At 36.3% G+C, this 66,203-nt stretch overlaps 3 protein-coding genes across 12 annotated transcripts; 1 reads left to right on the top strand and 2 right to left on the bottom strand.

The window, feature by feature from the left end:
- Positions 1–2,985: 2,985 nt before the first annotated feature.
- desma (desmin a) lies at positions 2,986–11,200 on the bottom strand. Of its 3 annotated transcripts, none has more exons than XM_051905398.1 (10): positions 10,570–11,200; positions 7,954–8,014; positions 7,637–7,732; positions 6,429–6,590; positions 6,196–6,321; positions 5,390–5,610; positions 5,250–5,293; positions 4,004–4,104; positions 3,781–3,825; positions 2,986–3,385 (listed from the first exon to the last, which is right to left on the bottom strand). In XM_051905398.1, the coding sequence occupies exons 1-10, from the start codon at positions 11,121–11,123 to the stop codon at positions 3,344–3,346; spliced, it is 1,452 nt and encodes a 483-aa protein (XP_051761358.1). In that variant the 5' UTR covers positions 11,124–11,200; the 3' UTR covers positions 2,986–3,343. The 3 variants fall into 3 exon arrangements, with proteins under 3 accessions (XP_051761358.1, XP_051761360.1, XP_051761359.1); XM_051905400.1 differs by having other exon boundaries at positions 3,781–3,820; XM_051905399.1 differs by lacking the exon at positions 3,781–3,825.
- A 5,520-nt stretch (positions 11,201–16,720) lies between these two features.
- Positions 16,721–49,120, top strand: ptprna (protein tyrosine phosphatase receptor type Na). The gene is made up of 23 exons (XM_051905397.1): positions 16,721–17,053; positions 20,640–20,690; positions 26,693–26,803; positions 28,396–28,489; positions 29,431–29,584; positions 29,684–29,993; positions 30,623–30,748; positions 30,915–30,946; positions 31,243–31,511; positions 32,450–32,536; positions 32,651–32,730; positions 32,876–32,940; positions 40,550–40,759; positions 42,591–42,803; positions 43,209–43,356; positions 43,838–43,911; positions 44,496–44,573; positions 44,797–44,916; positions 45,007–45,173; positions 46,608–46,661; positions 46,768–46,832; positions 46,919–46,992; positions 48,319–49,120. The coding sequence occupies exons 1-23, from the start codon at positions 16,978–16,980 to the stop codon at positions 48,388–48,390; spliced, it is 2,730 nt and encodes a 909-aa protein (XP_051761357.1). The 5' UTR covers positions 16,721–16,977; the 3' UTR covers positions 48,391–49,120.
- A 361-nt stretch (positions 49,121–49,481) lies between these two features.
- dnajb2 (DnaJ heat shock protein family (Hsp40) member B2) lies at positions 49,482–59,035 on the bottom strand. Of its 8 annotated transcripts, none has more exons than XR_007931593.1 (12): positions 58,734–59,031; positions 58,040–58,126; positions 57,856–57,943; positions 56,909–57,018; positions 56,759–56,812; positions 56,568–56,684; positions 55,725–55,817; positions 55,126–55,243; positions 54,788–54,858; positions 53,771–54,031; positions 50,213–50,305; positions 49,482–49,939 (listed from the first exon to the last, which is right to left on the bottom strand). XR_007931593.1 is itself a non-coding variant. In XM_051905406.1 (12 exons), exons 2-11 carry the CDS (start codon positions 58,089–58,091, stop codon positions 50,277–50,279), a joined length of 993 nt encoding a protein of 330 aa, XP_051761366.1. In that variant the 5' UTR covers positions 58,092–58,126; positions 58,734–59,031; the 3' UTR covers positions 49,482–49,989; positions 50,245–50,276. The 8 variants fall into 8 exon arrangements, 7 of the variants coding, with proteins under 7 accessions (XP_051761366.1, XP_051761365.1, XP_051761364.1 ...); XM_051905406.1 differs by having other exon boundaries at positions 49,482–49,989; positions 50,245–50,305; XM_051905405.1 differs by having other exon boundaries at positions 50,245–50,305; positions 58,734–59,030.
- Positions 59,036–66,203: the final 7,168 nt, after the last annotated feature.

Raw genomic sequence — 66,203 nt, 5'->3', positions numbered from 1 at the left:
TGTAACTATTTTAGTTACTTTATTAAAGTAACTGATTACATTTGATTACTTTTTGATTTCTTTTCTAAATTTCTAATGAATGTTTTCAACTGTTAATCATTTTCAAACATTTAAACCAGGAAGGGTTAACCTTACAGTAGTCATACCTAAAAACTAGTGGCTTTTCGGCGAAATTCGCTGTTTTGAATAAAAATGTCATTTATGTGAATCGTGTAGATCCGAAGAGTTTTTTTGTTCGGGGGTGGGGGGTGTCGGGTTGAGTTTGCAGGCACAATAAATCGAAAATGGGCTACTTTCACATAGACTGGAGTGAGACCATAAACGTCTCTCGAGCTGTCGTGATCTTTTTTGGCGCTCTGTGGTCTAACTGACACATCGCTGTAGGTTCAAACAGAGGCCGTGCGCACGTGAACCGATCATCTCTTCCGCTTTACAACACGAAATAAACATGAACGGATGTAGGATGAGTGAATAAAGAAGGTATGTTGCAAGATCCAGTACAACTTACTGAAATCCGTATCATGTCATATGTAACGTTAATCGATCGATCATTGTTTCAACCTCGGAAAAGCGCCAATAAAATAGCTTGTAAAAATGTCACATTTAGCCTACCTTAACATTTACCTCAGAAAAGCCGTTCAATGTCAAAAAACTTGGTAGTCAGCTACAAAAATGAACTTAGAGAGGAGCATTTTGATATATATCCACTGTGACTATAGGCCATTGCATATTCATGTACTTAACATGTACTTCAATACTAAATGTATATAACCGTTTTATGGCGGCCATCATTTAAATGTTTAGGCTGATATTAAAAACGAGTAGAAACAGTATTAAAAACGAATAGAATATTATAATGATGTACCAGCTGTGGTTCCCTGTTTACAGCATTAGTTGAGAGATATTTTTTCTTTGAGGAAATTTGCCATGTACTGTACCTGATAGGCCCCAAATTAATCAGTACTGAATTGAAGGTAATCAAATCGAAATCAAATCGGGTCTGATGCCCCCAGTTACATCCAGTTATATCCAGACGCCCTCTCAGTTAAATTTATTTTGTAATTAAAATTACGTAATTAATAAATTATGTAATTATAACTACTGTAGTTGCTCCCCAACACTGGTAATGCATTACAAGTAACACAAGTTACGTAATCAGATTTCTTTTTCCAAGTCACTAGTAATGCATTACTTTTAAATTTACAACAAAATAGCTAAGTTACTTTTTCAAAATATATTTTCATCAATAAAAGTCATCAATACTGACAGCTCTCCTGTCCTCATGTTGAGGGAATCGTGAGTAGGTGCAGAGGCGTTGTGTGCGCTGAGTAAACATGATGAGTATTGCAGTTCTAGACTAAATGTGAGCTTTTACTCATCTCTTTTGCACAGTATTCCTCAAAATGAATAAAAACTGTGAAATGCAAACTCAGAATACTACACAAACCTGCAATAATTAAATATCTTAAATAACACAAATATACTTTATGTATTTAATCTCACTTTATTAACCAGTGTCTTTACTGCTGACCTTTGATGATCCAATTCAACCATACTAATAAGCAAAAATGACTTTAGATAGACATCATTTTCGCATTTCATTTTTTGTTTTTATTGTTGAAGAGTGTTGAACTTTCTTGTTTGAGCTGCGCCCTCTACTTTACAGGTGTGAATTTGCATTTCCTTCAGCCTGAGGCTTATTCATTTCACTTTTGGTGTGAAAGGGCCTGTACAGTTGCCAAAAATAGAACCAATTTTTTGTTATTAAAAAACCAACAAGCAAGCCCAGCCCAGATGAGAAAAAGTAGTGCAAAAGTAACATAACGGATTACTTTCCATAAAAAGTATCTAAGTAAAGCAATTAGTTACTTTTTTTAGGGAGTAACTCAATATTGTAATGCATTACTTTTAAAGGGTTAGTTCACCCAAAAATGAAAATTCTGTCATTTATTACTTACCCTCATGCCGTTCCACACCCGTAAGACCTTTGTTAATCTTCGGAACACAAATTAAGATATTTTAGTTGAAATCCGATGGCTCCGTGAGGCCTTCATAGGGAGCAATGACATTTCAAGATCTATTAATGTACGGCCGATTTCAAAACACTGATTCAGGAAGCATCGGAGCACAATGAATCAGTGTATCGAATCATGATTCAGATCACATGTCAAACTGCCAACGGCTGAAATCACGTGACTTTGGCGCTCTGAACAGCAGATTCGATACACTGATTCATTGTGCTCCGATGCTTCCTGAAGCAGTGTTTTGAAATCGGCCATCACTAAATAAGTCGTTATTTTGTTTTTTTTGGCACACCAAAAATATTCTCGTCGCTTTATAATATTAATATTGAACCACTGTACTCACATGAACTGATTTAAATATGTTTTTAGTATCTTTATGGATCTTGAGAGAGGAAATGTCATTGCTCCCTATGAAGGCCTCACGGAGCCAATGGATTTCAACTAAAATATCTTAATTTGTGTTCCGAAGATTAACGAAGGTCTTCCGGGTGTGGAACGGCATGAGGGTAAGTAATAAATGACAGAATTTTCATTTTTGGGTGAACTAACCCTTTAAAAGTAACTTTCCCCAACACTTGTGAGTTTGAATATCATTTTGGTTGACCATTATATGAAAGTGACGATGATAGGGCTAATTCACCTCAGATCTTAGATCATAATTTGTAATTTTATGTATTTTATTAATTACAATTTTGGCTGGTTTTATATTTTACATTTATATTTTTGTTCAAAAATGTGTTTTGCAGAAAAGGTTATTTAATATTTCTGGATTGACAAAAGGTCAGTGTGTGTTAACCTTTTTGCATGCGCAATAATAGTGGAAATGTTCAATACCTTTTTTTTTTGTAACCAGGCCATACTACTGAGTGTTGTTGTCTGCACACAAACTGGCATAAGTCACTTCATACTATGTGTTGTACTTCATACTATGTGATTAATACAAAAGCACAGAAGCCTTCAATTTTATAGGAGGGAAATACTGTTTATTGTTTTTGTAGAGGTGGAACAGTGTCTCAGATTTTCCCATTAATGACCCAACCACACATGCACGCATACATTCATATAAACAGAAACTCTGAGATCAACTGGCCACTTTCAGACTCCACTTACACTCCAGACAGTATGTGTATCGCGCCATTTCGCTCGTTCTCCCTCTCGTTCTTCAGCTCACTTTCCTTTTGTCTTTGTGCGTCATCCACACATGCAGTAATGGGTCATGATAATACTGGGCGTGCGCATAAAAAGCCTGAGGCCATCGGTGAAAATGTAGCTAAGTTAGGGAAAGGGATTCTAATGAAATTTGATCTGTTTCATTGGCTTTACATGATGTCCTGCTGGTGCTGTGTGGACTCACTGACGACCTGAAGGGAGTGAAAAAAAATGGAATGATTAGAGAGAGGGCGTCTGGATAGGATACAGATGATTCACATGCTGCACATGAATGCTGGGAAAACACAAAGGTGCTTAAAAAAAGTGATACTCCATAATAAGAAACAGAGGCTTTTCTTTAAGTTAAAATAGCCCTTTTCCTGCTGCAAATCAATACTGGGCTTTCATAAATGAAGTTCTCCATATGTGCTGTGCAGAAACACTCTGTGATATTCAGCAGAGCAGAAAACAGATATTAACAGTGATTCACATGAGAATTTGGGGATTTTGCAGTGCAACCCAGTGCTGGTTAATAGGGAACAGCATTTTCTTGGGAAAGTGTTTGGGAAACGGACTATAGAAACAAATGAGCCATGGCTGAACTTACACACTGAGCACTGAGGGCGCTCATGCCCTCACTAGCCGTCCTACTCTAGAGTAAAATAGAAAATTATTTGGATGATAACGATTATATGTACGCTTATATTCAGTATATATGTGCGTGTTTATGTATATAACACATGTTTTTGAGATTGGACAGTCTTTAAATTCAATTAATGACATAATAAGTCTAGCCTTTTAGCAAATGTTTGTTTGTGTATGTATGTTACCTCGCCATCCCGGGTCTCAATGGTCTTGATCAGAACTGTTTTCTTAGAGTGGACTTCAGATGCTCTCTGTTGTTGCTGGTGGTGCTGCTCGGGGCTGGTCTCTATGGCAACACAATTCATAATCTCGGCATCATTAAACTCAGCCTCACATAGTAAATACATAAATACTGAATTATTGATTTCATCTTCAGTTGATGTACTCAAAACACAACAAAGCACAATGAGACTTGGGTGTTAAAATGAAAAAATACAATGGCTTTGCCCCCCCTTGTGGATGAAAAAGACAGTTTTGCTCAACAAGCTTTATTATTAAAGGGATAGCTCATCCAAAAATTTAAATTCTGTCATCATTTACTTACCCTCATGTTCCTTTAAACCTGTATGACTATCTTTATACTGTGGAACACTAAAGATTAAAAAAATTAAGTCACTCCAACTACCAGAGTTGGCCCTGGAACCAATTAATCTTATCAATTTCAGTTCAAATCAACAGCTATCATAACACATGCTAACATAACTTATTTAACATGTATATTTAATGAACAAATAAGATCTTACTTGTCACTGGCATTAGCATAGTTATTGCTTATAGAGTCAATGTAGTGTTTACCTTCATGTATTTACTCTTTAGCACAATGGTAACCACAAAAACTTCAACATTACATTAACTCTTTTAAAAGTTAAAAATAACAGCATTAAACACTAACAGGTCTTTTCCCCTCACTAAAAATAAATAAATTAGCACTTAATTTCAACATTTATTCTCCTTATCCAGTCCTATGCAAAGCATGCTGGGAACTAGAAATCCACTGCCTAATTTTCAAAGTTATCAATACAATTTCTTGTTACTACAACCTAATTAAAAAAAAAAAAAAAATTGAGTTTAAATTACAAACGATATTAAGTTGATGTAATGATTAACATTATTAGGTCAACAGAACTCTACAAAATAATGTTTGCAACTTAAACCTTTTAAGTTTTATGACATTGACATGTAACATGTCAACTAACTCTCATTAATTTGCAACTACATGCCAACTAACTCTCATTAGAGTATTAGCAGATTGTTAGGTTAGGGTTAGGTAAGTTGAAATGAAAAAAGTTCTTTAAAACTTCGCTAAAGAAATGGTCATGTATGTTTTGAATGACATGATGGCAAGTAAATGATTACAGAATTGTCAATTTTGGGTGAACTATCCCTTTAAGGAGTGTGAAAGTAGGCTAGTTTCTCTTGTAACAAACTCACCTCTGAAATTCAAGGAAGAAAAGGACTGCACAGGGAGAGAGATTCTGAAAACAAGGTAAATAATAATAATATGAAATAATGTTTTTTTATATCAGTTAAAACAATAAGCAAAACCTGTCCAAATACCTTCTATCTCTTACCTGCTCTCCTCTCCTTCCAGAAGCTTCCTGTAGGTGGCGATCTCCACATCAAGTGCCATCTTAACATTCAGCAGATCCTGGTACTCACGGAGGTGGCGAGCCATCTCATCCTTCATTTTTGTGATCTCACTCTCAAGACGAGCAATGGTGTCCTGATAACCTCCGGCCTCACGACCCAACCGTTCCTCCATCTCCCTCATTTGCCTCATCAGAGACTCATTCTACAGACAGAATGACAAGAAGATGAGAGAAAGAAAGGACAACAAGTAGGTATGAGTGAAACTGGTGTACAGAAGGAAAAGAAAAACCGGAGTTGAGATGAACTGAGTGGAGTAATAATAAAAACTGAGGATGAATTCAGTAGATTTCTAGCGATACAGTGGGCCATTACTGTTGGCTCTTTACTGAATTAAATTTACTTATGGAGCACCTGGGGAAACATATTATAGCCTTCATAATTAGTAAGTTCAGTGTGCAGAGGCTGAGCTAATATTTATTTTGGCTGGAAAATGACAATTTGGCTTAGAGCCCATCTAAAGTTGGCATGAAACAGAAGTTGTCTTTTCTTCACTATTGTGACGTATATCCAAGTGAAATGGCTTCCTGCACAAGAAAAAATGTAGGGCGGAACTTGATTTTGTCTATTGGGAATTGATTGGATCATTGTGGTTTACTATTGGTTGATCTCATTTGAGTGACAGGTACAAATGTACAGTGTATGGATAAATCATTTATAATAAATACCACAATATTTCATAACAAAAAGTATGGTCAGTTTTGTTTTCATGGTGATTTTAAGGACTTACGGTGCCCTTGAGAGAGTCAATCTCACAAGTGTAGGACTGGATCTGGTGACGGAACTCCATGGTCTCCAGCTTGGCTTGTCTGAGAGCGTCATTATTCTTGTTTACTGCCTGGTTCAGATCTGACACCTGTGGTTGGAACAAAATAGTTTAGCTCAAACTCCTGGCTACTTTCAGGCTAGATACATAGCCTTTGAATTGTATGTCTGCATATTTCTAAAATCTCTGATACAGACCTTAGACTTATACCATTCCTCAGCCTCTGAGATATTCTTGGCAGCAATACCCTCGTACTGCAGGCGGATGTCCCTCAGGGCGGCGGTCAGGTCAGGCTTGGACATGTCCATTTGGATCTGCACCTGACTCTCCTGCATCTGGTTTTGCAGCTCGCGGATCTCCTAAAGGAAAAGGTAAACACAGAGACATGGCTTCAGAATGCACTTTTTTATATTGTTTTTTTACTTTAAAAGTTGAGGCTTGGTTGGAGTATAAAGAAAGTTAATGTCATTCTGAGAGTGAAGCAGCAATCCAACCATAATGTAAACTGTTTATTTGCATTGGAGGAATGATTAAAAAAGTGACTTTATTCTATGGAACCCATTAATGAATGAGACTATAAAACATACACTCTTACAAATAAAGGTTCTTTATTGGCATTGAACCTTTAATATCCATGAAACCTTTCCACAGCACAAAAAGTTCTTTATACACTCTTCAAAATAAAGGTTACGAAATGAGGTTTTCACAGCGATGCCATAGAAGAACAATATTTGGTTCCCCAATGAACCTTCAGTTTTTTTAAAGTGTAAAGAACCTTTTTCCACTATAAAGAAGTGATTGTGCAATGGAAAGGATCCATGAATGTCAAAAGTTCTTCATAGATGCCAAATAAGAATCTTCTGAGATCTTTCAGATGATTAAAATCTTCTTCACACTAAGAAAATGGTTCTTTTAAGAAGTGTTCACTGAAAGGTTCTTTGGGGAACCCAAAAAGGTTCTTCTATGGCATTGCTGTGAAACCCCCCTTTTGGAACCTTTATTTTGAAGAGTGTAGCTGTAATTATTTTTTATCTCTGTTGTAATTGTAGGACTGTGAGGCCTTGTAAGGCCTTTTTCTTTTTCCACCACCCTACTCACAGCTGTGTCTCAGAGAATCTGTCTCTGTTTAATTATAGGGATGCATCTGTTGCACAGCTTTACACTGCCCCCTCACTGTCAGTGTGCAGCTGACACACACACAGACCCACATGTGACCATTTTATCCGTACATGTCAAATAAAAAGCAGAGAGTGCATTTAAAGAACTTGACTTCAGAGCCTCGTGAGTAAAAGGTCAGTGGACGTGTTGGTATGAGAGCGAGGGAGGTCGCAGAGAGAGAGATGAACAGTTAGTCACGTACAGTCGTGGAAAATGTTGAGGAATGTAACTTTAGATGTATACAAACCTCCTCATGGACTTTCTTGAGGAATGCAATCTCTTCATGAAGGCCCTCGATACGTCTTTCCAGGTCCAGCCTGGACAGAGTGGCAGCATCTACATCCTACAGAGAGCACAACAATTGTGGAATAATTCAGTCATTGTCATTCATCAAATTGAATTGCTTTGTATTTATATGTGTATGTCTTTCATGTTAAACCCACATGTTAAACAATGCAAAAGAGGCTTAAATTCTGGTGTTTCAAATCACACTCTATGTGTCACTAAAGGTAACATTCTCATACAAAATTTTACTATAAACTAAAGATGATTTAAAGAACATACAGCTCTAAAAGCAGAGAGGTTGTTCTCAGCTTCTTCTTTCTGGTGGATCTCCTCTTGAAGTCTGTGGAAGACAAATATGAAGTAATATATGAAGTAAATATGACTTAACAAAACATATTTAGTGCTCTAACTAGCCTGTTAAGTCTTTAAAGTTTAATTAAGATGATTTTTAATGACGTATATTGTAATTTGCTATTCAGGAATTCCTACATGGCCAGAAATAGAGCTTGTATAATGGCCAAGGTGTCCTTCATGCCCTCTCAGTCTTTGAGGTATGCTGAGAGCGGCTTGTGAAGTTGTTATCCCTTCATGCACAGAGATCAAGACGGAACATTATATTCTCACATACTGCTTGGAGTTACACGTAGCTCAGGTTGAATGTAAATGTCCCTGACATTCGTTTGAAAGAGGTATGTTGTTAATGTGGCACATATCCTGTTTCATGAATGTAATTGTTGGCAGCCACTTGGCATCTGAGAGATAAAAGGAGTTGAGCCGTAAATCATACCATGCCAAAGTTGAAGGCTCTATGGGCACTAGAAAGTAATGGGGAGCTTCAATACCCATAATGTTTTAGTTGTTTTTTTCATATATATAGCTGGATAGCCAGCTGTAGCTGCAAATCATATAATGAGTTCTATATAATCTCTATGGGTCAGCACACCATCAGGTTCACTTTAAACAATATCTGTGCATAGGAATTGCTGTTGGTAGGCTTTAAACAGTTATCATTAGTGCTGATAACATGGTGTGGTTTCTGTGGGGCCCTTGAATGCAATGCGCTCAGACAGACCGAAACACACTATGAGCAAGATAAGGGTTATTTTTAGGGATGTGCATTCTCTGCAGTGCTGGGGGGTGTATTGAAGAGGCTAATAATAGCAGTCTAATCTGAGCAATCTGTAATAGGACCCTGGGTGCTTTTGCAAATAGAAATAACACTTATACTCTTTCCAACATCATACACTTACATGAGTTACACTGGTGGTTGCTACTTGGGGTTACCATATACCTCGACATAAGTTTGTTGTCTTTAATGTCTGAGGAGGTCCTGACCCCTGTCTTTCCTGTGTCATCTCTGTGTTTCATGTCTACTGCTTGTGTTTTAGAAATCTGGCCATGATGGCATAAAACCAAGGGTATTTTAAAGCATTTCTTTCAAAATTCATGCTCATTATGTTGTTTTAGAATGTTTTGGGGAGAATTTTAGTAGTTAGAAATTGTAAGTAGATGTATCATAAATGTCCTTTCCCAAATTCACAACTCAATGACATGCATGAGTTACGAGCACTGTTATGACTTCCAGTTTTACACTGTGTGGCTTCTTCCAGGCCCCACATATTATATAATAAATGTCACTATGCCTCCATAAAGTGTGGAATTATGTACTCTGAGGGAAATAAACCAAATCACTTCGACACAACACTAGTACTGTAAGAGATACACTTTTACTTTACATATTTCTATTTACTGTCTGGATATCCTACAATATATCCTGTGCAACTTACAAAAAGTTCTAAGAATGTTTTGGTAACATTCTCATTAAGTTATGAAAACATTATTTCTGAATGTTCTCTTAACGTTCAAAATGTTTTTTTCTTGGTTATGCGAACGTTAAATTATGTTCTATTAATGTTACTGGAAGAATGTTTGTTCATTACTTTCAGAGAACCTGCCAGAACGTTACCCACAGTTCTCTGTTAGCCTGGCAATACCTCAAACTTCAAGAAAGATGAACATAAAGCTGTCAATCTAGACTTTGTATTTAAATAGACAAATGATTAAGAGTCTATGTTTGGATCATAATTACAGTGATTATTATGTTTCTAACATGTTATATGTTTGGCAACAGTTCTTCTAACCCTAATTGATGGAGTGTGTAGCTTTTCATTTCTTAAAGAAACGTACTATAGGAAGACACATCATGGCCATATTCCAGGATGACAATGTCAAGATTCATCAGGCTCAAATTGTGAAAGAATGGTCTTTTTAGGATGTGCTGGAGTAGACTTTACAGAGTGCTTGACTCTTGCATTGTCAATACAAGATCTTGACCAAAATGTATTATTTCCATCAAAAGGTGCATCAATTTTTGGTCAAGATCTTGTATTGACAGTGCAAGAGTCAAGCACTCTGTAAAGTCTACTCCAGCACATCCCAAAAACTTTCAATGAATTTAAGGTCTGGATCTAAGGTGCCAATTCATGTGTGTAAATAGTTCTTCATGCTCTCTGAACCATTCTTTCACAATTTTAACCCTGCAGCTGGTGAATCTTGACATTGTCATCCTGGAATATGGCCAAGATTTGTCTTCCTACATGGTTGTTTAAGAAATAAAAGAAGCTACACACTCCATCAGTTAGGGTTAAGAGAACTGTTGCCAAACAAATAACATGCTAGAAACTTAATAATCACTGTATTAATAATCCAATTATAGGCTCTTATGCATTTGCCTATTTAAATCCAAACAGTGACTTTTTTTTTTTTTTGTCCGGGCAGTGTACATTTAGTAAAATAATTTTTCAAATTTAAATTCAGAGTAAACAATCTGATTGAATCGAAACTTTTACAAAAAGCAAAAGATGCATAGTCCTAAATATTTCTTGAAGCTCTCACCTCTGTTTTAGTTTCTGTAGGTCATCGGCCAGGTTGTCTCTCTCTATCTCAACACGAGACCTCTGATTGGTCAGTGCGTCCACCTGTCTGCGTAGTTCTCTCATCTCCTCTTCATACATCTCTGCGATACGCGTGGGCTCGCGGCCCCGCATACGCTCAATCTCCACCGTCAACGCTTGGTTCTGCTGCTCCAGGAAGCGCACCTTCTCGATGTAGCTGGCAAAACGGTCATTGAGATGTTGCAGCTCTGCCTTCTCATTAGTGCGTGTATTGAGGAAGTCCTGGTTCATGGCGTCGGCCAGATTGAAGTCCAGCTTCTCGCCAAGACCGGCATAGGAACGGACCATTGAGCCACCACCCAAGGAAGAGCTGGATACGCGGTGGCTGGAATAAATGGGAGAAGCGGAGCTCTTGCTCACCTCATAAACTCTGGAAGACATACGAGAGGACCCAGCAGAACCACGGCCAGCGAAAATGGAGGAGCTCAGACCAGAGCCGAAGGTACGGCGGTAGGAGGAAGCCGTCTCGGCAGAAGTTGAATATGTTTTGCTCATGACTGGGCCTCTAAGGTTTGTACGGTGTGCAAATGCTGGGTCGCTTAGGGCTGTGTGGTAGAATGAGGGTCAAGCGGCAAAGCTGGGTTATATATAGTGTACCACCCCATTTGCCCCCACCCACATTTTTCTGTCACTGTTATCACCCCACACATTGGCCCCACTTGTGTCTCTCTTTTCTAAACCTTGCTTCCTCAGCTGTCATGAGGTCTGGTTTCCAGCAGCTGGGTGAAGCAAATGGATGGGGCATGAGGTGGCACAGGTCACGCCATGTAGAATGTGCTGTAAACCCGAATAAGTTTGTGTATCAGTTGCCTCAAAATTTTTAAGTTAAGAAATTCAAAGTTTAAATAAGCAGAACTGGCAGATTTTTATTTCGTACTCATACATTTTAATTGTTTTTAACTTAAAATGTTTGAGTACACTCATGCATTTAACTTAAAAATATCATGTAACCTCATTGTGAACGTTTTTATTGGTGTAAAACTAGCTAGCTATATAACAAGCTAATTCAGAAATGCTAACTTGCTAACATGTTAACAGTAGCATGTTATAGCACTTGCTGAACGAGTGAAGCAATATAAAGTATTTAACATACTTGCTTTCAAACCAAGCCACATGCACCACTTGTCCCACCAACATTAACAGAAACTCTTCTAAATTACCCTAACAAAACATTAATCACTACTAAATCTCCCAATTAACATTAATCTTGCACAAAAAACAAAAACAAAAAAACATTATATATACACTTAATTTTAGCATTTACTCTCCCTTTCAAGTGCCATGGGCAAAGCATGCTGGGAAATAGAAATCCCAGCCCGGTTTCAGTTAAAATTAAGTTTGTCTGAATTAAAAGAAATAAGTTAATAAAACTCAAAACAATAAAACAGTTCAGTTTACTTAAATTATATCAGTTCTGTGAACTTGAAAGAAAAAGATAATGCTAAAAGTTAATTTGACTGAAGTAATTTGTTTAATTTAAGTTTGTCCTACTCAAACCAATTCATTATTTTGAGTGTTAGGGTTTACAGTTATTCTGCTTTCCAGGAAAAGCTCTTGTACCACAGTAATACTGCACTGGTAATTCTATGAGTTTTTGTGCTTATTTAAAATGTTCAGTATGAAAGGTTCGCCATTTAAATTCGGATGTATTTATGATTTATGATAATTTATGAAGGTCATTTTCTTTTCAACATTAATTCCAATCTTTAGTTTTCACCTTTGCAAAAATAAGAGGATACTCCCCTTTTTAGCCACTGTCTTCTATTCGAAATATTATTTTAATCTGAAATTAGATTTAATCATGACATATTGTCTTCAAAGTAATGATAGAGGCCCTATCTGCAGCAAACAAAAATATGTTCTAAGAATGTTTTCCTAAAGTTCCCATTAAGTTATGAAAATGTTTTATACTTTATATATTTTTAAAAGTTAATATGATCATGTTAAAATATGATTCCCAACCACCCAAAAATGAAAATTCTGTCAGTATTTACTCACCTTCATGCATTCCAGACTTCTTCTGTGGAACAGAAAAGAAGATTTTTTTTTTTTTTTTTTTTAAATGTCCCTGTGCTTTTTGTCCATACAATGAAAGATAATGGTGCCCAGTGTTATTCAGTTTCAAATGGACTCTTCAAATACAGGTTGGGGTCGAAATGATAAAAGAATTTCCCCATTTAGTTTTTGCTTTATTAAACAGAAATTACAACCTAATCATGATTAATCTTGTGACATTTTGAGTTCAAGCAAGAAAATAAAATAATGAGTTTTATAAATCTGTGTTGGTGACCATCCTGAAATATGTGCTACTTTCTTTTAATAGCATTAATGATAATGCTAAATGATGCCCAGATTAATATGAGTTTAATTAGAAAACGTGCGTATGTGAAATGTGTTTCATCTCATAATTTTGCCTTTAAATGCCTTCAGCTTTATAAAAAATTATGCCATCATGCGAGGAGGGCTTCATATTTTAGACATATCACATCATCCTTTCAATGATGAAATGTTCTTAATTTGTTTTTCTTCTGTCATAAACTCTTACACTGCACCTGGGAAATCAAAGTAATAAAACTGTGTCATCAAATACATGTGATACCACATAAGATCTCTGTTACTGCAACCCCCATAGTTCTTCCTGTTCCCCAGGCTAACCATAGTGACTGAGAAGTTGCGATGTTACTCCACAGCTGCTGCTGTCATGGCTATTAATAGACTTCCAGTCTGTGCCCCGTCACCAGGCTACTTTCATAAGGGCCTCCAGGAAAAAGTGTGGACTTGATGGGGCAGAGACTCAACAATCCCAAAACACTTTAATAAGTATAGTTTATACAGAATACAAATGTGTAAATATTAATGCTAATATGAGTTCAGTCTTTTATATATTTTATATCTGTGAATGCATCTGTGATTGGAATGTATGTGATCGGTGTCCCTGTGGACAAAAAGTTCATCAAGAAACTTAAACATTGCATTTTATAACATACTAATATACCCTCACAATAATGTTATATTCAGTTTTGTTATTATATAATCTATATATCTGACTGTGGTGTGATTTACAGTGTTGACATTTAAATGTAAGCATTTTGAAGATTTGTTGTAAATCAGGAACAGCACTGTATAGTTAACCTGTTATGTTCAATTCATGCTTTCCTATTGTGTCACATGGTCAGTAGTGTAAATTAGCAGCAGACGGGAAATTATTTCTAAATTTAAGGATATAAATTTAGGATATAGAATTTTTTGTTCTGTCTGTTTCTTCTATGAAAGCCTTGAGGATTCTCATCACTTCACAAGTTTAAGTGAAGTTCCCCAGCTAGCAGGGAGCGTTCTCAGAATTTTGGCTAACATTCTGGCAAGTTATGAACAAACATTCTTCCAGTAACATTAATAGAACATTCGTTATCTGGTCTGCAATGTTCTCAAAACATCAGGACAAAAATGTTATTTATACATTGTTCATGGAATGAAATATCAGTCTTCAGCTTTCTTTATGCTGATTGTGATAATTAAATGTATAATAAAAACTATTCCTATCAGATATAGGAGAAACCAAGTAATCAGAGCCAGTCTATGAAACAATACTTTTTAGAACTATTCTACTGGAGCGATGGCAATGGCATACAAATTCGTATTTGTATAGAACTTATTTAATGAGCAATATTCTTTCCAGGTGAGTGTGTGATGGTAATTTAATGGTAATTGAATTTCTTCATAAGAAGAATGAAAATGATTTTTTAAAGTAGTCGTTCATCCAGACGTGTGTGTGTGTGTGTGTGTGATAAAGCACTGCTGGCCTCCGAATCCAGGGATTGTGGGTTTGAGTCCCACAATCCCTGGAAACTGTGTGTTCTATTCTACGTGCTGGTGTCCCTTATGGAGAATTAATGGTGAGTCCTACCAAAAAAAAAAAAAAAAAAACCCTAATGATAAAACACTGCAACCAAAGCCAGTGATTGTGGGTCTCATCTGAGTAAAAATTGAGCGCTTTTAGTTCCTAAAACATTGTTTTCAGAAAATATTATCTATGAAAAGAATCAATACTAAATGCCTAAATGCTAAATGCAGATTGGGCACTCTTGTACTTCATTACTGAAGTCCACCACAAACCACTTCTACAGAAATATCTCCTGTTCCCACACACAAGTTTCTTTGAAGACTTTTTAATCTTGTTTATTGTTTGTGTATCTGTGAAGTGTATTTTTGACGGAAAGCGTAGTCATACAAAGACTATTTTCTGATCAAAAACAGCAACATTATCATTTAAAATCAAGCTCAACAGATCTAAATCTAAAACTAACCTGACCAAAGTGTTTAGATGTTCCCACAATGATTCATCATGAATCTTATGATGTAATTTATTTTCAGCACATCATGAGAGTACTAGGCTCAGAAAATTACAGACGAATTCATCGGACAAAAATGTGTCAGGTGGGAAGATTACTCATTATATCTATAGAAAATACTTAATTTGCTGTGCTTCATTGTCTACTAAATAACTTAATTTCCAATGTTAAATATATTTACTTGAACTGATTCTGCATCAGTATGGCCGGTACAGATGGCTTGCCAACATGGGAAGTTGGTAGTGTGATGGCGCCGGGGGAATGTGGTGTCTAAATGCCAGGACATGTGAAACCACGCATGGGAAGGGGTTATGGGGAGTGGTGGGAGTTGTCCAGTAGTTCGACTTTCAAAAAGACCCTTCGGCTGCTCTAGCAACCAACCAAACAGACATACACAGATTCCAACAAGGTGAAATGCCATGTAAAAAGGGGGTAAAGGCCGACATGACAAGGGATATTTTGACGCAGTTTGAAAAATATGCAAGGGTCCCTTTATAAAACATACATTACATTTCATTAGACCTTCACATTTACAATCAGAACAAAACCAAAAAAAATCAAGAGAACGTTTGTTCAAAATATTTTGGACAGTTTGTAAAAATACTTTTTTTTTTCAATTTTGTTGTGGAACTAAATATTTTGTAATGCAGAAAACATATTGTGCATCATATGGTCATTATTTTAAACGTATTAGCAATTTTTATGTGAAAAGCAATACTCATAAAATATAATACTGTACCTTATAGGGTGCATGAGAATAATACTGCACTGACGATGTCTGGACAGTGGGTGGCACCCCAGCTCAGCTTAATCAGCTGCACATCCTCCTAAAAAATGACGTGTTTTGTTGTTACTGTCTCAATTGGTTGTAGATCATGGTGACGTATAAATGACGATGTCTGAGTATGACATTGGTTTTCTTTGTGATAGATTCCTGCAACAATATTGAAAGACTCTTTGTGTTCAGCCAGCTTTCTTCCATTTATAGTTTTCATTTGTTTCTTTTTAATTATCTCTTGTTAGCATCATTTCCCCATAGAAAATGTATGATACTTAACCATTTATCTTTGTCTTTTATTTGTATTCATCCTCTTCGTGTGTACATGATTATCCTTATTTCTTCTTCTGGTTATCTGACTCTACATACGAATGTTTTGTTGAAGCTTCTTGTTCTCCTGAAGGTGTTTCATCTGTTTCTTGATTAAAAAACAACAACCCAATGCCACACACGGGGGAACATACAGTAAATACTGATTTGTCATTTGTTTGTCAGTTGTCAAACATTTTTGTCAGTCTGATACAAAGCAACTCAGCCTACTTGCACTATTACTGCACAAAACTATTGCGATTTGAGACCGATAAACGTTTCATGTAAAATGACTGACAATAATAGTAAACATGTTTCTGTGTGGTTCCAAACAGGCTAAAGGTATGAATAACAATAGCATTTGTCATGGATTTGCCTTTAAGGATGAATTCGTTTGATATCCATTCTTTTTTTTTCTTTTCTTCAGTGATATGTGATGTCATTTTCTTTTTCGCCTCAGTTTCCTCATGGGAGGAGGAAAACTAGGCTATAACCAACAGAAGGATTCCATTATCTGCAGTCGCCGAAAATATTGATAATGCTAAAAAACAGACAGCCACACATCCTGCCCGCTCTTCCTTTCCCTCCTTCCTTTTGCATACACAAGACTCTCCACAAATCTCCTGGTCTCCCTATGACGTAATTGCGGGTCCCCTCCACATCGGTGAAGAAAGATCGTGATTCCCGCTCCAGATCCGCACCAGAAATTCTGTACATTCGTTACTGCCCCTGTATGTTTGTTACTGCCAAAAACGAAAGACTACAGTTAATTTGTCTTACCTGACGCGTCCATCACTTGTGCTACAAGCGTTTAGCACACGCCTGCGGCACCGACAGACAAGATGTGGATTTAAATTCTTGACAGAGGGCGATAAAACAACGCGTGCTGACTTCAATCCCGTGGATAGTTAATATGATGCATCCACGAGTATGGAGAGCCCTGTTTTTGATGTCCGTATTCTGCCAGCTTGGAATGGCAGGCAAATACGGTAGGTAGGCTATTAATGTCGGCAGAAGAGAAAGTCTTCGAGAAATATCACGAAAAGAATTGTGCATAGACATTGTGCATTGGTGTGTTTTTTAAGGCCTATTGCGATGTGGCCACATTTACCTACTTATATAGTACAGCAAAAGTCCACTCGTGGGCAGTTTAGTGTGTTATGTGGGATCACGTTTAAGATTATTAGCCTAATGACATTTGAGAATATTTGCATTTTGTGTTTGGTCGTGATTGCCAAGACATTGTGAGCACTTCTCCCACTAAACATGCATCAGAAGTGTTATAGGCTGAACCGTTTTCAGCTTCATCACGCAACTGGTGGGAATGGACAGTATGGAGACAAGGATTGAAGAGCAGCATTTCAGCACCATGGAGAGGGTCAATGTTGTTTATTTTGAAAGCATTTATCTACTTTATGTTTCTTCATAGGTTATGTAGGCTAAACATAATCCAATATATATTATCCCCCTCTATCCAAGCATTATTTGGTTAACAAAAATACTTTTTACTCTCCATCCCTGCTCTGACCAATAGAAATGACTCTTCTCTGTATCCTTGGCGACACGTCGACGACATTGGACGAGTGACCCATTTGCAAATATTTCTGTATCTCGTAGTTTGCTTAATAGGCGATGTTTTTCTTAAGGTTGTTGGTATTTAATTTATCTGTGCCTTACTGTTGTTTGCACTATTGACATTTATGAATGGTAGAGCTCTCACTGTAGCTTCCCTTTGCACAATCTGGTTAAGGCTTAGTACTGTGTGAATGAAATGCAGCATCATGAATCATTTTGTATATTTTATTTTCCTTTAATCTCCTTTTTCTATGTTCATATTTTACATTTGAATATAGGAATTTCATTATAAGATGCTACTATTTCTGCAGTCTTTGCTAGCATTAGTTTTGTCTCTCTCGTTCACCCTAACATTTCCTCTCATTTTCTGAGGGCTGGTGTTGATGTTGAAACATTCATTCTTGCACAGGTGCCAACACTTTGTTTCTTGAGTCTCTGATATTTGTTGTTGTCAAGTCCAGTCATTATATTATTGAGTTTTGTTTAAGACTTGAAAGAGGTTTATTATAAACCAGGGGGATATAGAAAAATGGCAAGTGTTGCCTTTGTAAAGATTAGGAAAAACCTTTTAGGTTTTATACTTAAACTTGCTTCTTAAGCCTGATACTAATATACAGACAACTGATTGGAGTATTTTGTGCAAATATATTGCTTATCATCTGAACACAATTAATAATGATTGTTCCAGTTTGAGTATAGATTTGCACAGTGTCTGAGACTAAACTGTGTCAGTGGTTGGTGTTGATTATGTTTTATACAGGAATTCGGTGCTCTTTTTAATCATTAATCCAGTGAGTAAAACACTGCCATGGTGATTTTCACTGATGTGATAAGTAATCATTGGAAAATGGAAATGAGAGGTTGACATCACGTTTTTTTCTAATAGGTTTAACATCTTTCTGAGTCCATTTGCTCTACTGGAAAATAGCCTTAAATAATAAGCAAACTTTACACAATTTACACAATCTAATTTTCATTGACGTAAACTGGAGTGTGTTGTTTCAAAAATAGCTCTTTGATGGAATTGTGTGTTAAGTAACCTTCACTCTTCATAGAGCTCATCAGTTTAATGATAGTATGTTTTTGGTATATATTTCCATTTAGAATGATTTTTAAAAAGCCCCATGCTTTTTAAATCGTCTACATTTGTTTTTAGGCCACTTTACTTTATTCTCCCAGAGCTTTATCAGTCTGACTCTTTATCTTTGTTTGTCCTGCTTGGTTCCCCTGACAGCAGTGCTGTTGGCCAGCCTGGCGATTCCCACACACACATTCAGGCACACAAATACACACACAAACACACACACACACACACACACACACACACACACACACACACGCACACACACGCTTAAGCATAGTCAGGTCATGCTCACTGGCAGTTATGTTGCCTTTTTATTTGATCAGCTGTGTTCGGCACATGCCCAGAGCTTCCCTCCTCATTCTATCTACCCATCTTAGGGGAAACAAGCTACTGCAATCATAGGCCATCATGGATGAATGATTCTTGTCATTGATTCATCTTGATTCAATATTGTTTATATGCTTTCGGACTGTGTTTTTAAGCTCCAACTCTTGTAACAGAGTCAGAAAAAGTAGGAGAGACAGATTTGACAGGGTTGTTTATAGTCCCATGCTGAGATGAATGTGTTGGTTCAGGAAAGGTAACTTGAATACAGTCTTTTCTATATCGCTACTGACTACTGACAAAGATGTGTTGAGGTTTTCGAGATGTCAAATTTAGGGCCTGGTTTACTAAGGAAAATTAGCGTGAAACCGTAATACCATAAAAGCACTGATGGGAGTGGAAATTTCTGTGGAACATACTGACAATACGCTAATTAATATAAGTTTGCAAAGAAGCAGAGCCGATGAAAATCAGGTGCAGATAATCTACTAACAACACAGGCGCAGCAAATTAAAAATATTGTGGCTTGGAAAACCATATGTCTGGCATCCAAATAAATGAACACGAACTCCTCCTTCTAGCAGTAACTATCGCAGCCGTTTCAAGCGTAAAATAGGTTAAGACATTATTTGGGAGGTTAATGGCGCAGTAAATAAGCAAACCTCAGTAAAACCTCACAGAATGCGTTTTTACTGTTAAAAACATGAGATGCAGCTCAGTGGAACTAAAAAAGCGCAATGTTTCGAGATGCGTTTTTTAAAAGTTGAACTTTTTTAAACTTGAGCGCCGCGTTTTTAGAATGACGAAATGTTGTTTTACGTGAAAATCTGCGTGTATTTGAACTGCCTGGCTTTCCGTACTGCAAAAGACACGTACGCATCGGTTAAATATGTCCGTCTAGCACGTGTTTAGGTTGAAAAACAATGAAAAAGTAGCACAGTGGAATGAAGAAACGTGTTCTGTGTGACTAAGGGTACGTTTACACGACAACGATGTGGTTAAAACGGAGAAGTTTTTCCTTTGAGTTTTCCGCGTACAGACAAAACCATTGTTAAAACGTTCCCCATTCATTCGAATCAGTGAAATCGACTAAAAACGCTGTATTCGGCTGGCAGGCCATTCGATGGCGATGAAACACTATAGACTGAACATGTAATGCGCATGTGCATGACGTCATCGTTTTCGCAGATTAGCGTTTTTGTTGTTTACACGGAGACCGTTTTCAAAAGTTTGCGTTTTCAGGTCACCAAAACGCCACTGTCGTGTAAATGAACGGCCAAAACGCATAACAATTTGAAATTGAAAATGGTGTCATGTAAACGGGCCCTTAATCACATTTTATTATTTATTCAAATACTTCCATAAATTTTGCTTCTGAAAGGGAAACTCTTAAATGCATGCAATAAGGTAAGCCGCAAAAATAACTCTCCACACCTTTTCATCGCTCATTTTTCACTGCTTGTCTTAGGTAAATAAGTAGTTTGCGCTGGCGCGAGCTGTTAGTAAATCTGGCCCCAAATGTTTTATTCTATTTTCATTTGCTTTCATGTTTCTTATCCTTCCATCTGTCTTTTTGTCTCTCTTGCATACAGGCTGTTTGTTTGAGAAGAGGCTGTGCTCTAGGGAGCAGTTCTGCTCTGATGGTGAGTATTACTAGAGGGACAATATTTTATGTCGTTCATAGATACAGTAATTCTCTGAAGTTCAGAAACAAGGACGCAGTGCTATCCTCTGTGTCCTGTCTCTTTATTTCTTGCTCTTGATGATCTAATCGCGAGTTCCGGATCATCGCTTGACACCACAGCTCTGCTACATCCTGCTAGTGCTACGACGCAACAAGAGACGCATACACACAGCTAAATAATTTACACTGCAGGAAATTTCACTCGTTTTATATTAGTCAACAGCAACGAAGAAGATTGTGTTGGTGTGTGTTGGAAGCGGATGTTATGGGCCTATAGATGGCCACATGGAGATACAGTAGGATCCAAACGTCTGAAACCGCTATAGAAAACCTTGTATTTGGCATTATTTCCTGATTTTATATATAAAAAAAATCATTACAAATGACATTATTACTATAACAATTTGAATGAAAAGTTTAATTAATGAATTGAATGAATTTCAGAAGTAGGCTACACTCCCATATAAAAAGGTATAAAAGCTGTCACAGGCCGTACCCTTTCAAAAGGTACACATTTGTACCTTATTTACCTCTAAATGGTGCATATTAGTACCCTAAATGTACATATTAGTACCGAAAGTGTACATATGAGTAATTTAATAGTACATATTAGTACCTTTTGAAAGGTGTCTTTCTTTTGCATTAATGACAGCCGCACTTGAGCTGCACAAACTCCACAAGTTAAACTTGTAAACAAGCGTAAAACTTAATGTTCTTCAGCATGATTTGGGAATGATCCAGAGCATCTTGTGCTTCATGGAAACAAGAACATCTGACCATGTGTACAAAGGAGTTCATAAATTGTCGGAAGTGTGCGTATTTGATTAGTGACCTGGAAATAGTGAGGAATCATAAATATATTTCTTCATCATTTTACATTTATTAGTTTAAGATTTAGCAAAATCCTAAACGTTTCTGCAGGATTAAATATTAAAATAAATCATGTGGTCTCAAACTTTTGAATCCCACTGTATGTAACATTTAGATGACATTAGATGAAGTTATCAGTGCTGTTTATTGTATGTATTTTTTCCTCACTCTTAAAAATAAAGCGTTGTTATTGTCATTGGTGGTTCCATGAAGAACCTTTAAAATCCATGGAAGCTTTTTATTGCACAAAAGGTCTTTACAATGGAAAAAAAAAAAACTTCTTTAGATTATTAAAAGCTTCTTCACACTAAGAAAAGAATAATTATTTTAAAAACTATTCACTGAGGTTTGTTGGGGAACCCAGAATGTTTTTTTTATTGCATCACTGCAAAAATCTCCTTATGGAAGCTTTATTTTTAAGAGTGTATATCGGTATACCCATATCGCTTTTTGTGTTTTAATGCAATTACTTGAAAATTCCAACTGGTATTATTCACATATCCCATCTGTTATTTTGTACTCCTCTCAGGGGTTTACCTGTGTCTGTATTACCACATCCATAAACCACTAGTATTCTGTCACCTGCTCTTCTCTCTCTCCGTCAAGTCCCTCCCACCCCTGCTCCATGTCCCCTTGGTAACGGTGACATCATCAAGCCCATGGAAGCTGGGTGTACGCCCCCACAATCACTGATGACTCACTACCCGGTGCTTACGCACACAATCACGTCTCATACGCACATATATACCCACACGGATACCTGCCAATTCAAAAGAGGTTGCACAAATACAAGGAGCTCTTTGAAACTCGTTTCAAAGACTTGTGTTCGCAATGGCAGTTATCTGGGTCTTGGATAGCTGTACACGGTCAAAGCTTCCGTGTTCCCAATCTTATAAAATGATGGAACAGAGATGGATAAACAATCTGTCTGTTTGAGCTGCTTGCTCTTTTTCTCTGGCACCTTCAAACATTGACAGTGCTGGGTAGATTACTTACAAACTATAGTCAGTTACTGATTCCAAATTAATTGTAAAAATTGTAGTTAGTAATGTAATCTAGATTACTCATTTCAGGTAATATAATCTGACTACTTTTTTGATTACTTTTAGATTACTTTTGACTCATTTATCACATTGATTTGAATAGGATGGTCTTGTATTAATATAAAAATACAAAGAGAAAGAAAATATATTCCATTCTTTGTTAAAAGCATGAAGTGCATTAAATATTACATTATATTTCTGGGAACTGATGGAACTGCAGGGGTTCATGAGTTTTATCAAAAGCTGTTAAGTAATTAAATCATAAAAAAAAGAATTTTAAAATAAATAAAATATATATATTTTTAAAAAATTGTTTATCTGCATGTCATGTGACCATTAACTGACATCAGAGAACCATGAACTTTATTTTATTATTATTTATTATTGACTTTTTTTTATTTATTTTTTATTATTATTTGACTTAACCTAACTTATCAACTTAAAATCTTGGGGTTTACTTCAAACAAATATATTATGGCAAAAAGGTTCAGCTGACAAAAAAGTATGGGAATCCCTGCATTGCATGTAAATATGAAATTATGTGTTTTTTTCTTTTCTTTTTTTTTACATTTTAATGTGTTTGAAAGACAAACGCCTTCCAAAAACAGTAATACGTGCTTAAATGACTCACTGAGTGATAATTCAAATAATAATTAATGTGTTCATCAGGAGTTGATTAGATATGCAATTTTGAGAAAACACTTCTTAAAATTGAAATGATTTCTGTAAATCCAGTGATCAAATGCTGTGAGTGTCTGTTTTCCGTGACTGTTCTGTGTGTGCAAACCTGAATGACCTTTGAACATATTTAAGCAGTATGTAATCAATAAAGTAACTGTAGTCTGATTACAAGTATTTTAAAATGTAATTACAAGAAGTACTTATTTTTTGTAATCTGATTATGCAATCCAGATTATCTGTAATCAGTTTCTACCCAGCTCTGCATATTGAAAGGCAGGTGTTCATATTACACTGAATATGTACATAGACATAATAATGAAAGAGAGAACAAAAGAGGGTAGCACTCTATTTTACAGTCCTATTTCGCATGAACATACTATGTACTTATTGAAGTAATGAGACTAACTGGGTTAGGTACTAACCCTGAACCTACCCCTAAACCTTAACTTAACCTATGTAGTTACCTTACACTACTCAGTTGTGGGTAAATACACTGTAAGTACATTGAAAGTGCACGTAATGTAAAATAAAGTGTAAACCAAAAGAGTTATTCACCTTTTATATGAGACACTCTGGATCTTAGGTGTCTTTAACTACTATGTACGACCTCACTCGCACAAATTCATATGATTTGTCTAAACCCCAGTAACGGGTAGGTTTAGGGGCGGGGTTAAGGGTAGGTCATTCGTACGAAATTCATAAGAATTTGGCAACTCGTAAAATATGTACGATTTAGCAAAAAAATTGCATGAATTCGAATACGAATTCATACGAATTAGCCACCTCGTAAAATATGTACGAATTGCTGTGAGATCGAGTTGGTTTTTACACATATTAAAAAAATACCCACATGTAATTAATTCTGTATTTACATCTATAATTACCCATCTTTTACATACCACCAAAACTGTCTTTAAATACCCGTATCCCACCTCAATACACTTTTTTTTTTGCAAATACATAGTTTTAAAGACACCTAATATAAAGTGGGACCAACACTTTTTACTCTTAAATTTCTGTGGCAAAATATGTTTAAACATTATAGACCTCAGGTATACATTTGCAAAATAATGATAATAAACAAATATTCCAAAAACCCTCACTTCATCCCTTATTCTGTCATTTTTACCATAGGCATTTTGTCAAAAATAGATTCTAACAAAATTCTGTTTTTTATGGATGTAAAATAAAAATAATTAGATTTTTTTCAATAAGGTCCCATTAGTTAATGCATTAACCAACATTAACTAACAATGAGCAATACATTTGCTACAGTATTTAGGAATCTTTGTTAAAGGGTTAGTTCACCCAAAAATGAAAATAATGTCATTACTCACCCTCATGTCGTTCCACACCTGTAAGACCTTCATTTATCTTCTGAACACAAATTAAGATATTTTTGATGAAATCCGATGGCTTAGTGAGGCCTGCATTGCCAGCAATAACACTCCCTTTTTCAATGCCCAGAAAGCTACTAAAAACATTTAAAACAGTTCATGTGACTACAGTGGTTCAACCTTAATATTATAAAGTGACGAGAATACTTTTTGCGCACCAAAAATAACAAAATAACGACTTTATTCCACAATATCTAGTGAAGGATGATTTAAAAACACTGCTTCATGAAGCTTCGAAGCTTTAAAGGGTTAGTTCACCCAAAAATGAAAATAATCTTCGGAACACAAATTAAGATATTTTTGTTTAAATCCGATGGCTCAGTGAGGCCTACATAGGGAGCAATGACATTTCCTCTCTCAAGATCCATTAATGTACTAAAAACATATTTAAATCAGTTCATGTGAGTTCAGTGGTTCAATATTAATATTATAAAGCGACGAGAATATTTTTGGTGCTCCAAAAAAAACAATATAACGACTTATTTAGTGATGACCGATTTCAAAACACTGCGTCAGGAAGCTTCGGAGCGTATGAATCAGCGTATCGAATCATGATTCGGATCGCGTGTCAAACCGCCAAACTGCTGAAATCACGTGACTTTGGTGCTCTGAACCGCTGATTCACTATGCTCCGAAGCTTCCTGGAGCAGTGTTTTGAAATCGGCCATCACTATATAAGTCGTTATTTTGCGCACCAAAAATATTCTCGTTGCTTTATAATATTAATATTGAACCACTGTACTCACATGAACTGATTTAAATATGTTTTTAGTACATTAATGGATCTTGAGAGAGGAAATGTCATTGCTGGCTATGGAGGCCTCACTGAGCCATCGGATTTCAACAAAAATACCTTAATTTGTGTTCCGAAGATGAACAAAGGTCTTAAGGGTGTGGAACGGCATGGGGGTGAGTAATAAATGACATTATTTTCATTTTTGGGTGAACTAACCCTTTAAGAATCTTTTGTTTCGATTCAGTGGTTCGGAGCGCGTAACAAACTGCCAAAGTCACGTGAACTATTGAAGTTTCAAAACACTTATTTTACTGAAATCATGTGATTTTGGCACTCTGAACCACTGATTCGTGTTAAAAAAAATACAACTGTTCACTGTTAGTTCGTGTTAGTTCAGATCCATGAAATACTGAAACAACTTTTGATTTTAATAACGCATTAGTAAATGTTGAAATTAACAATAACTAAAATTTATTTAGAAGTGTTTTTCATTGTAAGTTTATGTTAACTGATGTAGTTAACTAATTATAAACCTATTGTAAAGTGTTTTCCAATAATTTTGTGTTGTGTACCACATGTCTTTCTTTTACATCATTTCTTGTGACATCATTTCTCCTGGGTCACTTCTGTTGCGATGTAATAATGTACTGTGTATTTCCATGCCCCAGGGCAACTGATCTATCGCCCCCATAGTGCTCTCACATCTCCGTCTGTGCTAGAAATAGCTATGAGTCATGTTCATGGACAGACCTGCTCAGAGATATAGAAAATGGCCGGGTTCATGTTTAGAGCTCATCTGCGTTAAGGGATCAAGGTCTTTTTTTAAACCACACAACTGGAGGTTTAGTCAGGGATGAGTCAGTGGGGAATGTGTGGGATGTGAGTGTATGAGAGTGTGTGTGGAGTGGGTTGAATATGTTATGGGTGTTTGTTAGTCAAGAAACTGGCTCATTTTTCACTTATGGGTTATTTTGTCTGCGACATTTTAATGTGCCTCTTAGTCACACTGTATTTTTTGTTTGAGTGTTTAAGATGACGTTTCATATTTTTAATGTTTTGATCTTGTTTATACTAACATTAGTAACTTTTTAACCTAATTTAGTTGAGAAGGCTCTATTGTGTTTGCATAATTTGATCAGAATATTATGGAAATATTATTTTAAAATAAATTTATTTTCCAGATTTTCTCTTCAGCGTTCTAAATCTGAATAATTTGTTTTTGTTTGTATTACAGACAAGCTCTTTGGACAGTGTCGAAGCTCCAGACATGACCAGGTTCAGTACCAGGTCTCTGTTCCTGTTCTTCAGAGACTACAGGAAGTGCTCAAAGAGTTGATGATTCAGGGTAAGTACACACACTCACATTTTGTCTTCACAACGTAGGGTTTACCAGGACCACACACACACACACACATACTTGCATATGTGGTTTACGGGGACTCTCCATAGACGTAATGGTTTTTATACTGTACAAACTGTATATTCTATCCTTTTACACTAACCTTAACCCTAAACCTACACATCACAAAAAAACCTTTGGTATTTTCAAAAATGAAAACTTTTGAATTTCAAAAAAATAAATAGGATAAAATAAAATATTGTAATACTCATGTCATTATACACATTTGTGTCCTCATAAACCATATATACAAAACACACACACACTGGTTTCCATGTTTTATGGGGACTTCCCATAGACATAATGTTTTTTAAACTGTACAAACTGTATATTCTATTCCCTTATACTAACCCTACCCCTAAACGTTCTGTATTTTTACATTTTCAAAAAACCTTTGATTTATAAGCTTTTTTCCTCATGGGGACCAACAATTTGCAGTGGTAATTCTATTATTTTTGTGCTTTTTATTTATTTATTCATTTATTTTTGAAAATACAAATAATTCAAATATTATTACAAATCACTTTTATTTTATTATGAATAGCAATAGTTCTGGATGTTATGAAATTCTAGATATTAGTGAATCAGATGAGCACTCAAAATACCCAGTGTTTTCCTGGAGCTCTACTGCAAAGCATGAATGACATTTAAGGGCTTTTCACACTTGAAATAGTTAACCCTGGGTCATTCTAAACCCCATGTAAACAGAATCCTGGGTTATCTTGCTTCACGTTTCACACTGCTCATAATTTACCCGTGGTTAACAATTAATCCTGGGTATTCATAAGCTGATGTTTCACATTGTACATTCCTAAACCCTGGGTTAATGTTCTTATTTGCATATTTGCGGTGTCAGTGTCATTGGTTGGATAAATACAGCACGTGACCTGTTTACATAACTCTAGCATTGCGCATCTTGCCGAATGTTCTATTGAGTTTATACTGAATGGACATTTCGTAAAATTTCGTATTCGTCTATTTATTAATTCATTAAAATTGAACAATTTAAAACGCTAGATAGAAATAAAGGAACATTTATTTATATCCAAAAATGTTATTATGAAAAATCTTTTCAACATTTTATCTGAGATATCAGGATACAGAGTTTTGTTTTTTGTTTTGGTAATGACAACACTTCCGACATTTTAAATATTTAACACTTCATTGATTTTCTGAATCCTTATATTACCAGTTTAAGAATAGACTGACTGTCATCTGCTTCCATATCTAATGGAGTGTGTTATGCGCTGTGTAAGGTGTATCAAAAGTAATAATTTAGTATAATATCAAAGGAAATTATAAAGAAATGGATTTTCCATTAGACTAAATGAAAACAAATAAACCATTTCTGACAGGATTGAGTATCTGAGGATTCAGACTTGTTTTCAAGAAAAAGTACACTCGCTCCTGTAATAAAGACACTGGCAAGGCATGTACTATATTTTAAGTACTACTGTACAGTACATGTAAAGTACTGTTTCACATGTACATGCTTACAGTGTTTGTGCTGATGTGTGTTTTTGTGTGCGTGTGAACAGGATTCTCCTGGCAGGATGAAATCACTCAGCGCATCATTGCTAAGGAGCTGAGCCGTATTCCTCACGCACGCACCCAAAAGATCCAGAATGCACAGTGAGTACCAGATAAAATACAGCTTTTAGTTTAAATGAATAGTATCATTTACTCACCATCATGTCGTTTCAAACCTGTATGACATTTCTACAGTGCAACATTTCATCTCTTCTGTGTAATTACAGTTGCAAAATCCCCATAAAAGTATCATGAAAGTGCACTGTATTCTAAGTTTTTAAATCCAAATCATAGCGTTGTGAATTTTGGATTGTTATTCACTTCCCTCCAGTGAGCTGGTAGAGGATCATTGAGTCAAGCTGAACTTGAGGACCAGATCAGTGTGATTCTTATTAATTTTTCAGACCGTGTTTTAAGTCAATCAATTCATGTGAATGATTTGATTCAACAGAATATTTTATTCATGTACCCCTGCTTCCCTCATGAATGATCAAAGTAGTGTTACATGGTCAAGAGTTTCTTTTTAAAGATTTATGTCTTGACGTTTTTGCCTTTATTGAATAGGAGGCACTTGACAGGAAGCAAAGTGGGAGAGAGTCAGGAAGAAACTCAAACTAAAGGCCTTTGGCTCCAACATATCAAAATTTTCAATGAATATGTTGTTACTGAAATATTGTTGTGTTTCTCATAAAAAGCTATTGTATAGCTTCAGAAGACTTCCTACTATTCTGCACAGACGTGTATGGTCTACTTACGTAAAAGATCCTTAATACTTTTATGGTGCTTTTGCTTCCTTTTTGATGCTTGAAAGGTCCAATTTATTGTGATTGTATAAAAAAACATTCTTCAAAATCTCTCCTTTTGTTACACAGAAGAAAGAAAGTCATACAGCATGAGGATGAGAAAGCAATTTTTTATTTTTCAACTATTCCTTTGAGTGTGTGTTATTGCTCCTGGAAAACTTGATTTCAGAGGTCTCGTCAGACCTCAGATGTTTGATCTCTTGTATTATTAGATTTAATGTAATTGACTGAATTTTTCAGGCCGCCACAGCCTGCAGCTAAGAAGGTCTATTCCAGCTCCAATTCTGAACCTGGTCCAGCTCAGAGCTACATGGATTACATGGTCTTAGACCCCCACCAGTCCTCCTCGCTCCGGATGCAAGCCCTACCAATGGACCCATACTCATACCTACAAGTAAAACTGGCATAGAAAGTAGCATAGAAAACCAAACAGATTTATTATGAGAAAAAGATGTTATCTTTTTAGACTCATTTTCTCATTGTTCTTTAACAGGAGGACATGACCCATTCACTCCATCCTCACAGCAGCATGGGATACCAGCGACCCCCCTCTCGAACTGGATCCCAGCAAAAAGACAGAGACCGTCAGCTCCTGGAAGATGCGGTTTCTCTCTACCTCTCCTCCGCACAACCCTCTTTCCGCCACAGGGGGGCAGCAGCCCTCCCTGCTGCTCCATACTATGAGGATCTAGATTTCCCTTTGGAATATGGAGAGGACTACACCCTACAGGAACAGCCCAGCTCAACCCAGCGCACCAACAAGAAACTCCCTCAGGACTACAGTTCTCTTGCTGGAGTTGATGGTGAGTACCTTTTTTGGGATGCTTCATAAGAATAGATGTTGTCATAGTAATCATTTCACTAATAAAATCTGCATGTGGCCTTTTTGCTTTAGTTTTGAATTTGGAATATATTCATATTATGTAGCTGTTTATTGTATCTTGCATAAATACGTGTATTTTGAACTTGTTTGCTCTCAGATTTCCTTTCCTAAGTTCAACAATACAAATATGTTTTTGCGAAACTCAAGGCTAGGATTCCTGTACCTAAAATAGAAGAGCTTGGTGATAGCATAACACCAAGGTCATGGTTTAAATCCCAGGAAATCCATAAACTAGTAAAATATTACTTTGAATCCATTGCAAATTGCTTCAGAGAAAAAAAAAAAAAGTGTAAATGTAGCATTTTATTCAATTTAAATATGCATTGTTTCAGTTGTTAGTGAAGATGCATGTTAACATTGCATTATAAATGCATACACTACTATTGCACTTCTGTAATTTTCGTAATACTTTATGTCGTATTCCTTATATTTTGATGTTAGTGGTTGCTGAGAGGGATTGCAGAGTTAGTATTTAATTTTATGGTGCAACAAAACATTACCTTTATATATAACAATAACATCTTGATTCTTGAACTTTGTGTGTTACAGATGATAAACTGGCGCAGTTGGCAAGTCTTTTAAAGGGTTTTGGGGTGGACCCACGAGACCTAAGCCCTCAGCAGATAAAAAGACTTACTCTAGTGTTACAGCTGCTACAAAACATGGAGAACACAGGTATAAAGTGGCATCACAACACATATGCATTATCAAACTGCTTGAATCTTATAGGAAGAAGTCACTGCACCTGGTCTTATTGTAGTTTTTATTTTAATATCATTTAGATTATTTAGGGCACAAAAGCACTGTGTGATGTTTTTTTTCTTATCTTTCTGTTCCTCAGATCAATCCCCAGGCACGGTCACGGTAAAAGAGGTAGGCGCATCTAATTATTCATCTAAACGCTAAAAGAAGCTATTAACACTTTCACCTGGACTTGTTTTGAAACATTGCTTTTAACGCACAGTTGAATGAGTCATCTAATTATTTAAATAACACTGCCACTTATCATAAAGCTTGAAAAAGTAATAAAAGGGAGTAATTAATTAGCTGTACATTGCATTTTCAGGTTTAAAAAATCTCTGCAGGATTTTTTGTAGTATGTTGACTTTTCTTTTCTTTTTTTTTCTTTTTTTTTTTTTACACATAACGGTTTCTGTTTTCCTCCACAGACAATTGTAGAAGGCAGTGATAAAGTGACACAAAAAGGAGCCAAAGCCCCCTCACCTGTTTCAGCTCTGCCCTCCATCCCACCATACCAGCGGACCCCTTCTCAGCCCCCATCCACGCCAGCCCCTGCCACTGTGCCTAAGGAAGACAGTGTTGGGCCCACCCTGTCAGCAAAAGACCTGGATTTAAAAGAGAAAACTGCCAACATCCTGAAAACTGCTAAGGATGGGACAAACAGAGAGGAATATGGCTACATCGTCACTAATCAGAGGTAGGAGTTACAGTCAAGCTCCTAAAACTTTTTATGGTTTTAATTCTGTACCATTCATTCACCTGAAATTTACTGTGGTGGAGTTATAGAAATCCACCCTGATCATTTTTAGACATAATAATCCAATGAAAGTGAAGTATCTTCCACCTCTAAGTTTTAAGAAAAACACTATTTTCATAGTATTAGACAGGACAAACATTGCAGTTATTTTTTTGTCTTGGTGTACAGTAGAAAATACTCCTTATTAACTATTGGACTGTTTTTGTTTCCTGCTTCAAAAGTAATGAATGTCATGAATCAGAATGATGAGCTTTTAAATAGCACAGTATTCTCATGATTATTGAAAACATTAAATTATTATTATTTTTTTAAAATTGTTATTAAGAAGGCATGAAAATTTCTGTAGTCAATATACAGTTTTTTTTTTCTAAAATATTTCTATTTAATATCATTAATATTATAATATTATTTTTTACTTAATAAATATTAATATTTAATCAGGAAATTTCTCTTTGTGGGCAATTCTCTATAAAACTTTTTATATTATTTATTAAACCATTTATTATTTTATTTAAAATAATTTATGTAATTATGACTGGAAAAGCCATGAGCAGTTTTTATAGAAATCTATGACAAGATATGTTTTTTTTATTCTATGAAAAATATATTTAATGTGACTACATCAAATCTACATAACAATTTAATTTTTATATTAGAAATAGAAATAGTTGCTCGAAATTATTATACTCCTTTTCATATTCCTTATTTTTATCAGTTATCAGTTTTTCCTCTTTCAGAGTCTAGTGTGTGTCTGGTGATTTTCTGATGTATTTCTGTTAATATGGCTGAATGTCCCTTGGAATGTATTTAATTAATTTGCCTATTTGAATGCTCATAATAAAACAAATGTATTATGCCTTCCTGTGTTTTCCCTCCAGTCATTTAAGTCTGTATGATGGGGTGAAACTCTTAGAGACCCTGGCAGAGAGAATCCATCTCTCCACGAGCAGTTTCATCAACATCAGGTAAAGTGTGTGTGTGTGTGTGTGTGTTTGCATTGCTGGTTGGAGAGACTAATAGTTTGGTGAATAAAGGGTGAGAATAAAAGCAAACATTTGGCCGTTTGTTAATGTGTGCAGCGTGGTGGGTTCTGCCCTGACGTTCAGGATCAGACAGAACTCTCTGAATCTCAGCGCAGAGGATGTGGCCAATAAAGCTGGTGAGTGACAAGCTTTCTCGCTTGGACCGTTAAATTTACATCCAGCTGGCTGGGGAAAGGGACAGAGAGAATTTGATGAAAGGGGAAAAGAATGAGCAGGCACTTATTGATTAATTCACAAACATGTTTTGTCTTTATATTGCAGTAGCTGAGAAGAAGTTCCTCGAGGGCGAGACCGGTTTGAAAATCATCCAGACTGGAGTGGGAGAGGTAAGAATGTCCTCCAACCACAAACCGCAAAAATTCACTGTGATCAGCCGATCTATAGATTAGTGATTATGGGAACTGGTTGGTATAATGAGGCACTCTCTCTTGTCAGTCAGCAACAGAATTGGCCACACAGGTCATTATTCTCTACATAACCGCCCTCATCAAGCAAACAGGCAAAACATTCTCATTGAAATTCATAGATTCTACAGTTTTGTCCATCTATTATGTACAGATCACGTACCGATTCTCATGAATCACTTTGGCGGTTAATACTGAACCGAACAAGGAGGGCATTTGAAATGAAATGTTTTTTGAAATCGTCACCGTTCATCTCGAACTGTCCCCACTGTACCGTTCCCCCGTCTCAAATCCTCCTGCGTTTTTTTTCCCCGCTGTGCCTCATTTCTCTCCCTCACTCATTCTTTCTCTTCTTGTCCCATGCCATTCTCCCCTCTGCCATTCTCTTTTTTGTTACCTCTGCCTTTGACCCCTCCCCATCCCTTTCTCCCTCGCTCCCCCACTTTCTTGGGTGGCTTTTGTGCTCGGTGCATATTGAGGCGTTCTGCTCTCCCTCGCTCGCTCCCCTTTCACTTTGTACAGCTGTTGCAGGCCCTTGAATGCAGAATAATGTCTTTTGTTGCATCCGGCTGCTCATATTTTTAATTATTCTTTCTTGTTCTATTGTGGGCTGTGACACTTTCTTTGCTCTGAAGTGCACGGTGTATGAGTGTGTGTGTGTGTGTGTGTGTGTGTGTGTGTGTGTGTGTGTGTGTATGAGTGTGTGTGTGTGCACTCTCTGTCCTTTATCTTTTAATTTTCTCTCTCTCTGCCTCAGTAATGAGACCTGCTTGCACCTGACTGTTTTTTGTCCGCCTTTTATGGGGATACATGCTTTTCTGCTTAGGCTGTTTTGTCTCTCTGTGCTTCTTTCTTTCTCTGTGAGTCTCTTTCTTCACTTCTCTTCTCTTCTTTAATGAATTAAAGTTTTTGCATCCCACGGTGACATACATAGCAATGCCCAAATTTTGGCACTCCCACTGAGATTGCCTTGAAATCTTATTAATGACAAATTTTACCCTGTACCCTAGAGCATTTACATTTATTGAACATCACATCCTGAAAATCCTTTTTAGCTTAAAATGACTAAAATATCCAAATTAAAACATATGTATTAGTCCACTCTTAGATGAAATATATATATATATATATATAACCTTAGTTCTGTCAGGTGCTTCATAATAGAACCTTTCAGTGGTTCCACCATTTTATGGATTTAGTTTCAATTTATTAACTTATTTAATTTATTTAACTTTAATTTATTAACTTAAATAAATTGTATGAATTAAGCAGATCATAAACATACTTTATCACTAGAAAAAAAATAAAATAACCTGTTAAAGATGAAAGTATTATACAGTCATTTTAGACATTTCTCCTTATATAACCTTTTTTGGCATGAGTCAAGAACTCTAGGGTTCTATATAGAACCCCATTGAAATTTTTTCGAATCAAAACACTTATGATTCTATAAATCATTGGCAGGGTACATGACCCATATTGTCCCCAGCTAATTCCAGATGTGAAGGCTCAGTGTTTGTGTCCTTGCCAAGCCATATTACTTACAAACCCCTTTTTGGGCCCATGGCACTTTCCTTACACCCCATTCGTTGTACCCCCTCCTGCTCCTGTTGCTTTCGGCCCATTTTTTTTCTCCTCCTCTCTCTCTCTCTCTCTCTCTCTCATGGACGACCTATCCAGGGCATCAGTACCTCCCCCACCCCACCATTTCACCATCAGCAACATGTGGAGCTGTCGCTACGGCAACGACGTTTGATGTGACAAGTGGCGGCATTGGTTGAATGGGGCTGAGAGGCAGCGAGGCCTTCATATGAGTCGGACACAGCTCTCGGGGAGGCACATTCTCTCTTTCCCCTCCCTTTTCTTGTCCTTCCCATTTATTTTCACTCATTTACCTTTTCGCTCCGGCACTACACGTATGCCACTCTTTCCCTCCGTTTTGGTTTCAAACACCGGCTACTTTGAAGCGCTTGCTTGATGCTTTGCTTAAGTTGTTGGACCGGGGATGCGTGGACTTTGAGTAGGCTTGAAAATGTGAGATTAAAGACGGCCCTGCTCGTGATGATGTGGCGCGTGTGATGTAGAGGTATACGGTCTGAGCGTCCGGACAGCACACGAGATGTGTGCGGGTGAGTTCTGTTTCATACCCGATCTACTGATGCTGTTGGCCTTTATGTAGTTTGTAAATGCTGAGATTAATTATATATGCTGATGTTTATCTGATGGTTGTTTTTGACACTGATATATTCTCCTTATGAATAATGTAAAAAAAATATGCATATATAGATAGACATAGGCTACTTACCACTTTATTAGTCGATCAAGGTACTGATGCCATTAATTGTGCGCTCTGGTTTATCATATTTAATTTAGTCAACATTTGTAAAAAAAAAAAAAAAACACTTTTTCAGAATTTTTTTTTCTCTTTCCCACATGTGGAAGTTGTTTAAAGAAAGGTAGAAATTTCACATTGCATTAAATTTACTTAACTAGTTTTTAAAAATGATCACAGTTCAAAAAATATTGTTGAACTTATCATTTTTCTCTTTTGCACACCCATACACACCTTGAATTATAATATCAGTTACAAACTGTGACACAGTTGTGAATAATCCTGTATTTTAAGTGGAAGTCAGTGTTTTGAACAATATATTTTATAGGCTTTATGAGTTCTAGAAATGTGTGTAAAACAAATGTACATGACCACACAAACTTTAACTTTCACTCATACAGTTACTAAACAGCACCAGACTAAACTTGTAAAAAGATATTTAAATATTTTTTTTGTCACTCTCCCTCCAGTTTTACAGGGGTCAAAATAAATTGATTATTTTCAATTGAATTGTATACATAAGTATATATTAGTGCTGTCAAACCGATTAATCGTGATTAATCGCATCTAACATAAAAGTTTGTAAATATATAATATGTATGTACACACACACACACACACACACACACACACGTATATATGTATATAAACTTTTGTTAGATGCGATTAATCGCAATTAATCGCTTTTGACAGCACTACTATATATACACTTTTTTTATATATTTATGCAAAAACTTGCCTCTATATCATATCATATATCTTACCATAATAACAGAACCCAAAATTACCTTTACATGTCTCTTTTACTGTTAGGTAATATTTAAAAAATTATGTTAAGATTTCAGATCACTAAAAATTAAAACTGAAATAACAATTAACCACATGCGTTTGGTTTCAGTTCACATCTTCAGTATTAAGCAGAGTGGATTACACACGCATGTGTGTGTTTCTGGTGTGTGCGCATCTGGAAGTGTGTGTGAAGATATATGTGTGTTCGATGGAACATTTTTGTTAAACCCTGTTTTTAAGAATTTCTTGAATAGTGATGTCAGGTGGACTGGTTGCTGTGGTAACAGGGCAGAGCAGGCTGGATGAGTGAGATGATGTAATCCGTTTGTAGTCATTGCAGGTGCACCTAAGTTCATACTATTTCTCATGGTTTCATGTACTAATTGTAAAAGGGTATTATTGTAAGGTCGTAAAATAAGTTTTAGCGCATAAAATGTTTTTTATTGCGTATTGCTAAGACGACCCACTCAGCGACTGGAATTAACTGAACCTTTTTTCATGTTAAGTTGAAATAAATTTCATTGCTTACCCTTCATTGCTTGCTCATCAGATAAGCAAACCCCCCCCCCGAAATCTAAACTTTTTTTTTCATTATTTTCTAGTTTCGATCTAGATTATATGGTTATGTTACACTCTGTGCTATTACAAATATTGCTTATAAAAAATGTTCATTGAAAGATGCAAGGGATAGAAAAATCATTCATTATAAACAACTCTCTGAAGGCTTTTTTTTTATAGAGAAAACTTAATGAAAACTGCACACCTTCTGCTGTGCAATATAAAGGCAGAGAGACGACGGCTGTGATGAGAATTCTGACGAGTCATAGTCTGAACGCTTCTATCAGATAACAGAGTCCCGCTGAATTGTGAAATCAATTGACAGCGAGTGAATGGAGCAGAAGATACATAATGGGACAGACAGACTGATGAAATCTTAGATCACCGAGAGTCTCTGAGATGGTCGGCGCTTCATTTCACATTCGGACATCTCGGCCGTGCCCGAATTGCCTATTGTGATTCAGAGCGCGAAGCTTTTGGTGATCTTTGCCCCTGAGATCTTCCAAAACAAACAAGCACACACACACCACACGCATGTGTGTTTGTGTGTGTGTGTATATCTTCTTTTTCTGTGGCTGAGGTCAAAGGGCTCGGTAGATGTCAGAGGGGTCATGGGGAACAGCGGAGGGGTCCTGGGACCCTGGATCCTATTTTCCCGCTTCTTGAGGAACAGATGTTTGAATTATGCTTCTCGGCTAACAGCTTATTGTGATTCAAATGCACATTTGTATTCGTAGCGACATGTTCGTATGTGTAGAGTACGTGTTGGACTTTTCTTCCCGTAAATATGACCTCACTTGTGAGGTTATTCCTCACGTATCACCCTCTCCAGACCCCTTTCACCCCTCCTGCGCAGAGTTTTACTCTCTCGTTCCCTGTAACCATGCTTTCTCTCCTTGAGATCAGTTGCCTTCTCTCCCGCTTTCTCTCTGCCTCCTCATTTCTCTGCCTGCCCCTCTCAGACCTTGGGGGGCCTTTGTCCTCTTGTCCTAAACCAGCTCATTTTTCCTGCCTGCTCCCGTGCTCCATTCTAAAAGCCTGTCAGTCTTCCTTTCGGGGGGCCTCTCTGGAGTAGCAGGTGAGGCGCCCCACACCCCTTATCTCCTCCTCCATTGTCCTTCCGTCCAGTCGCGCACCCTTGCTTCAACACCACCACCCCCTCCCTCCTTCAATCTCTTCTCCGGAACATTCTTCTAGCTTTTCAGGAGAAAAGGCCGAATTTGAGTGGGAACAAGAGGGACAGAATGAAACGTGTGAGGAACAGAGAAGGAGAAAGCGAGGGAGAGTGGGTGTGAGGAGGACAGGGAGCGAGGGGGAAAATAGTTGATGAATTTCGAGAAAAGAAGGGAAAGCGTCCTGACCTCTTTGTGGTCAGACTTAAGTGCTCATTCACTCAATCTTTTTCTTTTGCTAGCTCAGCTCTAGCACTGCAGAGCCCGTTTAGATGGTGGTGAGGTGTCAGCCTGAAGGTCTGCTTCACTCAAAAACCAGTGGGTGTCTGTGCGAAAATTACAGCCAGTGTAAGAATAGATTGTATTTTGTGTTTTGCTCCACATGAAGAGATTTATAATAGCCTTTTTAATTTTTTTTGTGGAAAAGTAAAGAGTAAATATGTAAAGCTCTGTCATGCATAAAAACTGCCTCAAAAGATTGTGTTCGGTTGTATTCAGTCAACTTTAAAGTCGTTATTTCATTAGAATCGTTAAACTATTTTTAACCCCCTGGACCTCTTCGGTCAGGACTGACCAAAAAAATTTACGTTTTGAATTTTTTAAAATTTTTGCTTCATCAGAAAGGATGACACTTGGTGACTTTTGTTGCATTAGCTATGTGAACATGCAAAAAAATCATGGACATGATTTGGATATGTTAAAGGCCTTCACTCTGAAATATTGCATTTATTTAAAATAATAAAAAAAATTTTTTTTTTAAATTATTACTTTTAATGGAAAAAAATAGCTCATAAAAATTGTATACATATTGCATAGTTTCATAAAATCCCCTCAAAATTCTAAATAATAATCAAAAAATATTATTGAACAAAAATATATTACATTGATTTTCCTGAGGAAAAACAAGTTTCAAGGCTTCGGTCACTTTTGAATGCAAAGGTACCAAAAATGTCTCAAAAATGAAGGGGCTCAGAGGGTTAAATATTGTGGATTGTACACTAAATTCTTTGACAAACTTTGGTTTATGTGAGAGGCATATAGTTAAAAGGAATGGAAGAATTAAGTTATCCCATAATCCCCCCCATACTTTTTCAGAATTATTTTCATGCCAAATATTAATTGATATGCTGGATGAAAGTAATATTAATTTTAGACTTTTTAATTTATATATTTAGTTCTTAATGAAATGAATCAAGCATACATTTACTTGATTAAGTGCAGTTGTGATTATATATTTTTAGTCATCTTAGTGTTACAGAAGCTCTAGTTTAGTTTTAGTATAAATTTAATTATTAATGACAAGTTTAAGCATACATTCACTTGAACAAGTGCAGTTGTGTGATTAAGTATTAAGTAGTTACATTGTAATTACTCAAATAAGTAATGAGTAATATTAATTAACCACATGTACTTGCTATAGAGTTATGGTTAGGGTTTGGTTTAGGGTTAGTTACTTGTAATTATGCATAATTTACTGTTATTACTATAGTAAGTACATGTAGTTAATTATTATTACTCAGTACTTAAATGTATAATTACAATGTAACAAGGACACCTTAAAATAAAGGGTTACACTTTATTTTAAGGTGTCAGTATTACAGTGTAATAATACATTTAATAATTAACTACATGTACTTACTATAGGTTTAGGGTTAGGATGAGGGTTTGGTTTAGGGTTAATTGCATGAAATTATGCAATTATTGCATGCAATTATATATATATATATATATATATATATATATATATATATATATAGTTATATATATTTACCATTAACTTGTTTGTACTGTAGGTTTCCCTATACTTGCACAAGTAAAGATACCAAAATAATAAAACCCCTTAAGGTGATAATTAGTATGGACATGGATTAAAAAGATGTTTCTGTCAGTAAGTATTACGTACTAAGGTGGTTTCTTTAGATAACACCACATATCCTTTCATTGAATAGCGTAGGCGTATTGACAATAGCATATTTCCTCTCCTCTCTCATTTCCTTTGCTCACCGTGATGGCCATGGATTACATTGAGCATTCTGTTGTTGCCATGGTAGCACTACGGCCTGTTCTCCCCTGCTGAGGCTCCCAGACACCATGGCAACACCAACAGGCAGGGGTTGGAGACACGGGGGCAGAGGGCTGGGAAGGCGGGTGCATGACATCAACGATCATTGCGTCCCTTCGTTTTCTTCTCTTGATGTGCTATAAGTACAGATTGTGAAAACGGGTAAGAAAGAGAGAGAGACGGAGAGAGATCGAATAAAAATAAATGAGAGTATGAAAGAGATCCCCTCAGAGTGATTGACCCCTCCATTGTGTGGGGGATTTCCTTAATTGTTTACTTGCTGGTAATTATTCAGCGGGGCGGGCGTGTCAGTGACTTTCTCTAATTATTTCAGGGTGGCACGTGGCTGTGCGTGTGTCTGGGTTGCCAGGGTAATTAGTAGTCGATGATGACATCCGACTTGTTTACACAAACAGAGAGAGAGACAAAAGAGGGGACGAGAGACACCGTTTTGTGCCAGAGAAACCACTTGAATGCTGCACCTTCCTCACTCTGATGTCTGCAATGGTTTTATTTTAATTTTCTTGCGTGTAGTTTTTCTCTGCCATCAGCCTCTTTGCATTATGTTATCTCACATTTCCTATATTTCTCTGTTTATTTCTCTCTCCCTCATTATAGAGGAGCGAGGGGCGTGGTTTGCCCCAGGCCACACGAGTAGGGGAGGGGTCGCGTGGTGTCATCCTGACAATGGTGGCCATGGCGTGTGTGGGCACGGTGTTGTTAGTCGCCCTGACGGTTGCCTGTCTCCGTCACCACGCCCGTCAGTTAGCCTCTGGCAAATTGGGTCTGGGACCAGAAGCCGGTGTGGAAACCCACTTTGATTACCAGGTAGCCCACACTGTTAAACACACACAAGCTTCAACACAACTGCAGAGACACACTAAGATATTTGCTATATTATATATTTTTTCCAGGAAGGAAATGCAGTCAGAATGCATAAAATGTATTCAGAATGACTCATAAGAAAAATACATTACACAGAAAAAAACAATATAATGGCACAAGGAATACTGCCATAAAACAGTACTTTTTAAATTACAATTTATTACAATTTAAATTACAATTTATTACAATTTAAAATAACTGTTTTCTATTTGAATATGTTTTAAAATAATAATTTATTCCTGTGATCAAAGCTGAATTTTCAGCATCATTACTACAGTATTCAGTGTCACATGATCCTTCAGAAATCATTCTAATATGCTGATTTGCTGCTCAAGAAACATTTCTTATTATTATTAATGTTGAAAACAGTTTTGTTGCTTAATATTTTTGTGGAAATCGTGATACATTTTTTTTTTAGGATTCTTTATATATACAGTTGTATAGAAGTAGGGGTGGGTGATATGACCAAAATCTTATATCACGATATAAGTAATTTTATTTCAAGATAACAATATATATCACAATATAGTCATTTTTTTAATTTAAATTAGGTTTTATAATATCAATTTTCGGTACCATTGAAACTTCAAGCACTAGAAATAAGAAATACTATATAAATTGTATAAAGTTATCAAATGTATAAAAAAACACTGCATGGTTTTCACTGTGTAAATTAAATATGCATTTATTCTTATTAAAGTTACAAAAGTGATTCAGTCAAGAGCAATGAGTGATTTAATCTTTTTTTTGTTGTTGTTGTTTGATCAACATTAATGACACAGACGACAGCAGGTATATTTGGATGCTGTCACTTTAAGACCGACTGCACGGATCAAATATACTTGTGCGTTCTTTCTCAACTGTTTATGTTCACATAAATGACTTTGCAATGACTTGCAAAGACAGTCATTTTGACACATAATAATGCACCTTCTGTGTTATACTGTACTTGTTCACTTGCACCTTATGTATACTTAGTTATTTGCATTGAGCTGGTCTCTGCTTTCTATCTCACTACTTGCACTATGTACAGTAATGTATATATACATATATATTACATACAATATTTATATTTATTTATATAAACTATATTTGCACTTCTGGTTAGATGCTAACTGCGTTTCATCGGCTCTGTACTTGTACTCTGCTCAATGACAATAAAGTTGAATCTAATCTAATCTAATCTAAACATGTATGTGTATTTTACCATTCAAGCCCAATTAGGTGGCAAACCGAACTCAGTTCAGTACTCACACACTTCATGAGCAGCAGCTTAATGTGTGCAAGTGTCTCAGACAGCATGCGCATATAGCGAAATGAGTTCTCTTATGCTGCTTACTGCACTTCAACGGTTTCAAATCACTTGTTTTTAAACCGCAATGCTTAAAAACGCATGGAAATGATTAGCTTTTAGCACAACAAAGTCGATACGATAGAGATGATAGTCCAAAATCACTACCGTCGACAAATTTCTACCGGTATACCGCCCACCCTTACATAGAAGGATAAAATAGTGTCCAATATCTTTACCCCTTATATCAAAAAGTTTAAAACATTGAGCCTATTTAAGTGGCATTTTTAGGATAACTACAGCAAACACTAATCCGGTGTAACTGGCATATAATCAGCACTGTAATTGCATTTAAATTCATTTGATGTTGGCCTTGGCTATTAGTGATATTGGTAATTGTACAGTGATGATTATTGATCTAAAAATGTAATTTGAAATATTAATGGTCAGTCAGTAATGATAAGGTTTCCCTGCATCTCTCAGGAGCTGTGTCGCCAGCACATGGCAGCCAAGTCATCGTTCACCCGTCCGGAGGCAGGCGGTCGACGGGGGACCGACACATCTCGAGTCAGCAGTGTGTCGTCTCAGTTCAGCGATGGACCGCAGCACAGTCCCAGCTCTCACAGCAGCACACCGTCCTGGAGTGAAGAGCCTGCACAGTCCAACATGGACATCTCCACTGGACACATGATACTGGTACAGAGCCACAAACACAGGCGTGCTTTTACATAGAAAAATTATAATTCAGACTTTACTTTGATGACTAATGTATGATATCTTTTTATGTGCTAGAAAAAGTGGTTAGAATCATACTCTAATTAACAGGAATTATTGCACTACAGCACATACTGTATAAGTAAATAGGTTTCAGTACCTGCTTGCACAAACCAAGTCTGTATTTTAACAAAATTGCAGTAAATTACAGGTAAGAAGAGCTATTATAGGGTTTCATGTGTTCATGTCTTATTTTAACTATATGGTCAGCTCTGAGGTTTAAGTTGTGTCCTGAACTCTAATCTGTGGTCTTTTTTATTAACTACATAAAAACAAACTAGCCTAAAACAGACAGTGAAATGCTTAAAGTCCACTTCTGGTGTTCAGGCATATATGGAGGACCATCTGAAGAATAAGGACCGTTTGCAGAAGGAGTGGGAGGCTCTGTGTTCGTACCAGGCTGAGCCGAGCTCCGTCTCTATCGCCCAGTGTGAAAGCAACATGGAGAAGAACCGCTATCCTGACTTTGTGCCCTGTAAGAGCAATGTGCCAACATTTATTTCAGTGATCTCAGCCATTTACTGTACACTACTATTCAAAAGTCAGTATACTTTTTATAAAAAAAAAGTATTTAATACTTTTATTCAGCAAGGACACATTAAATTGATCAAAAGTGACAGTAAACAGATCTAGAATGATTTCTGAAGGATCATGTGACTGAAGACTGGAGAAAATATAGCTTTGCCATCATAGAAATAAATTACATTTTAATATACTTATATATACATATTAAAATATAAAACAATTCTTTTAAACTCTAATAATATTTTGTAGTATTACTGTTTTACTGTATCTTTAATCAAATAAATGCAGTCCTGGTGAGTTCTGAATAGTAGTTTACACTGGTAAGAAAGGCATCAGATCATATAACTGGAAAATACAAATAATAGTTTCCCAAAATTAGTTTTTATTTTTTAAAATTCAGTATGTTCAATAAAAAAAAAAATCTGTTTTAGATGACCATTCCAGAGTGAAACTAAAGGCAGAGGTCAACCCCTCCAAAGAGGACTACATAAATGCCAGCACTATAGTAAGAAACAATCATTTTTATTCCACTAAAGAATGATTTTATATATATATATATATATACACATACACACACACACACAGTCAAACCAAAAATTATTCAGACATTTTTTATATTTTTGATATATTTTTACTAGTGGGTGCAGGACATTATAGTTCATTAATGTAAGTGAGGATAGCAAAATAAAATAAACTGTGACATATTATACCAAAAATTTGATCAAATTTACAGTGGACTACCAGTAAAATTGATAAAAATTTGGAACCAAAAATTATTCAGACACTTTGACCTGACCATGTTTTGCTTAAGTGTTATCTGACATAATTAAGATTATTTTTTTCTGACACAGTTTAACTCTGAGATCTTGTCATATTTTATTACCATTTTTTTAAACTATAGTGAATAAACTGTAATAATGAAATGTTCAAGGTGTCTGAATACATTTTGGTTTGAACTGTAAGTATATATATACATACACACACACACACACTGGATAAGAAAATATTTGTAGCAAAACACATTTCTAAAACATGTAAATGTGATCATGTCACATGAAAGGTTCTTCATTTTTCTGTCTTTACCCATAGATTGATCATGATCCACGTTTACCTGCTTATATTGCAACTCAAGGCCCTTTACCTCACACTATTGCTGATTTCTGGCAGGTAAGGTGCACATGTTAAGAGTAAAGATGAAATTTTAAGATTTAGATATATATTAAATATTAAAAAAATATATATATTAATATTAGAAAAGGATTATTACAAATATAAATTACTAATACATTACTAAATGGCTGTAAATTAAATAATAGAAACATGGTAGTAAAATGCATTTAATATATAAATTATTCTTTGGGTACTGACACTGTTTTGGTGCATATGTTAGATGATATGGGAAAGTGGCTGTACTGTAATAGTGATGATGACCGCTTTAGTGGAGGATGGAGAAAAACAATGTGAACGTTACTGGCCTGATGAAGGATCATCTTTATACAACATCTATGAGGTGAGAAACATTAAGATTCACTGCCTTTATAAACCATGTGCTTTTAGTATTTTTAGTGTTTACTACCTATTTTTTTCTTGTTTGTCTCAGGTGAATCTTGTGTCTGAACACATCTGGTGTAAAGACTTCTTGGTTCGTAGTTTCTACCTGAAGAACGTTCAGACTCAAGAGACCCGCACTCTGACCCAGTTTCACTTGCTGAGCTGGCCTGCGCAAGGCATTCCCACCTCCACACGCCCCCTGTTGGACTTCCGCAGGTACTGCCGCAACCGAACACCACCTCATGCTTGCAATACTGCTGATAAATGAACTTGTATTGCGATAGGACTACAAACAGGTCACACACACACACACACACACACACATTCTCAAGGGAGGTAATAGCTCCTCAAAAATATGAGAAAAGATAATAGTGTGGAAATTATTTTCCAAGTAATACTGTCCAATAGCAACATCAGCGGAATAAGGTTCAGAGGGAGGAAGCATCCTTTTTACCTCCCTTGAGCTCAATATGTTCTCATAGAGAACAAAATGATAAATTCACATGACATGTTTGCAACCAGTCTTAAAATTGGTAAACGGTGGAAACTGATGGACTTATTACAGAGTAAACATCTCCACTAGGTCACATCCGAATTGAAATGGAAGTTTGATGACTTTTAGTGAGTACTCTGTTAAATTAAAGGTGCACCTCTGTGCCTGTGACCATTTTTACTGAAGATTTGTTGGCTACTAATAACAATAGCCAAAAAAAAAAAAACATCTAGTAACAAATAAATGTGCATTGTAACACTTTATAAGCAGCTCCCATTAGATAATACATTAACAAACATTAACAATGAGCAATACATTTGTTAAAGTATCTAAATCTTTAACATTAGTTAATAAAAATCAGCTGTTCATTGTTAGTTCATGTTAGCTCAGATCTATTAAATGGTAACACTTTACAATAAGGTAAAATGTGTTCCACATGCCTTCGACTCAGAAACTGTTAACATCAAATAAACTCAATTTCCATTAGACTAAAACACCCAAACAACACTAACACACACACACACACACATACTTACACAAGTGTTTTATCCACATCTGTCACACTGCAAATACTTTCCCTACTGTTTTTCCTCACCCTAATATGAGGATCTGCTTCACACTTTGGATGATTCCCTAATTATCTGTGGATGTTTTCTTTACCTTGAAGCCCAGTCACCCCCAAGTTCCTCTCCCTTGAATGCATTTTCACTTCGGATCTTCTCTGTTTGTGCTCGACATGCTGCCACGGGCCCTGCTTTACCCCCCGTCTTTCTCCCCTCCTTCCCGTCACTCTCTCTGTCTCTGATGGAGATCGGTAGGTCCCTGGACATAGCACACCTCCCAGTGTCATTTTTGTGATTTGCAGCTAGTAGTCTGGGTCCAGTTGCATAGTCACAAAAATGATCATTGGTAGGTGTGAGTGCAGCAGGAGTGAGGCTTGACGGATGCTCCATCTCCTCTCTCCCCCTTCCTTCCCCAGCATCACGCATCGTTTAATTCCTCTTTGTCGGCAGAATAATGAATTGTAGGGTTTGATAAATTGACAGTTATGCTCATTATGACATGCTCAGTTTTCAATTTTCTTGCTCTCTTCTTCACCCCCACCCTTTCTATTCTTCTTTTTGTGTTATGCATCTTTTTTTCTTTTCTTTTTTCAGAAAAGTAAACAAGTGCTACAGAGGACGCTCATGCCCAATCATTGTGCACTGCAGGTAAACGGCTGCAATATGTGTCTCAGGCTCACAATATGGGCCTTTTTATTACCATTTTCTTTGAAAATTAATGATTTAAATGAAAATGGTTTCCTGTTTCAAACAGCGATGGTACTGGCAGAACCGGTACCTACATTCTTATTGACATGGTACTTAACCGCATGGCCAAAGGTAAGAGCCTCATTACTCTATCTAGCTGTTTCATTTAAGTGCACCTTGTACGCGCTACATGCTCACAGGTTGTTTGTCTGTTTTAGGCGTGAAGGAGATTGACATTGCTGCCACATTGGAACATATTCGTGACCAGAGACCAAGTATGGTACGCACTAAGGTATGTATAAAGTGCTTTCCGATGATTTCAGCATGTGATTGTGCATGTTAGTATGGAAGCTTGTTTCAGCCACGCAATAAAAAATAAACAAATAAAAAATATAATTGTGACAGTTGGTAATTGTGACAACTTACCTCACAATTCTGACTTTTTTCTCGCAACTATGAGCTTATATCTCACAATTCAGACTTTTTCTTGTAATTTTGAGTTTATATCTTGGAATTATTTGTTTATTGCAATTCCGAGTTTATAAACTCGCAATTCTGACTTTTTTTCTCGCAATTGCGAGTTCAGATATAAACTTGAAATTGCAAGAAGAAAAGTCAGAATTGAGTTTGTAAACGCAAAATTGCAAGAAATAAACTCACAATACTGACTTTTTCTCACAATTCTTTATTTCTTGCAATTCTAAGTTTATAAACATAACATTTCTGAATTAATAAACTCACAATTGTGAGAAGAAAAGTTTATAAACTAGGAATCTGCAAAAATAAAGTCAGAATTGCAAGATAAACTCACAATACTGACTTCTGGCAATTGCGAGTTTGTATTTCACAATTCTAACTTTATTTCTTGCAATTCTGCAGTTATAAACTGTGTTTTTCTAAGTTTATATCTAAACTTGAAACTGCAAGAATAAAAGTCAGAATTGAGTTTATAAACATGGAATTGCAAGAAATAAACTCAGAATTGCGAGATGTAAACTCACAATACTGACTTTTCTCTTGCAATTGGGAGTTTAAATCTCGCAATTCTGAGTTTATAAACTCAGTCATAATTGCGAGTTTATAAACTTGGAATTTGCAAAAATAAAGTCAGAATTGCAAGAGATAAACCCGCAGTTGCAAAAAAAAAAAAAAAAGCCAGTATTGCGAGTTTATTTCTAGCAAAAGTTCATATCTAAACTCACAATTGCGAGAAGTCAGTATTGTGAGTTTATAGACTTGGAATTGTAAAAAAAAAAAAAAAAAAAAAGAATTGCCAGTTCACATCTTGCAGTTTTGATTTTTTTTTTTTTTTTCCTTTTCAGAATTTTAAGATATAAACTTACAATTGTGAGTTATAAATTCCAAATCGCAAGATATAAACTTGCAATTCTGACTATATTTCTCGCAGTTCTTTATATCTCGCAATTCTGAGATTATATATAAACTTGCAGATGTGATAAGAAAAGCCAGAATTGCAAGAAATAAACTTGCTTTTTTGAGAAAAATGTCAGAATTGTGAGATAGAAACTCGCAATTACTTTTTTTTTTTATTCCAAAGTGGAAACAAGCCTCCATACGTTATTGTGTATTTACGCACTAAGCTTGACTGTTTTTTCAGGACCAGTTTGAGTTCGCCCTGACAGCTGTGGCAGAAGAGGTGAATGCCATTCTGAAAGCCCTTCCTCAGTGAGCCACATCCCACTGTGTCCCTATTACATCCTTTCGACTTGTACTCACCTCTTTTCACGCACCTCACTCACTTTCAAAAGTCGGAAAATTAATAATGTCACACTATAAAAGACTATGAATGCTTTCTGTATGCTGGAAACACTTTACAGGGGCCAAATTCTTCAGTCCTAATTGAGTTTCAGGGAGAAACAGTGGTTTTAAGAGACATCTACCTTCCAATTTCATTTGAAGTGACCTAATTTCTGAACATTGACAGTATAATGTCTTTTTTATAAATATATATACATATAATGTTTGATGTTGAAAATGCGGGGTCTTCATATTTTGTTGTTCTTAAAATGCTTTCTTTATCATGGTATGGCCAAAAATGCAATTCATGTATTAAATGTAAAAAAGACAGAAGAACCCACCATGTCTCATGCAGTCAAACATGAGAACATATATGCACAGTCACGTCTGAACCCAAAAGTGGTTTGTTTCAGTGGAATGTACCTGAAAGGCACCTGTAATATCTTACAGTTCCTGTCAAATCGCTCACAAACGTTTAGAGCTTTCACATCCTTAATGTCTAGTGCAGCCTTTACGTTGTGTGATGATCACTGTAAATAATTCATGGAGAGCTGTTTGTCTTTTCCTGTAGCATATGTTTAGAAAATTATCAAAAAAAGAGAGAGAAATATATGACTATAATTTTTAAATGGTTCTGAATTAAATGTGAATGTGTAGCAGCACTGCTTGATGTGTGTGGCTTTTTCTTTCAATATGATCATGCAGACTGAACTCTGCTATATATATATAGAAAGATGATTTTTTTGTCATTATTTTTGTTACCATTTAGAGTCAATAATGGCACCAAAATGACACATTTCACCTTAAATCACAAAAAATACTTAGTATCCTTGTATGTCTGGGCAAATAAAACTATATTAAGCTATAAAAGTTATTTTAAATTGTACTATTTCATAACATTACTGTTTCTACTGTATTTTTGATTAAATAAATGCAGCCTTGGTGAGACTTTTAAAAAACATTTCAAAAATTGTACCGATCCCAACCGCTTGAACTGTAGTGTATAAAAAAACTACAGAATAATGGGTTATGAAATGCAGATATTTTAATTAAAACACAACAATTTTTTTGAATAAATAAACTTTTCATTAGTTATGAAGATTTTAAATTCTCAAATATAGCATTTCGAGTGCAACTGTACATTCACTGCAGTTTTGAATCATTCATTATTAAAAATGAAAGAAATATTTTGTCCTTAAGACACTTAAATTTTTACATGAGCTCAAATATTTGATCAGTGCAGGCCATAAATATAATTTATATATAAAAAGTAATCCAGTATTCCCTCTCCAAGGCTTACATTCATACACAAACACACTTGCATACAAACTCAGCACGTACATTATTGACCTTTGTGTAGTGTTGCCTGGGATTTTTTTTTCCAAATAAAACTTTGAAAAGGGTCTGAGCAGCAGGTGAGCCAGGCAGAGAGAAAGACAGAGAAGCAGAAAGAGAGAGCAGAGGACCGGGAAATGCTTCACCTGTTAAGAGCAGACGGATGAAGGCAGTATTAGTGTTGCCTCACAGTCCCCTGTGATGTGTTTGGTGAAATAAAACAGCACAGATTAATGAAACTGAGACTAATAAAACAGGATTGTTTGCTATTTTGAGTGTACTAACATTTTTATGCACAAATAAAACATGTAGAGTTCAATATTTTCCTGGAATACTGCATGATCTACAGCAGGAGAGTCTATACACAAATGCATATCAATTAACTATAAGTGGGGAGAAGATCTAAAAACTATGCTTACAAAGCTGCAGAGACGTCTACACTATGTTTTACCTCTGGGGGTAAGAGAGGGTCACAGCCACAGGTCAGCCTGTGAAGGCCTGGAAGTCGGACTCTGTAACGGCAGGGAGAATGAGTCAGGTAAAAAGCCCAGGAGAAACAAAATCATAACCATAGTAAATGCAAATGAGGTTTACAAATGTAACTCATGAATAGGAACGATGAATGTGAATGAATGTGCCGGTAAGGACAACACCGCATTAAATGCTCAGCAAGAAAAATAAGAAGTATTCAACCTAATATAATGCAAAGCCCCTCAGCTGTAAAAATAGTTTAAAAAAAAATCAGATTTAAAGGCATAATAGTTAATAAAGTGCTAATGTCCATTTATATCAGGTATACTAGAGAAAAAGCAAATGGATAAAAATTAGCAGTTTATCAAAAATACTTCCTATGCTGAAAATTTACAAATGAATTCTTATGAGCAGAACTGATTCATTAGTTTATTGTTCTTTGTATTAGCAACAACATCATGTTAACAATGACTGAAACAGCATTTATTAACAATTTTGTCATTTAAATGGCACTTTCTGAGCATTGAATATGTCCTCTGAATTAGGATACTTCTCTTCTGAGATAACAATGTTGTCTCACATAACATTTTCAAATGTGAATAGCAGTTTTGTGTAAATGACTTTGTTCCCTCTTTGCAATTTACATTGTTGCACAAAATATTTTTCATTAATATTCACATAGCATCACATTCAAACTTTTTGTGCTTTGTTTAGTGTTCATTTATTGATTGTTCATTTTATATCACAAAGCTGATAGTTATTATGAAACAAACTGCACAAGCAAGTAAAAAAAAAAGAAAAAAAAAAAGTGTAATGTGCTTCTTTGGCTAACTTATACACAAACTGGCATGTGAAATAAAGCATTGGCAACAATAGCCAAGCATTTGAATTCTAACACAAAAAAAAGGCACAAATAACATATCAATACTGAATAATTCTGATGCGTATAAAACTAATGCTGAGAGTCATTGTCAGTCAGTTATTTGGCACATTCAGATAAACTGAGATCATTTTGGATTTACATTCCCTTACATGTGTGACTATCCAAGTCATTGTGATGTACCACATTAGGAGTGCTAATTACTAAACATTAGCCCTCAGAGGCAGATTATCTTAGTCTTTGTGCAAAATTTCCCCATCTACAAAAATATCATCTTCACATTCAACAGGTACCTCTGAAAGAATGACAAATGCACCGTAAAAATCAGAAAGCATCCAGACGAGAATCAGAGAATCTCCTTTCTAGAAGGAACGATAGCAAACACTGATGACATAGAGCACTTCACTGCTGGAAGAATAAATGGAACGTTCGTTGGGAATGGGATGCCAACTAATCAGCAAGATAGCTAAAATGCTCTGTAATACTCAGAAAAGCTATTCAATTCGTTTAGGCTTTCAACCTTTCTGACTCCAGGACCACACATTGTCCACAGCAATATTCGAAGGTCTTTTATAGTTTTTCAGAATTTACTTTTTAAAGGGTTAGTTCACCCAAAAATGAAATTTCTGTCATTAATTACTCACGCTCATGTCGTTCCACATCCGTAAGACCTTCATTCATCTTCAGAACACAAATTAAGATATTTTCATGAAATCCGAGAGGTTTTTTATCCTCCATTGAAAGCAATGAAATTACCACATTTAAGGTACATAAAAGTAGTAAAAACATGGTTAAAATAGTCAATGTGACTACAGTAGTTCAACCTTAATGTTATGAAGCGACTAGAATAATTTTTGTGTGCAAAAACAAAACAAAAATAACGACTTTATTCATGCTACGCTATTTTCATTGCAGCTTTTAGGTTCTACGTCCAAACGGCAGCTAGGTATTGGCCGATGCCTTTTCACGTGAGCAGCACGAGGCATCTGTGTGATGCTGACGCAGGAGCCAGCCAATAATGAGCTGGCGTTCGGACGTAACCATGGAAATGCAGCACTGCACCAACTGCTTAACAGACTTACAGGGAAGAGGAAAAATTGTTGAAGTCGTAATTTTTTTTGCTCAAAAATTATTCTTGTCGCTTCATAACATTAAGGTTGAATCACTGTAGTCACATGGACTATTTTAACTGTTTTTACTACTTTTCTGGACGTTGAATGTGGTCATTTCGTTGCTGTCAATGGAGGATAAAAAAAACCCTCGGATTTCATCAAAAATATCTTAATTTGTGTTCTGAAGATGAACGAAGGTCTTACGGGTGTGGAACGACATGAGGGTGAGTAATAAATGACAGAAATTTCATTTCTGGGTGAACTAACCCTTTAAGGATTAAGGATTTTTTTTTTTTTTTAACCAATTAAGTATTTTAGAGCTTGGCAAAATGTGTATTCATTATAAAAATGCCCATGGAGTTATAACATTTTATGGTAACACTTTACAATTTGATAACATTAGTTAACTACATTCGTTAACATTAACTAAGATTAATAAATGCTGTAGAAGAATTGTTGTTAGTTCATGTCAATCTCAGCATATACTAATACATTTGTAAGGTCAAACACTGTATTTGTTAACATTAGTTAATGCACAGTGAACTAAAATGAAAATGAACACTTATTAACTAACATTAACAAAGGATAAAAATATAATGCTCATTATTAGTTCATGTTAGTTAACGCATTAACTATTGTTAACAAATGAGGCATTTTTGTAAAGTGTTACCGACTGTATTAATTTACATGACTTTTTTTCTTTTTTTTTTTTTTCCAGGTCTAGAAATTACACTTTGTGATTTCAGCCATTATGCCAACTTTTGCCAACCATATGCCTGCTTTCTAATATCCCAAAATCGCACCCTGCAAAGACATGTCAGACAACCTGATGCCAGCAATCCAAAAGATTCACAGGCAGAGAGTGTTTCTGATTGAATATTTTTACTGTTTACACAGTCAAGGCTGGCAAATGATATCCCAAGACACCTATTTCAGTGATATCTGTCAGGCATCAGTGGCATTCTAAAATATTGCACACAGTACCTTCAAACTTCCTAAAAATGTCCTGTCTTTGTGGAGTATAAACACATTTTGGCACCTGTTATTCATTCCTCAAGGCAAGAAAATACACATTCAACACAGTCATTTTTGTGCAATGCCATAAGCCCTGCCACAAAAGACAAAACTGTAAGTTAAAGCACAGTCCAAAACTTCAGGAAGGATTAAAAAAAAACTACCATAGAGAGAACATAAGGTTAACACTGCTAATTTCACACACAAGCATGATTATTCTCCACAGTCTTACTAACAGACCACACACTGACACTTCCTCTTCTTTTTTACCACATTAGTCCCATTGGCTGCCATTTTATCACTCTCTTTATCCTGTACAACACTCTCTGGATGCAAACTTTCTGAACCCCTAGCTAGACTCTGTTCTGTTAGTCTATTTTCTGGAGATGAGGGGGTGCTTAGGTCTGAATCATCTGTCACTTCACTCTCATATTTCTTTATTTGAATGTCTCCCTTCCTATTCCCATCACCTGGTTGCTTCCCCCTCCCTCCCCCAGCACCTGAGATCACGTCCTCTGCCCGCTGCTGGGCCTCCATCTCCGACAAGCTGTAGGCCAGCGCCATCTGGAGGTCTTCGTCTTCCTCGTCTTCACTGGCATCGGGGCAGTGGTAGAACGGGGCGGCGCTGTAGGATCGTAAGGCAGGGTTTGGAGAGCTGTTGTTGGGGGGGTGGAGCAGTGGCTGTTGGGATTGTCTGGGAGGCTGACTGGACTGCTCTCTACGACTCAGTTCCAGAGCTAAAGCCATCTCATCCTCCACACCTAGACACACAAACACAGCTGAATATCAGATCACTTCTACAGCAACTCCTCAACAAGGAAATTAGAAATTTGCATATAATGAAAAACAAGAAGCTGGTGTAAAATGTAATGAGTTTGCTAAATCCACCTGCAAGCCTAAGCTGATGTTTTGAGCCAATATTTGTGAAAATAAACAGTTGAAAGAATACGTGTTATCATTATTTTAATTATTTATCTGACTCCAATAAAGTAATGTGACTCTATTAAAGTTTTAAATTAAATTAAATTAAATTAAATTAAATTAAATTAAATTAAATTAAAATTAAATTAAATGTTCTGGTATGGCTGTAAGACTCAAATAATGAATGACGAGAATAACTAAATTAGAGGTTTAGTTTTACTTGAAAAGTTTTTACCACAAAAGTTTCAAGTTTAGTTTATTTATATAGCAACAATAAAACAATGTGCTTTACAACATCAGATAAAATAAATGCAAGCAAAAACAATTAAATAATAATGTCACTATATATATATATATATATATATATATATTATATATTAGTTTTCTAAAATATATGCTAGTTTTTCACTAGCTGGACCAAACATATCTTACTGACCCTAAATGTTTTAATGGTAGATTATGTGTATTAGTATTGCAAAAGCATCTACTTTCCCAGGCAGATTTATCCTGAGTCTGCAAGCTGATAAGATGCATTTTTACAAGCACATTTAGTATATAATATTATTATTAAATGATAGCAAAAAAAAATGAATTACCATTGATGAGGACCGTTTTCAGGACCCCATCCTCCTCAACCTCTGTTCTCTCCTGGCCATTTTCTCTGACCCTGAGGGAAGAAAAGCAATGTTTATCAAAAAAATGGAAATATATAAACAAACTTGAATTCCTGTGACTTTCTGTAAGTCCTTCGCATTATGGCAACGTTTAAACCCTCTTTTATTATTCTACCTGAATTGCATTTAAATTACTAATTTTGTCTTTTTCTGTCATACATCACTGATTTTAAATAAAGAGTGTATTACAGTGTTAAGTTGTATCGCATATCGAACAAGGGTAAATGCAGACAAAATCAGTTTAAAGAGAAGCAACTGACTTTTTTGTGGTGACGCGTTTTCCATTGACAATGCGGGTGGAAGTAGAAACAGACTTGAAGTTTGCCCCTCCCATGCTGCCCATCCCGCCCAGTGAAGAAGAGAAGGAGGTAAAGTCAGCTGTTGATAGAAAGAAAATGCAGCTGTTAAAGAATTGAAAATACAATACTCATAAAGCATTTGCCACATCAACAACATGCCATAGTCCAAATCTACAACAAAATAGTTTTTCACCAAATTGCCATCAATGTTATCAATACATATTCAGCAAAGTTCAGCTAAATGAAAGGAATAGTTCATTAAAAAATGAAAATTCTGTCATCATTTACGGGAACGTACGGATACTATGGAAGTCAATGGGGTCCATCAACTGTTTGGTTGCTGACATTCTTCAAAATATCTTCTTTTGTGTTCAGCAGAAGAAAGAAATTCATACAGATTTGGAACAACTTGAGGGTGAGTAAATGATGACAGAATTTTCATTTTATGGTGGACTATTTCTTTAACTGACTTGACTTCTTCCCTTTAAGTATTAATCTTTGAGACTGACCACATATGCAATAATTATACAAAAAAGCGTGAAATGAGTTTTAAAACCAACCATTTGCTGAGGGGAAGGAGAAGAAGCGACTGGGCCCAAGCCTGGAGGAGGAGCTGTGAAACCCACTGTGCATTCCACCAAACGGGAAATCATCTAGTGGGAAAGTGTAGAAAAATGCAAGAGGGCTAAGAAGGGTAAGGTAGGGGGAGAATGAGATGAGTCTGTGAGGCAGTGGTTCTCAACCTTTTTGACTCTAACACCGTGGAGTCCGGTGTAGAGACAGTGTAAGGCCCCTCTTTGTCTGAGAATATATTCAAAGGCCCTCCTATATAAGCTGATACTTCTATTGTAATTAAAACAAATAGACTCAAAAGTATAATGTCAGTTTAATGTTGTACATTTTTATTTTTTAGATTTTAGCATTAATATAACTAAATGTAAATAATTTTACAACATTCTTTGGGCCCCCCTGGAAGTTTGCTGAGACCCCCTAGTGGGCCCTGGACCCCTGGCTGAGAACCACTGCTGTAAGGGAAATTCTGACAGAGAGAAAACACTTGCACCGCTATACAAGCAAAATTCAAGATCAGCATATCTACAGACTAAAGGCACGTTCACACCAAGAACGATAACTATATTAGCATTCACACCATCGAACGATGTCGTTCTGTTTCTTCTAAGTGCGCGCTGCAGATTTTTGGTGTGCCACTTTAAATGCTTGAGCAGGATGGATTCTGATTGGCTGTCAAAGTATTTTTCATTCATCGACTGGTCAAAATTGTTCTGAAAGTGATTTCAACAATATTGTTTCTCTGTGCCATTATTGTTATAGTTGTGGTGTGGACTCTTTATCTCTAGTTATCGTCCTAGGTGTGAACGGGCCTTAACTCCCCGAGAACCCACCAAAGAAGTCAGCGAAGGGGTCCTGCCCTCCGAAGAACTCTCGAAACACCTCATCTGGGCTGCGGAATGTGAAGGTGAATCCTGGGAAGTCGTCAGGAAATGAAGAACCACCAGAGCCTATAAAACAGAAGAACTCACATAAGCACATGTAACAATAAAGACAGTATCAAGCAGTGTAAAGCTCTCCTTACCTGAGCTTGGCATGTCCGATCTACCGTATCTGTTGTACGCATCTCGTTTGCTTGCTTGGAAATGAGAAAAAACAACAGTGAAATGTAACACCCTAAGTAACCTAACCCTTTAACCATTAAGCTGTAGAGTTAAAATGTCCAGTGTCCTACTGTCTGAAAGAACTTCATAAGCCTCTGCTATCTCCTTGAATTTTTTCTCCGCCTCCTCCTTGTTGTCAGGGTTTTTGTCGGGGTGCCATCGCAGTGCAAGTTTCCTGTAACTGTATACACACACATAAATAAACAGTTAAGTAAACTTAGCTTGGCTGGCATCTCAAGATTGTGATGAAGTGACATATAGATTCAGAGGCCACTCACATACGACACATTCTGGCATCTGTGCGGTTTTGTTTTCTATATAAACATGCACTAGATTGACATATCATATGTGATTCATATTTATTTTTTAGCATCTAGCACCAAAAATTCCACATTTCGTTGAACTAAGGTAAGTTAAAAAACAGTTTAAAGCTTTTAAAATGTCCTGTATGAATAGTTCATTTTACAATTCAGGCATATCAGCTTGAGCAGTGTACTTCATTTGAAGGAAAATCAAAAAACACTTTCATTAGTCCAGTTAGTGGCAAAACTGTAAATCCATTAGTCATTCTGTTAGTGTGGCTTTACTAAAGATATTAGCGTATGTCAAATAGTTGAAGTAACTGACCACAGAGAACAGGCAGAATAAGATGTCATGACATTAAGTTGTTTATGAACTTCTTACGGATGTAATTTATTCAAAACTACCAATCAAAATTTTGGGGTCATTTAGATTTTTTTAAACTTTCTATTCATCAGCGAATCCTGAGAAAAAAATATTAAGCAGCACAACTGAGACCAAATCAGCATATTAGAGTGATTTCTAAAGGATCATGTGACACTGAAGACTGGAGTAATGATACTGAAAATTCAGCTTTGCCATCAGAGGAATAAAATACATATTCAAATTAGAAAACAGTTATATAAAATTGTAATATTTCACAATATTACAATTTAGATCAAATAAATACAGACTTGATGCGCATAAGACTTTCAAAAACATTAAAAATCTTACCAACCCCAAACTTTTGAATGGTAGAGCACTGTTGATGGATACTTTATATAGGTAAACAGTAAGTCTCAAAATATTCGAATCTTCACTTGCATCTGTTAAGAGACAAATTTAGTAACATACAATAGCAACAATGCCAAAGGCCATCCCATTCTGCAAGCTACTGATAAGTGAAGGCAGTTTTAACTTACGCTTTCTTGATGTCATCTGGAGAAGCATTTCGTGACACTCCCAGAACATCATAGTAATCCACCATTGCGGCCTTCAGTGTAGTGCACCTGTTATTCATACAGTAATGACCTCATTATAATTTACCAGAATGTGTCAAGAAGCGTTTCTGAAAGCTTACAAGTCAGTTACAGTCATGTTCACACAATTAGGCATCTGTGATCATTCAAATCAAATGCCATGACAACTTGGGTGGGTCATACCCTGTTATGTATATTGATTGGTTGTCCATAATTTTAAGGTTTTATTTTAACAACTTTAAAATTCTAAGCACTGGCAGAACTTTTAAGAGGTTTTCTACTGGACTTTTTTTTTAAAGCTCGTATTCAAATGCATTGTTATGAAAGACAACAGATCAATTGCTGAAGATGCCAGTTTATCACAGACTGCTGGACTTGGATTAATTGACTGAATATAGACTGGCATTCCCCTGGACTCTGGCCTGCCCATGTCTGGAACTCTCTGGAAACCGGACACAATGTGATGTTATTTCAAGCCCAAAGTTAAAAAGCGATTTGTGTGGGTGGGCCATATGGCCACTGACAGCTGGTGCTCCTGAAACACGCGTTATCATCACAGTCACACACAACTTCATATAAATACAGCATTTTAGAGATCCTGAAATCCCTATGGCCGCTCTATTAGAGCAACTTTTACCTTTTTTAGAAGTATATCCAGCCAGGAGGAGCCGTGCTTCTGTAAACAAGGCTGAGATATTTCGGAGAAGCCACGGGAGCGACAGTTCGTTCCGACTCCCAAGACGCTGATAACAGGAACTGACGCTGCTTTAACGTACGCTTGAGTACGGAATTCCGTCAGAATCACCCATTTACCGTTGGCGCACCGGGCTTCATTACTTCAGCGTGTGTAACCGATACCCAACTTCTATATGTGTCTGTCCTTCGCCCTCTGCTGCGAATGCGGTGCGTCACGATCAGCTGAGCTGCAGTAAAAAAACAGTGCGCCGTCTCTAGAACATGCCAGTGTTTGTTTACGTCACGGGCCCGCCCACTACTGGAGCCATGTGTTAGTAGAGAGGTGGCTAGGACACCAGACACGAAGTAGGCCTACCTTTCAAAACGAACTACTAGGCTATATTAATAAAGGTGTTTAAACAAACATATCGCATCCTATCAGGCTCAAAATACCTAACAGATTGTACTAGGCCTACTATAATTAACAAATGTCATGGTGGACATATAAATTAACTTTTTTAAATTACACGACTGCTTTATGAACTATTAATAAAACATAGGTCGTGGGATTGGAAATCTTTTTAATCTGTCATGTAATCCATGCTATTTAAAGATCATTGGCAGCAAAGCCGCATTGTTTGGCCATTGTCAGAACAATTTTTTGTTAAACAGTCTTCATATAGCAACCTATGTTTAAAGTAAAGCTCCAGTTAGTAAACTCTTTACCCAAACATTCTTATTTTTTTCTTTTTCAAGATAAGATTCCAGTGCTGCAGGTACAGACTTATTGAACTTTATTTCCCACATTCCAAAGCATATTATGTACTTTTTACATCTACATTTCATAAATCATTTCCTCCGAGACGGGATAGCGATGGAGGACATTTATTCATTTTTTTAGTCAGTCAGTTAGTTGTAAGATGTATAGCTGTATTTATTTTGTATTATGATTATTAGTTATTTTTTAAATGATTCATTTTTTTCCGAGTCTCCTATAAACAACTGAATTGTTCATGACTCAAAACGCACCAATCATTTTAAGCTGTTGTAGCAGTTACAAATGGTATGCTATAAAACTAGTTTTAAAATGTTAATATTTTTTCCCCTCATGTCTTTTTATACTGCTTTATACTTTTAGACAGTTTATATGACAGTTTATTTTTTTGTATTAGTATAAATAAATAGTTGTGTATAAGTATAAATAAATTATTATAGTCTATTATATTATAAAGTATAGGCCTAAAACATAGGCTACTTTAATTTAAAAAAGGGAAAAAGTAGGCCTACTTATACTTATGATTCTGTTTCTCCTTGGTCTGCTAGTTCACATCTCTCACAGCTAAGAACATAAACCACCTCCAAACAATTTATCTGTTCTAAAATCATAATATGTACTATAGCACAAGCGATAGCATTCAAGTACTGACTGTGAAGGAGCATTTCATTGCTTGTGATTGTGAATACTGACAGTCTGTGTTTTGAGTCTGACCTTAGAAATCTGGTTTGTGAATGAATATGTATAGGCTGCATAGGCACATACATATTGCCGTTTCTTTTTCATATTGCGTTTTCCCCACAGAAGACCATTCATCCGGTGTGTTTGCCTGTACTTGGTAAATGGATGGCTGCTGTGGTTTCACCAGAAGATGGCGGCAAAGCTTTGTCTCAGATCTTGTGGTCTCATATTTAATATCGGCTTGAGCAAAAAGCGCAAAGGAAATATATTATAATGAAACAAAGAAGTCTTCTCTTCCCTGTTGTGACGTATATCTGAGTGAAACATTGTTTTTGTTATTAGGAAAATTTTATACTTATCAGACTAAACAGAGTAACTCCAAAACCAATTTTGCTCATTTTCAAACAGCCTTTTTATTTATACAATTTATTTAGAATCTGTAAAGTCTTAAAAAAAAGAAAGAACTGTACTTAATTCAAAATGTGTATGTGATGCCCTTTAATTTTAATCTTATTGAAATAAATTCAATTTAAAATTGAATTTTTATTGAAATTTCAAAAAAAAAAAAAAAAAAAAAAAAAAGTAAGGCGGGACTTGATTTTGTCCTTCCAGAATTGAATCATTGTTGTTTGCTGTTGCGGTGATCTCAAGTGAGTCACAGGTTGTGTGACAGGTTGATCCAACAGAAAAAAAGCATCATCAGAGAAGCTGCAAGAGGGAGGGGAAGTTATTTTGATTAAAGATTGTGAAGGCACATGAATTTAAAGGATTAGTTCACTTCAGAATTCCTGATAATTTACTCACCCCCGTGTCATGACAGTGAAGAGGAAAAATTGTTGAATAAATTTGTTATTTTTGTTTTGTTTTTGCGCACAAAAAGTATTCTCGTTGCTTCATAACATTAAGGTTGAACCACTGCAGTCACAATGACTATTTTAACCATGTCTTTACTACTTCTCTGGACCTTGAATGTGGTAAATTTGTTGCTTTCAATGGGAGATAAAAAACCTTTTGGATTTCATCAAAAATATCTTAATTTGTGTTCCAAAGATGAACGAAGGTCTTGAGGGTTTGGAACGACATGAGGGTGAGTAATTAATGGCAGAAATTTCATTTTTGGGTGAACTAACCCTTTGATGTCATTTAAGTTGAATGACTTATACATCTAAGTTGACTGTTAAGATTATTACATGCCTGTGCAGCATTAAGGGGATTCATGAAGGGCGTCATGGGCCATGATCGGCAGGTGTACCCACTGTCCCCGAGCAGGAGGCCACTGTGGATTCCAGTCTCAAAATCTCTCCCGATGTTGCTCTCTGCCAAAATCCTGTAGTCATGTGTACTCCCTGGCCACAATGCAATGACAATTCTAATTCTGGACAGATGGTCACACACTAACTGCACATTAATTGAATGGTAGTTTTTTCTGTTCACGTATTGATCTCTGTGCGTGCGGGGCACCTGAATTCTGACATGTGTCAGTTACACAACTTATTTGAGGAAACCCCACTTTCCAAATAAGAGGTTTGAATGGCATCCTATTCATGACGAGATGGAAACGTCACGGTTTGGCTTAAATGAAGGTAAAGGGCCCCTGCAACCCGGTGAATAACTCTACTGACAGACGATTTAGGAATGTGGAAAACATCTCCTACTATAGACTGGAAACCCTGTTTGGGTTGTAACACCGCTGGTAGCGAGTGGTCGTGCTGGGTGACATAGTCAAGGTTGCCTTCCAGTTTGTTAGAGATCTCATAGATTGCGCAACAATCTATGAGGGATTACTTAAGTGAAAAATAGATACATAAGGGACATTCTAAGAATTTATTATGTTTCACTTAAAGAAACTCTTAAGTAACGCTTAAGGGTTATTTTCTGCAACACCCTTAAGTTTAAGAGATTCTTAAGGGTGAACTTAAGGGAAAATTACACTTAAGGTGCTTTATGCAACCGGGCCCAGGTCCGCATCTACTAGAGCCACGAGAACTATTGAATTGAAACCTTTGTAGTTATAGTAACGGGACCCTGAATTTGGTGGAGGATGGATGTTGACATGCTTGCCATCCAAGGCACCGATGCAATGTGCGAAGTTCCACCTCTCCTCAAATCTGGTGTCAAAAAAAATGTGTTTCCACTCCTCTTCTGTGGGTGGTACTTTGAGGTAATCCTGTTGTAATGCCTTGTAAAGAGCCTCACAGATCTCGACTACAATACTGGAAATGCTGTGCCTACTAACCCAGAATGTGTATTCCAGAGAGGAGAAGGTCTGTCCTGTGGCTAAGTACCTCAATGTTATTGCCAGTCTCTCCCCAAGAGGTATTGCCACCCTCATCACTGTGTCTTGCCTTCTTAATGATGGATCCACCAGGCTTACCAGATTGTTAAATGTGTTTTGCCCCATTCTTAACCAGTTTCTGTAGCCAGGAGCATCTTCGTCAGCCAGCTCCCTATAGTTGGCTGTAACACCCCCTTCTTCCTCCTCAATAGCCATCTTCTGGTCCATGTCCTTTTTTCTTTTTGCTGAGATAAATTGAATTAAAAGGTTACCTGATTATAACATGTTATAGCACAGTGATATGCTATAACATTTCTATAACAATATAATGTGATTTAGCCTTATTTAATAAAAACTCTTAAATCATTATTATATATATATATATATATATATGTATAGGCTTTTGAAAGCTGACACATCTAAAAAAATGGCAAATTATCTTTTAACCAGAGTATCTATTCAGTTTTGTGCTATATGTGATACTTACTTAAGTAAAAGCAAATTGTTGAAGCCAAGACAACAGTGACAGCTGCAAAAGTTTCAGCATCCATCTTTGCAGTGTCCATTTCCCTGGCAATACATTTGCTCCTCTCTGGTTGCTGCCAACTGCTTCTTCGGGGTTCCTCAGGCAGGGGCTCTTCACTGATGTCCACGTGGATTCGAGGAGCGAAGCTTCTGCTGGTTGTGGAGAAGCTCTCAGTGATCAGGACGCGTCCATCAGGCTGCTCCGTCTCCACCAGTGAAGGGCAGTTGAGTGTCTCCCACAGCCGCTGCTTGATCTTCAGTCCCAGCTCAAGACTGTAGGGACGGCGCCGACCGCAGCGTGTCTTCATCATGCTTCATCTACAGCTGTGAATGGAGATAGGCTCTTCCTGCTGAAACACGTCCACTGAAGAGACTGAGGCTGCTGGACGGATGCCAGGAAGGAGAGCAGCGTTCTTCAGGTAGCGCTCTTCCAAACTGGTGGGTCTTTGAGCTTTCACAAAGATGCAGATGTAGCTATGATCCAACCTGATTACAGCTGCCAGCTGTGAAAGCTCACAGGGGTCTGGACTTGAAGAGACTCACTCCACCAAGAATCCCCTCAGGTGTGTGGGAAGAGCTCTGGTTCATCTCTGGCGACGCTGCTCCATTCTGATGAATTAAGAATAAAATTGATGAAACTTAGCAAATTGTAAAGTTGTGAAGACCGGGCTTCAATGTTTCAGGGACAGTTGTGTTGATTTCAAATATCAACTCAAGCTGCTGGACTGTTGAGGCTCAGTTTTCTCTGGACATCCATGAAGTTAATTTTCCTCAGTGAGTAGATGAAGCTGTATTTATAAACCTATTGAGCTATCTATCCACAGTCAAGCATGTATATATATATATATATATATATATATATATATATATATGCATATATGCTTATGTATACTGTATATGAGGCGAGATTAATTGCCTTAATCTTTTAAACAACTGAGAAGTGAGTATTCAAACTATATTTTAAAAAAATAACCAAATTGGACGACTACAGGGACTTATCTCAAGATCACTCATTTAACAGTTCATCTATTACCAAAATTATGAAAAATAGATCAGTCAAGAATAGAGAATTATTGAAAATATTAAAATCAGGAACGATAAAACCATGTAGTAGTAGCCTACAATGTTTCACTAACCTGGCGAAGTTTTTCAGTTGGATTGGCGTTTCTTCTTTTTAGCATGTAGTGTTAAGTATTTCACTCAGTTCCCTAATTTCATTCAATTTCAGCAAGTGAAAAACAAATGTATACTCGCGTGAATCATGTATTATGCACGTTATCGTCTCTGATAGCAGCATGTTGAAACCGCTCAGGCCGCCATTTTGCTTTTCTCAGAAAGCGATATGACTTAGTCAAACATTCGGTAGGAACTCCAGGAAACCATACAGTCGCTGGACCGCTGCTTTTCGTAAAAACTACCGTGTATTCTGCACGTTATTTTTTGACAGACATCGATGTTGCGATATTCAAATGATGTGGATTTGAAAACAGATGGATCGTAAGGTGATAATTATTTATTTCTTAACCGGCAAGTATTCAGTGAAGTGATTGATGCCCATGAGTGTGTTTTTAGTTCTATTCCAACCGACAGCCAGCCTAAAGAGTTTGGGTGATGGACCGGATAATGTGCAAAATGTTTAATTTTTGGATTCTTGAATTACAAAACGTGCTGGACACGTTTGAAATGCTTTTTGTGTAGTTTATACCTATTTTAAGTAACGTTGCTTGTCCAAAAAGTTATTCAGCTGTCGCAAATTCGTTGACTTTTGAAAGTCAAGTTAATTTTTTTTTACCAGGAAAGGAGTGGTTCTGATGCAGAAAGTTGTTTTCATTTTCTCTTATAAAAAAAATAATAATAATTTAAACCCATGAAAATGCAGATCCGATTGTAAATAATAGTGAAAAATCACTTTTTAAAACTTGTTCCATTATTAACCCTTTTGATTTTGATTCGTAATTAATTACTAAAACAATTACTAAAAAATATTATTGTTTTTTAGATAATGTACAATTAAAAATGGCCAAATATATAATTGTTAAAATAACTGTGTGTATCAATGTGTACACATGTACACTTAAAAGTGCATATGTATAGTCAAGTCATGTCTGAATGGTCTGTCTCTGTCCTTCTAGATGGCTGTCTTCTTCGGTCATTCAGTAGCAGCCGTTGACATCAGTGATGACAGCTAGGTAGGTGATGTTTTACACCCTGCTGTTAGATGTTTTCTTCACTGAAGGGAGGTTTGATTTCACATCTGCTCGGGCTTGTATGCTAATCTAGCTTTCCAAAAAACCGGGCCTTGTACAGTGAATTGTGTTGGCTCTGTGACAAATCGCTGATGGTCCTCTATTGTAAGTCACTTTGAGAAAAGTGTCTGCTAAATGCATAAATGCAAATGTACTAACATTGACAAGTTTGCTCTTCTAAATTCTATGACAACCTATTAATTTGATGTGCTATTCATAACTGGTAGATCTTGACCCTGAAAATGGGTTGCAAGTTGATAAAGCGAGTGCTGCTGAATCAGTATGTGGGTCAAAAGTAGAAAACCTTTAAACTGGCCTTCAGGAAATCAAGCTCACAGACATGGATGGATAGATAGATAGATCTTGCACTTTGTATCTGCAGAAAGAATTATTAAAACACAATCAGGCATGATAAATAAAACAGAAAAATGACAACTTCAATAAAATGTATATTTTATATATTTTATTTTCTTGCAAACCACATACTGTAACAACACTCTGGTAACCCAAAGCACAGAGCTTGTTGTTTAGATGTGGTTGTTTTAGTTTAGTTTTGGCCTAGTTATATTTTCCATTTTTTCTTAGTACATTGTTTATATTAGTTTTAGTAAGGCTTTGTTTGAAATTTATTAATAAAACATTCTTACATATTTTGTATTCTGTCATCAAGAAGGAACTAAATGCATTTTGACAGGGAAAAAAAGTAAATATAGAGTCAGATTTAAGAAATTTAGAAATCTGATTAATATTTTAATCAACTGACAGCACTAGTTTTTGTTTAACATGCATAAAGTGTTAAATAGTTCAATTGCAATAAATAGTAATTGTTGTATTTCCATAATTTTCACTACTCTTATCAATAGTATTTTTGTGCTCATTTGCCCAACAGTTTCAGAAGATATTTATTTATTATTATGTTTACCACACTCA

This window comes from Ctenopharyngodon idella, chromosome 9, assembly GCF_019924925.1.
Source record: "Ctenopharyngodon idella isolate HZGC_01 chromosome 9, HZGC01, whole genome shotgun sequence".
Taxonomy (NCBI): domain Eukaryota; kingdom Metazoa; phylum Chordata; class Actinopteri; order Cypriniformes; family Xenocyprididae; genus Ctenopharyngodon; species Ctenopharyngodon idella.
The sequence above is the reverse complement of the archived record's forward strand: the minus strand, read 5'-3'. Positions and strand labels throughout refer to the sequence as shown.

Excerpts from the sequence above, each read along its gene's own strand:
- desma (XM_051905398.1), bottom strand. The coding sequence starts at position 11,123 with ATGAGCAAAACATATTCAACTTCTGCCGAGACGGCTTCCTCCTACCGC. Across the intron at positions 6,322-6,428 it reads AGGAATGGTATAAGTCTAAG|GTGTCAGATCTGAACCAGGC; the intron begins GTCTGTATCAGA and ends TTCCAACCACAG. Across the intron at positions 3,826-4,003 it reads TTGAGACCCGGGATGGCGAG|AGTAGGACGGCTAGTGAGGG; the intron begins GTAACATACATA and ends ATTTTACTCTAG.
- dnajb2 (XM_051905402.1), bottom strand. The coding sequence starts at position 58,091 with ATGATGTTCTGGGAGTGTCACGAAATGCTTCTCCAGATGACATCAAGA. Across the intron at positions 57,019-57,855 it reads CTACCATTCAAAAGTTTGGG|TTACAGGAAACTTGCACTGC; the intron begins GTTGGTAAGATT and ends GTGTGTATACAG. Across the intron at positions 55,818-56,567 it reads CCCCTTCGCTGACTTCTTTG|ATGATTTCCCGTTTGGTGGA; the intron begins GTGGGTTCTCGG and ends CTTTCCCACTAG.
- ptprna (XM_051905397.1), top strand. The coding sequence starts at position 16,978 with ATGATGCATCCACGAGTATGGAGAGCCCTGTTTTTGATGTCCGTATTC. Across the intron at positions 20,691-26,692 it reads GGAGCAGTTCTGCTCTGATG|ACAAGCTCTTTGGACAGTGT; the intron begins GTGAGTATTACT and ends TTTGTATTACAG. Across the intron at positions 29,585-29,683 it reads ACCCATACTCATACCTACAA|GAGGACATGACCCATTCACT; the intron begins GTAAAACTGGCA and ends GTTCTTTAACAG.